Raw genomic sequence first — 61,342 nt, forward strand, 5'->3', positions numbered from 1 at the left:
GCGTGGCTTGGGCGTGCTGCAGGCCCCGTGATAAGTGCCGCCCAGCATTTTGTCACCCCCTCAGTGGTGACACCCAGGGCTGACTGCCCCCACTGCCCCCTTCCTCCGCCACTGCTCCCACCACCACCCTCACAAAAATGAATCACCTCTTGTGTTAATAGAAAATATTACAGTAGGCATGAACGTAAGAATTTCAGCATAACTTAATTATCAGGAGACTAATTAATACGACCCACATGTTAAATAAGAATCCAGTTGTGTGTTTCCACAGGGAACTAATGAGTCAGGGAATGTGGGTTAAGCACTTCTTGGAATTTTTTTAAAGTTTGAGGGGGGGGGGGATACAATTCTTTGCCTTTCATTATTTTGAAATTAGGTAGAAAATATATCTTGGGAATAATGAAAGCATTGACACTCCTGGGTAAGATGGTAAAGAAAGAAATACAGTTTTGCAGCTAATTAGTTATTAGAAGTTGTTAGAAATGTTTATCTATGGAATTAAACAGTATTACTCTACAATAGAGGGCATTTGGCATTAATAATTACACATGTAAACTTGTACTAATCAACAACATACATTTTTCTGGTTGACATTTCTGATTAGCCAAAGCAGCCATTTAGTATCTTGTTCATGTATCAATCTACATAAATCCACTTGGAAGGTACTTTGACACAATGCTTCCTGCATGAACCTATAGTGGAATGGAATAGTGGGTGGGATAATTCTAAAATAATTTCGACATAGAGAAAAGGACAGTTCTAAATATAATTTTGAACAGCTTAATCTGTTCAATGCTGATTTTATTCTATATAAAATATAGGACAGCAAAGCATTAATATTAATAATATATCTATTATTATTATTATTATTATTATTATTATTATTATTATTATTATTATTAACTCCACCCATCTGGCTGAGTTTTCCCTGCCACTCTGGTTGGCTCCTGACAGAATATCAAGCATTAAAAACATCTCTAAATAGGGTTGTCTTCAGATGTCTTCTAAAAGTCAGATAACTGTTTATTTCCTTGACATCTGATGGGAGGGCATTCCACAGGGTGGGCGCTACTATCGAGAAGGCCCTCTGTACTGAGTAGCGCAGCAATATTGGCTAAACTACTTCATTTACATATAATACACTCGGAGCATTCTGACTTAGCTCCTTCCTCTTTCTCATCAGGCAGCAAAGAGAAAGAGACAAAGGATAATAGTCCTACATTCCGGAACACAGTAATATAAACATCCTGTCTCTGTCACTTCCCACTATGTGGAATGAAAACATGCATTGTCATGTGATAAAAAACAATCCCAGGACTGCAGCACAGGGCAAGAATCCTAACAGTAACTAGGGACTACATGCAAGCAGAAACAGACTTCTGATTGTGTGTTGGGACAGGGAATTTTGCAAACAAATGGGTGTTGCATGCTAGAGCTGTGGACAAAAATTTCAATCCGCCCTGAAGCTCTTGTCTATGCCCTTCCTGCTCCAAGATTGGACTGATTTGCCTTGGTCTAGTCTGGAGTCCACCCACCTCACCCCAAATCCATCCCCAAAGCCATTTGGATTACGTTAAAGGATTGTTTTTGTTTTGTTATGTTTTGTTTTTACAACCATATAAAAAAGCCAGGAGGAAATCCACCAACACTGTGCAGGATCTGATTCTATCACTTAGCAGCTGTCCAATTCTAAATGGTGCTGCTCCTTCATGAGGAGCTTCCTTGCATGCAAAAGAATCTGCTTGCAAAGAGCTAAAACTCCTTCATGAGGTCTGTGTAACTCAGATGAAATGAGCATTCACATCTTATAATGTGGGAGCCCTTTACAGGATTGCGCGTGGTGCTACAGTTCCCAGGGAACTATCTAGTAGAGAGGGGGCTGGCCTGCCCCATAGTGTTATTCTTTGGAGGTTCATGCCCAGCCTCAGTAATCAAGTTTCTTGCTGGGAGGCGGGCCCAGTCCATTTATAATTAGGGGGTGGAGCCAACAGTATCCTGGCAGTCGGTTTAGGAGATTCACCCTCCCTACCCTCCCTTTGTTTAATGTTTTCTTGTTTGCAAGTTAACTTTTTCTTTCTGTTTAGCGGGTGTTGGTACAGTCTTTGACTGGTTGCTGTTGAAGGACCGGGAAGAAATTTTCTTGCATTGGCAGGTTTTGTCTTCACCATAGTAATTCATCACAACTTTGGCGGTTATGGCTTTGGGTGGAATTCTTTAGTCTTTTCTTCCCTATAATTGGGGGGGGGGGGTTTGAAGTGGTGATTCACCCCCCTGCAGCAGTGATTCCAGAGACCACTCTTAAAGGGGTTATATAATGGGTGTCACTGGCCATACACTGAAAGGTTGTCAGTGAACTACCCTGCGTGCGGGGATATGGGCTTGGCTGCCTGCTACACTTACATCTCACAGAGCACCCCCATATCCCATTTACCCTCATGAGCCCCAGTTCCCCCTGGCTGGGGGCTGGGAGGGATACACGCCCAAGGCCTAAGCCAAGGTCTTCCTACATTCGGAAGTTTAATAAAGCTGTGGCCTGATTTTTAATTCCATAATGTCAGAGTCTTTATTCCTTTCTTATGATTCCTGGGGGCTGGAGGCTGCAGCACCTGGTCACACAATGATACCTTCTGAATGCTGATGATGCCTTAGACTCAGGAGACCCCATTCTTACCACTAGCTCCCTATCTTGGTCACTCTTGGTCAGCATTGATGGCCTTGCTATGCTTCCCACTTCATAACTCTAGTCTAGAATATTTTTAAGTATGCATCGTACCCCCCAGCATTGCCCCAAGAGTAATATCTATACTAACTGGGCCTCCAAGGACTTTTTTTTATTAATTAGTTTGTTTATTTATTCAGGTTGTGTGGGGGTTGAATAGACATCTTTTGATGCATATAGAGAGACAGGAAGAAGGGCTGAGGTTGCCATTTTCCTTGCGATTGCAGAACTAATTTTAAAGTCAAATAGGTTAGTTTTTCAAAACACTTGGTGTTGGAACCAGTCTTTTAGCAAGGTGCTCTAGTGGTTTATGGAGGTCAGAACAGACTTTACTCTTAGCAGGATTCATTGCTAGACACATGGGGTTTTAGATTGCTAGTGGATAAAAAATACGGTATGTTAAATCTAGATGAACTTTAGTGCTCCTTTCCACACAGAACTCATGGATTTATGCCACTTAACTGTCCATGTTTTAACAAGAAATGCAGACATGCTAAATTCTAGACTTATTTTATTGTCCTTTTTATTGTGTGCTTAACTTGTTCATATACCTGTTATTACAGAACCTATAGGAAACACTTAACACATATGATTTTCCTTGCAAGAACTAGTCCATGATGGTCTGGCAGTAGCCATCATACTGCAAACAATTTTATTTTTCTTCTTTGATGGACATGTAAGCATGGATAACTCAGTCAACAAGAAAGTGAGTAATTACAAAAATCTATCATCTATCTCTATCTCTCTATCTATCTCTCTATCTGATGTTCATACCAGCATATGAGGTGATATAGCTCAATGGCAGACCACATGATTTCCATATAAATAATCTAAGATTCAATCTCTGGCAGATTGCCATCATGTAGACAAGTAGTTGGAGGTAAAGCCCATCAAAATTACTGGGCTTCCCTGTCTCCCAACTAAATAAATGTAAGAGGCACTAGCATCCTGAGGTTTGTGGTTGATGTCTTAACATAGATATCAGAAGGAAAGGTTTGGTTGACCGAAATGGTAGCTACCCATACTTCTTCATGTAACTCACATGTTACTACTGCCTGTTTATTTGAGGTTAGGGAGATATCTGGATTGGAAGAACACACTGCAAAAGTAAAGAGGTTTCCAAAGGAAGTTAATGCTTTTCTCAAATTTTGGGAACCTCTGCAGTGTGTATCCTAGTGTGTCCTGTGTCCTAGTGTGTAATTTTATACCCACTTAACAGCAAGCAAACCCTGATATTAAAAACTTATAGCACAAATATATGAAATTTGCACTCTCTAGCTTTATATGTACAAATGCTGCTAGTGCATATACACGTACATTAGGACATTATGTTACACTTTTTCATATGCAGCAGGTAAGTTAGTGTTGGAGCAACATTATAAACTGGAACTCTGTGTGCATTAAGCACTTGTTGTCCAGACACTTTCATTATCTATATCACAATAAATAGAGAAATAATAGTACACAGGTTCAAGTGCACAAACAGAGAAATTTGATGACTAGTTTACAAATTAAGCTTGATTTAATGTGCACGTGTGCATTTATACAAGTAATGTACAATTAGGGCCAGCTAGCACACATATAAACTCCTCACCCAATATTCACATCTCTAATGAGTGACTTTCATGTTTAAACATATTGCCACAGAATAAAAAAAATTGTATGCCCTAGTATCACCCCAGTGCAATGTTTTCCAAATGACATTTCCAGCTACTCATCATCAATTAAGCAGCAATTAAATGTAGATCAATGAAGCAATGTGTATGTTTGTATGAACAAGGTTTTTTGATTATTAACTGAATGTATACACTAACTATAATATCTGGAAGTTTGGCGATTAGTGTTGGACTTGGACAAGGGAGATCTGCATTTAAATTCCTGTTCAGCCACAAAGCTTATTGGGTGGCATTGAGGCAAGTAACCATTTTACAGCCTAATCTATGTCTAAAGGTAACTGTGAAGATAAAGGGGGCGGGGATGTTCATCAGCTTGAGCTCTTTGGAGAAAAGTCAAAATATACATTTAATAATAGGATCATTCTGTGACATTATGTCTCTTATGAGTGACTCAAGACATTCCTAAATGGTATAAGCAACCGAGGAATATACTTCTGGGAACCAAGCATAAGATAAGGTAGGGATGGGGAACAACTGACCCCCCCATTGTTGTTGGACTACAGTTCCCATTATCCCTGACTATTGGTTATGATGGGCATGGCTACTGGATGTTGGAGTGAAACTTCTGGAAAGCCAGAGGTTCTCCATCCTTAAGCTATTTATTTTCTCTCATACAGCAAAGCAGGAAAAAGCCAGTAAAAGTCAGGTCCAGGAAATCAGTCAGCTGGCTGTCCTGCAAAATGGTGGCAGTCTGGAGACATCTGAGATGTAGCACTGTGGTTTCGATACCATTTGTAACAAGATGCTTTCTCTTTATCTAGGTGGAGAGATAAATATGATGAAACATGGAAAGGAAGAATGCAACACATGTAACTGAGTTCATCCTAACTGGTTTTCCAAATCCTTGGGAGATAGAGATCCTCCTCTTTCTGATATTTTTCATCATTCTGATGGCAACAATGATTGGGAACACCATAATCATAACTCTTATAATAATTGATTACCGCCTACATTCCCCCATGTATTTCTTCCTCTGCAACTTGTCTGTCATTGAAATTTTTGCAACTCTGACAGTGGTGCCCAAAATGATGCAGAACTTCCTACTGGAAAAGAAATCCATCTCTTTCTATGGGTGCCTGGGTCAATCATATTTCTATTTCTTGTTTGGCACCTCTGAATATGTTCTACTGGCTATGATGTCCTATGATCGATATGCAGCTATATGCTACCCACTTCGCTACAGCACAATCATGAGTGGGAAGGTTTGTGTCAATCTTGTTGTAGGTTCCTGGATGAGTGGATTCTTCTCCATACTTGTTCCCACGGTGATGAAGTTAGACTTGCCTTACTGTGGCCCTAATGTGATCGATCACTTTTTCTGTGACAGTGCCCCTTTGCTCCACTTAGCCTGTACTGACATCAGCCTTGTGGAATTTATTGACTTCCTTGTCTCACTTCCCATTCTTCTGGGTTCTCTTTTACTGACACTCATCTCTTACTTTTATATTATAAACACCATTCTCAGGATTCCTTCTGCCACAGGAAGGCAGAAGGCATTCTCAACTTGTGCCTCCCATTTCACCGTGGTTACAATTGGCTATGGCACCTCTGTCTTCATTTATGTTAGGCCGTCCCAAGCCAATTCTATGAGCTTCAACAAAATTGCCTCTCTGGTCACAACTGCAGTGACACCCTTGCTCAACCCCATTATCTTTACATTTAGAAACCAGAAAGTCCAGGAAGTTTTTAGGGACTCAGTTAACAAGTACATAAAGAAAACAAAAGAAGGAGATTGAAAAGGGCTGTAAATTTACATTTATTCCACCCACACCCCTTAATTTTCTTCATAATTGTAGGATACAAGGTTCTCACTTTAACCCCCCCACCTTGTGGTGTAGTTTAGGTTGAGAAAAAGTAAATGGCCTGAGGCTGCCCAATGTGCTTTATGATCGATCGTGGATTTTACCCAAGTTTCTTCTTCATCACAGCATCCTAGACTTTACGACAAACAAAACATATTTAAAATTATTATTAAAAATGTTCTAAATTTGTATGTCTATATTCTCTCAGATTTGTTTTTAGATGTTCTGTAGAATCTGTAATAATGGAACCATCCAACAAAAAGATGATATGCTATTATTTGTAAAGCATCTCTTGTATTTTTGTTTAAAATAAAAAATAAGGGTAGAAATGTTGAAGACAATATATTTTAGCCACAATAAATCAATCAATAAATTCTTGGTTGGATATTATTGTGTTAGCAGTCATGGAAATATGAGAAGTACTTTAAATACAGTATATTAATTTTAAAAACTCCAAGAGAGGAAAAAGACAAGGAAAAAAATATGGTGAGATTGCAATGTTAAACCCAAGTCAAAATTAAATGAATTTTAAAGGACTAAGGTTGCTTTCAGATGACCTGTTTATTGTAGGGTTGTGCACTGGGTTCAGCCAAAGCCCAAATCCTGAACTGAAATCAGCTGATTCAGAACCAACTGATTCAGCATGTAGCCTCTGGAAAGTTGCTCAGAAGATAGTGTGGCCCTCACACTGAAAAATGTCCCCTATCCTTGCTATGCACATTCCTATGGGCTTATCTCTAGACATACATAGGACTATGCTGTTAAAATCCTATTAATTTTAATGGAACATGTTGCACATCAGATCTTAGTGTATTGCATAACATTTTATTTAGTCCCTGTGGTGATTCTGACAGTCTCATGAGAATCATTTTACGAACAAATTTTATTTAATCAGCTGGAAGGGTATAGTTGTTAAAGGATCGTTTGGTGAGCCGTAGTAGCTGAGTGAAAGCAAGAGAATATTTAGCACCATCTGAAATTACTCTTGGAAAGAATATGAAACCTTTGTAGGTCAGTTATCATATGTGCACCAGGGAGGTCATCTGAACAAGCGGTTTTCTATTGACTGAATAAGCTATTAAAACAGCTTATTCTGGAGCACCTCTGAAGTGCATGAGGTTCCAAAAAGATCAAATCCAATTCTACAACAGCAATGGCAGGAACACAAATGAATATTCCTCTGATCTCTCTGTGTCCCCAAACATCTTTAGAATGTATCGCCTGGAAATGCAGCTGATTCTTTTTGCTGAAGATTTGGTTTAATGGTAAAAGAACACCTGTGAAGCACGGAGCATGATTTATGTGAGTCACAAAATGCCTTATAAAAATTAAAATATTCTGTGATATTATGTCAGTTACAAATACATTTATTTTTAAAATATTTTTTAGCAAAGTGGGTTGGATGTTGAGTGTTCAGGTTTTTTATCTGAATAGAATTTTTTTTAATCCCCCCGCAGGAAGACCCATATGCAGCCTCCATACAGCAGGATAAAGTAACATAATGCAGGGATGAATATAAGGGCAGCATTAATAAAGGATATGGATAGTTAAGGACATCAATGAATATCTCAAAGGTCTTCTCCTCCTCCTCCTCCTCCTCCTCCTTCTTTGGCAATCACTCATAGCCAAGGAAAATTGTCTTCCATGGACACAGTCTTAACAGTGTGTCCATAAGTGACTGTGGAGGCCACACGTCCTTCTACAGTGGGGATATAGGTCTCAAAGGTAAAATAAGGCTAGCAGGAGGAGAGCCTTTGGGTGCTACTACAGGTAGCAAAATCTTATCAACTCACAGTGACTGATTCAGTAACTTGCATATTCTTACAAAAACAAAAAAACTAACCCCACTACCAACCTTTACACTGGAACATAGCGTCTCTCCAGCTTTTCAGCCAAATCCCTTTTCAAATCTATTTAAGTTTCCAGGGATTGCATCTGGGACCTAATGCATGCAAAACATTTGCTCTACCACCGAGCTGTACTTCTACCCTCGTATTCAATACAACACTTTTTTCCATGCAGGCAACTTTATGCTTCTCAGCTGTTCATCTGCCTTTCCCTTTTTCGTTATTCAGTTCACCTTCTGTTTCTCCATTTGCCTCGCTTTACTGCTCCATTTTTTTCCCTCTTGGAAGAAAAAGGAAACACACACACACATGCACATAGAAACATACATATTCATTTTGCCTTCCAGGAATATTAATTTTAAATATGATTCTTTAACAACAAACATAAACATGAACATACGATTATGTTGTGTTTCCTTGAGTGTGTCCTGTCACCAGGCTTACCTCTCTTTGTCTTTTTTTTTTATCCCTTGCTATGTTATCTATGTGCCTGAAAAAAATAAGTTGCAAGTTGTCATTTTATGTTATTATATGTTATTGTATTTCACTCCGTGGTATTTTATTTTATTTGTATTTTTGTATCGTTTTACTTTTGTGAGGTCTTATAATAAATAATTCCCCCTCCCACCCACCAGTTCTACTTCTTTCTCTCAGGAATCCTTGAAAACATGACAGAGAATCAAACTGTTATTACAGACTTCATCTTCCTTAACTTTCCAGAACTGCATCGGCTGGAACATCTCATGGGAGTCATCCTCCTTGCATGCTACCTGCTCACCGTATCTGGAAACCTCATGATCATCATGATCATCATTCATGATCATCACCTACACACACCCATGTACTTCTTCTTATGGAATCTTTCCTGCTTAGAGATTTTAATTACAACCACTGTAGTGCCAAAGGTGCTGGCTAGTCTTCTGCTAGGCTTCACAACAATTTCGTACCCAGCTTGTCTTTCTCAGTGCTATTTCTTCTTCTTCTTAGGAAGCAGTGACTTTGTCCTATTAGCAGTCATGTCATACGACCGCTATGTGGCCATTTGCAACCCATTGCGCTACACATCAATTATGAGTACTCAGCTCTGCCCATGGCTAGTCCTCGGATCTTGTACTGTTGCCTTTTTGGCTACTATCTTTCCCACCATCCTGGTTATAAATCTACCTTTCTGTAACAACAATAATATTGATCACTTTTTCTGTGACAGTGTGGCCTTGATGAAGCTGGCTTGTGCTGACACTAGTTTTGTGGAGCTACTGAGTTTCTTCTCATCCTCAGTCACCGTGGTGGGATCCTTTATTTTCACAGTGGTGTCCTACATTTACATAATAAAAACCATTCTCAAGATCCCGTCTGCCTCTGGGCGCCACAAGGCATTCTCCACCTGTTCCTCCCACTTTATTATTGTCAGTCTTGGCTATGGCAGCTGCATCTTCATGTATGTACGGCCCTCAGGCAGCAACCCATCAATTAATAAGATGGTATCTTTGATCAATACAGTGCTGACACCCCTGATGAGTCCATTCATCTTCAGTCTGAGAAATCAGCAGGTGAAAGCTGCCCTCAAGTCACTTTTTATTAAGCATGCAGTCTACTCAAAGAATAACCCAAAGTTGGGATAATGGTTTTTAAATAGAAAACATGAAGGTGAAATTAAATGAAGGGGGGAGTTTCCTTTCAATTGTCTGTTGTTATTAGATAATCCACAAGATTTCAACTTTTCAGGTATAGTTTATATTAAGAGGGTCATGTGTAACTTCTTCACATAGAGGGGGGAGAACTTCTTGCACTACATAATTTAAACTACTGGAAACTTCAGATTAGATTATAGATATTGCATGACTCTCTATTTTCTTTTAATTAAAAATGCATTTATTGTACTGTATTGTTTACCTTTCTCGTGTTGTAAATCACTTTGATATGTTTTGTGATTTAGCTGTATATAAATGCTTTTATAAATTAAATAAATATTAGAACTCTGTGATCAATAGTTACCACTATTTATTGTTTGGTATATCTGCTAGCTGCTATATACCTTTACTGTGATACATTATTCACTCAACTATCAAATATTTTGAAATGCCTATATATGAAATTCAAAAAATCTGAGGTAGACTTCATTACATAGTTATTTTGGGTAACTTAGTACTAGAACTCAGTTTATTTCAGTTTGTTCCAGCTACTTACATAGAAGAGCATCTGGAGAGAAAAGTAAGATATGAATTTTAAATCCACTGGTAGTTTTGTTTATATATGAACAAGCACAAGTTGTTTAATGACTTGATTCCAGGTTCAGGGAAACTTCTGAACTCTCCTTTTGTGGCACATTAGGCCCAGTGTATGGGAGAAATGGAGCTGATGAAGAATGAAATAGTGGGTAGCATTCTTGAGGGGTTTCTCAGACAACAGTTAGGCAGTGAACTGGGTCCCAGGAGGTAATTGTCATCTCCCCAGGAGGAAATTGCAGAAATTCCCAGCAAAAACCATGCCAACCACCACCCAGTATTGAATGCATGTCCAAAGGCATTACTCCGCGTCTATGTCCATGCACAATGAATGAAGTAGAGGACTTCATACATTTCTTTTTCTACTGCCCTATTTATGAGCTAATAAGAACTAAGCTCCTCCTCTTGATCCCATCCACCATCACATCTAAGGAAGACTGTTTGAAATCGCTTCTTGTGGACGCAAATCCCCAAGTTACACGTGGGGTGGCAATCTTTATAGTGCAGGCCTTGAAACTCAGGGCTACTTTGACGGAGTAGTGTGTCCTAGACCTGGTCCTGTCTTAATTCTTTTATTTCCTTTTAACCTAATGTCCCGAGCCTATTTTGGGGCCATTATATGCTTTTTATACATTCGCATTCTAGATTCCCGGCGCTGGCAGCTAAATCTTTACATTATTGTCTTAGGGTAATTTAAATGTCATAACCCCAGCAATATCGCTTTGAATTTTGTGTGGTTGTTTGTTTCTAGCATTTTTTGTTTTATCCTGCTATGGCTGTATGCTAATGCAATAAAGGTTTGATTGATTGATTGATTGATTGATTGATTGCATGTCCAAAGGCATGTCCAAAGTCCGCTTTGGGGCAGGCCAGTCAGTTTATTTCCAGGGGTAAAATCCTAAAAAAAGCTCAACAACTTTGGTTGGCTCCTTGGTTGGCCCTCACAACCCTTCACTTTATCAAATTTGCCACTCTTTGGGGGGGGAAGGTTGGACTTCCGCTTGGGAGCCTGGTTATAGCGGACGAGAGCTCTTTCGGCTGAAAGAGCCCCAGTGCACTGAAGGCTGGGGAGACCACAAGAGCTTCGCGGCACCCCGAAAACAACCTCAGATTGAGCATTCTGAGGACCTGGTGTTCCTGTGGGTGCCCAGAATGACTCCCCCGCTCCCCGATAGGCTCTTAAAAAGAGCTCCGAGAGCGAGCGGGGTTGGAGACGGGGGCACTTGGGAATAGACTTGCTTTCTTCACTGCATGAAGCTCTGAGTCCGGCGATCGTGAACGGCCAATTTCTCCAAAATTTATTCGGAAAATTGTGAGTAAAAAGGATAATTTAGACAATAAATTTTACAGGAAAGGGACTTAAATACGGAGGTCGATCGCTTCCCACTGAACAAGAGAGAAAACAGCTACTGCAGCCCAAAGCCACGAATTAAAATAGGACTTTTAGAAGACTTTCAAGTTAAACTTCCATAACCCCCCTTTTAGCAGGAGGAAGGGGGGAGAAAAACTTTTTATCTAAATAATCCCTGCATGAAATAGACTGGTGAAAATTGCCCTTTTCTTTTCAGAAGCGGATCACCCGGTGGGGAAGGCTAGACTCCATTGTAACATCACAAAGGAACAGGGTACTTTCAACTTTTGCTTTCCTCTTTGGGGAAAACAAAGTAACTGCAGCTGCCTGAACTGGAAAAAAATATTACTAAAAGTGTCTCTTGCCCTCCAGAAACAATTTCAAAGTGGAAAAGCACTTTTTTGAGGTCCATTTGAGGAATTAAAGGTGTAAAAGTAAAGTTAAAGAAGGGAGGCACTGCTGAATTTTTTATAGGGGCTTGTGGTGGGAACCTGCTTTCTTCTTTGCTGTCATTTAGTCCATAAATTCCCAACAGAAGATATTTATTGCCTTGTGCTGTAATTGTGTTGGAAGATTGGGAAAAGTTATGAAAGAAGGGGGTTAAGTTTACTGCATATACTGTATTAAAAGAAAACATCGTGAAAATGATGTATAGATGGTACTTAACCCCAGTAAAGTTAGCAAAGATCTACCACATGAATGATAATACATGCTGGAAATGTAGAGAAAAAGAAGGTACTTTTTTCACATGTGGTGGACGTGTCCCAAGGTGAAAGACTTCTGGGAAAAGATTTATAATGAATTGGAAAAAAATGTTGAAAAATACATTTATTAAGAAACCAGAGGCCTTTCTACTTGGAATAATAGGAATGGAATTTCCAAAAAAGATGTCAAATTATTTTTGTATGCCACCACAGTGGCAAGACTGCTGTTAGCCAAAAATTGGAAAACCCAAGAAATCCTAGTGGTGGAGAATGGCAGATGAAGATGTTGGATTTTTTTGGAGCTAGCCAACCTGACTGGAAGAATCCACGACTAGAAAGAAGAGGAATATCAAGAAGATTGGAAGAAATTTAAGGACTATTTAACTAAATATTGTAATATAAATAATTAGAAGTCAATTGAAAGTACCAAAAAGGCCTGGGATTAAAATATAATTTAATTGTAAGTAAATTGGATTTAGAATAGTAAGAAAAGAGAAGAAGATAGTTAATTGTTGGAAATATTTTAGTTGAAGAATCATATTGGAGAGCAATTATATGCAGACACAATGAAATCCAGAAGGGAGGGATTCGAGGAAGTCAATTAACAATGTAAGATAAATTGGGTTTTTCAAGTGATATGTGTTTATTTTATTTTTTTGCTTTTCTTTTTTAGTATTGTAATGTGTTTTCTTTTGTGTGTTTTCTTTTCTTTTTTCTATGTTATATTTGTTGTACCGTATTTTTCCTTCTATTACACGCAGATTTTTTCTCCTAAAAAGGAAGGGGAAATGTCTGTGCGTGTTATTGAGCGAATGTGTGGTCCCTGGAGCCAAATGGCACGAGGGGAGGCAAAAAAAATCAAATCGCGCGTCTCGGAGAAGGGAAACCTGAAAAGAGGAAGCGGCTGCTTTCCTGCATTCTGCCTCAGGGTCTTACTGCCCACCCATCTCTGTTTCCTTGCTGTGTTTGCTCAAACGGAACAAAGAGCGGGGAAAGCCCCTCCCCTCCAGGCTGTGCTCTGTGCTGCTGAAAACATGCAGGAGGGAGAGAGAGAGAGAGAGAGAGAGAGAGCGTGCGAGCTGGCTGGCTTGGGTGGGTAGGTGAGGGAAAACTTTTGCCTTCCTTTCCTCCCTCCCGTTATACCCCTCTCCTGCATTCTTAGCCAGCTGCTTCTTTGCACACCCCTCTCGTGCTCCTTGTCTGTTCTGTGTTTTTCCTTCCCTCCCCACTTAAAATGTGGTTTAAAAGCATGGATCCACATGGATCCTCAGGATCTTTGCATTGGGTCACCCCAAATTCACCATCAGATCACATAGCATGTCCATGGCTACAGCCTGCCCCCCAAAAATCACGCACCCACTGTTGCCTGGGGCTGCAATGGTGCAAAAATGTGGTTAAAAAGCATGGATGCACAGGGATTCTCAGGATTTTTGCATTGGGTCACCCCAAATTCACCATCAGATCACATGTCTGTGGCCACAGCATGAAGCACAAAAATGATACATCCACTGTTTCATTCAGAATGTTTTCCCCCTTGTTTTCCTCCTCTAAAAACGATGTGCGTGTTATGGTCAGGTGCGTGTTATAGAGCGAAAAATACGGTAATTGTGAAAAACTTAATAAACATTTTTTTGGGGGAAAGAAAGAAACAAGTTTGGACACCACTGTAAATACAGATGGAATGGAGATCGTGATTCTTGAAATGCAGCGGGGTGCCTCCAAACAAGCAAGCTACAAAAATAAATGGAAAATAAATATCTGCTCCAAAGCAGGGTGAGGTTGGGGATCCCTGTCTGTACTTCTTAATTACTCTGTATAGTACTAGAGAGTACTATATGGCATGCTATAGGTGTGTGAAACTGTGTATGTGACCCAAGAATGGAAAGGGTGCACAGCTTTGCTAGTTATATTATGGGCTGATTTAGACAACGGGTGCCCACAATGACAATGAAATCAAATATCTCTCCATTAGCATGTCCGCTTTCTTCAGTGAGTAATCTAAGTTATCATAGTGCACAATGGCAGAATATAAATACTTTAAGCAAATGAACAAATGCTTCTGAGCACTTCAGGGACATCTATGGATTGCTGCTGTGAGTCATTAACATTACCAGTAATCGGTTGTCTTCTCTCTAACTGAAGAGGAAATCACATTTAATTTTGCAAGTGCCCCCCCCCCCCGAAAGCCATTAGCACATGGTAGACTTAGATACATGTCCTAAAGCCCATTCTAATATGGTAAAGCACAAGGCAGATATTCTGATCCCAGGACATTTCTTTCTCAGCTTCCCTTCACAAGACCAATCCTATGTCTTACACTATTTTTCCCCCTTTCAAAACAAAAAAGTATAGGACAGTACAGCTGAGATTTTGCAGATATGTTTTGCAGCTACATTGCTATACCTGGAAGCACAATTGTTGAGAGAGTATTGCCACCCCTGCAATTATTGAAATAATTGCTTCTCTCCCCGCCACCTACTTTCTGAGGCCCTGTGGATACACAGATACTACTTGCAAAATATTTTGCATGTGTTTGATGCAAAACCTGCCAACTATTAACTTGTATAAAAAAGGCATTTGAAATACATTGTCAAGACTGCAGGAAAAGACAGTGTTGATACTTTCTATCTAAGATTTTTGTGGTCTAAAGAACCAGTATTGGGTGGAGATGTGTGTGTGCGTCTCAGTTTGACTATACTGTTGCAGATATTGGTAGACTATTACTTGCTTTGACTTTGGTGCTATGCTGCAGTTAAATGATCTATTAACGTCACTCCTGTAGCTAGTTCACTGAAGGAAAAATTGCTGTGCAGTCTATAGGTCATGACATTAGGCTAAATGAGGCACCAGTTTCAACAAATGAGTAAATTCAGCTTGGAAAGAGAAAAGGCTTCTCTCTGGGAGGTCTGCTGTAGCTTAGGTTGCAATTCTGTGTGCTAGAGACTTCTATCCAGTTTTGGCCATTGTTGGGTGAAGTGCTTTGCTGGTTTACAAAACAGTTATGCTACTCCTTCTATTGCTACTCCTAACTCCTCACACAGTTCAGCAAAGTATGATATGTAGCCACACTTCAGAAAGAGATCTGGTAATGTCTGAGAAATATGAGCGAGGGGGTCATACTATTGGTGGTGTTTTTTCATTCCGTTCAGCTGCATTTGAATTCAACAGCTTCCGGGAACCTGCTGCTGATGCTGGTATTTATCTGACAAGGTAAGCACTATGCATTTTTTAGAAATATAAAAAATGTCCTTGGCTACATTTGAATAAATAGAAAAAAGCCCCTCACCCCACACTTGCACATGTGTTAAAAAATTTAATTGGTATCTATTTTTTTTTATTATCTATTTAATTTTCAAAGGGCTTAATCACATGAAGATGCCCTATAATACTCTGTTTCATTTAAACAAAAATGAAATAGAAATCATTTTAATATGCTGGCTGATTCAGAGAGTATGCCAAAATCTACATGCAAATATTCTCAGAAAGAGAATGGCAGAGCCACTGACCATCCTTCAAAAAGCTAAACAACTTTGGCTGATCTCTTAATAAAAAGCTCCACCCCAGGCACCAGCAGGGGTTGCTATGCTGCTGTCTGTGCTGGATCCAAATGGAAGAAGCAATATGTTTTTGGTTGTTAATGCATTGAGCCCCTCACTCCTATGTTCATGTTGCATGTTATGTGTATATCCCAAAGACACTCTGCTGACATCCATTCCAAGGAAACTGAACCCTAGAAAAGCATTTACTTCGGAGGGGGGGTTGATGAAATTTTGAGACTTTGTGCAATGAATAAGAAAAATATAATTTTATATGGCTCATTGTTTATTGAATATTTATACTAGCAATTCAATAACTCAAAACTATACATGTATGCAAATGTCATTACACTTAGATGTTCACATTTGAATGCAATTAAGGTTGCATGGTCAATGTAATCTCATCGTTTTAGTTTTGCCTCTTTCATTGGAAACACATATTAGAAATACTGTACTGACATGTATCACGTTTTTTCTTTAAGTAGTTGCCAGCTGAAAAATTTGTAACTATCAGTCCAATCCATGTTGTAGGGTGCTACCTAAGAATATCCAACATTTCCTGGCTTTTTGGTTTGCCATTATTGAAGTCAACAAGAATCCAAAGCTTTTACCTAATATCACTCTGGGTTTCCGTCTACTTGACAACTTGTGCGATGGAAGACTCACTTATTTCACAACAATGCAGTTGCTCACATCAGGAGGTGTTAGGACCAATAATTATAACTGTGATACAAAGAACAGTGTCTTGGCCATTGTTGGGGGACTTGCATCTGAAAACTCCATTGAAATATCAAATATTGCGAGCACCTACAAAATGGCTCAGGTATGGACTTTTGGATTGGGAAGAGGGGTCATGTACTTTCAGACGACTATTCATGCATCAAAATGCTTCATTTATTAAGCATTCATCCTGATTTGCTTAGAGAAAGCACTGTAAAGGTTAGATTTGAAGTCTTAATTGAGCATTCATTCTGATTGCAAGATAATAAGCATTCGCCCTCATTTCTTTGTGAACATTTTATATGTGTTGCTGCTAATTGTATGTATACACACAAACACATGGTTTTGCTTATATTGTTTATATTAGCTGAAACAGAATTTCATGTAAGCAAACAACCTGCAAGGCTTTCAAGAACATTTGCAAAATTTTCACTATATTTTCCTCCCCCATCCTGGATGTTTCAGCTCTTTTCACTTGATTCATTGCAGCTATATATATGCTTATGCTTATAATTACCTTAGCAGAACTTCCAAAAGATAAGTGATAGAGATGGATAGAGATGGATACATGGCGATAGCTAGACAGCTAGCTAGACTTTCGTCAAAGGCAAAACATGGATCTGCACAAAATCAAAACCCTTTGAAATTAACAACATACAGTATTACATTAGAGATCAAAGGGCCAGTTTCATAATTTTTTTGTTTCCTTACCATTTTCAGTCAACAGAAGTTAACACTGGGATTCATGGTCTTATATGTTTTGCAATTTAAGCCCCTACTTGGACTCAGAGGCCTAGCTGTGGGTGAGAACTCCCCCCCCCCCGAGTATGGTTTCTTGATTTATGAGCAAAGTGTCATTCTTTTGCACATAAATGTCCATAGGGAACAATTCCTCCTCCATGGTAAAGTATTATCCTCAGATTCCCAGCTTTCCACTCATCCACACTTTGTCATGTGCCAAGAAATAATGAGTTCGAGTTTTCTGCTTGTCCCACACTTTCTAGGCGGGCGCAGGTGTGAGTGGTTTTGCTCTTGCTTTACCACTTTCAATGGGAAAACCTACTCTCTAGAGATAAATTGGAGCAAATGTTAATCCAGAGAAAACCTGTCTGACATTTGCTCCAGTTGAGTGATAAAGATCAAGTTTTCTCCGGGGGAAAGTGGTAAGGTGAGGTCAATTCTTGATGAGGCCTTTGTTGAGAGAGAGAGAGAGAGAGAGAGAGAGAGAAAGATTCTAGTATTTTTAGAACCTGAGATGTGAAACGAAATGTAGACATGATTCTCCTTTCGTGTGAGAAATTAGCTTTATCCTTTTTTCCAGCATTGCTCCCGAAATCTTGCCTCCCGCTCAAAATTCCTGTGAATGCCCATGTGTATATAATGAACCAGCTATTGATCTTTTTGTGTCTATTCTGAGTGGCAGCAGCTCAGCAAATTCTTAAAGAGGTGTTTGTCATGAGTCACTTGAAATTTAGATGCACAGGGCTGAAGATGGTACCTTTTGAACATTCAGTGACTATGTACCATCAAACACATCAAAATGGCCCTGTGGAACTCTTTTGCAACAGAGGATTGGCAGATATAATCCCAGTTTGCTTTCAGGCATCTTCTACACATGGTATGGTTCAGGAAGACCTTTGGAACCTGCAAATCTTTGCCAACCATATTTTACATTTATAAATACTTAAATACTATATATTAGATTTTGTTAAATATAGGACCAACCTAATTAACTTTAGTATTTTCCAGTTCCAGTAGCAATATGTTTACGTAGCTAACTTTCTCTGTTTGTTGTTACAGGTAAGGCTTTACGAGTGAGTGGTTGTGGACAAACCTATAGTACCTCCAAAGCTACCAATGTAGTATGCTTCATCTATGGGTATTCACTAGTAATGTCTAATACAGGGATACCAACCCATGGATGCCCTTGAGCCTCCCTCTTTCTTTCTTTCTTTCTTTCTTTCTTTCTTTCTTTTCAAACACTTTTGTTGGGTTTTAATAATGACAGGCAGATATAAAAGGAATAAGTGAAATAAAAAAAGGTTTCAAAAAGATTAGCTGACACAATTGTCGCATAATGCAGCTATGTGATCTACTGAGTCAATAACTAATCATACCGAGTGGCAAAGAATGTATGGCCCATAATTACAAAGGGTTCCATGGTCTAAGTGAAAACATTTTATTATTATTATCATTTCAAAAAAGAATGTAAAAAGTAATCTTGAACTGTAGCCAATGCTGACATTTACATAGACCTGTAGTACCCCATGCTTCTGAGCCACTGCATTTGTGTAAAAAATAAAATTAGGCCGAGTGGCAAAGAAGCGATCTCTGAGCTTCCATTTGCTGGGGGAAGTAAGTCTCTAGTCCTCCTTGAAAGCAAAATGTTCAAGTATCCCTCTAGACAATTTTTGTGAGGCAGCCAGGCTGCTCCTACCTCTTAGGGTTTTAGCCAATAATGAAGTCAGAAATGAGCTAGGCAAAATGAATCAACTGGTTCCCAAATAATTGCTGTTTCACCTTCCCAGTTACTGCACTTTTCCTGCTGCTACTTTTCTAATGCCTACCTTACTCTCAAAGCACTTCAGGGACATCTATGGATTGCTTCTGTGAGTCATTAACATTACCAATAATCAGTTGGCTTCTATCTAACTGAAGAGGAAATCACATTTAATTTTGCAAGAGCCCCCCGCCCCCAAAAGCCATGAGCACATGGTAGACTCGGATACATGTCCTAAAGCCCATTCTACCATGGTAAAGCACAAGACAAATGTTCAGATCGCAGGACATGTCTTTCTGGGCGCTTCCCAGTTACTGCACCTTTCCTGCTTCTACTTTTTTAATGCCCTCACCCGCCTTACTCTTAAAGATGCTCTTCACACACAATAGAAAAACTATATATTTTCATAAATGCTAACAGCAACTTTTAAACCCTCATTCTGCTAATACAGATCTTCAACACCTCATCCAGTTTTGCCTTACAGTTATTTGAATTGGATATACTGTTTATGGAAGGACTGCAGATAAAGAATTTTAAATCAACACCTTACATGTGGCCTGTGTTCTCCTCCAGCTCAGTTATGGTTCATTTGATTCTGTGCTAAGTGATAAAACCCGATTCCCTTTCTTCTATCGGATGGTACCAAATGAAGTCATGCAGATTAACGGGGTAATCCAGTTACTCCTGCATTTCTCATGGAAATGGGTTGGTCTCATTGCCCCAGATGATCACAGTGGAGAAACCTTTGTTCAGACTCTGAAGGGATTGCTCACTCAGCATAATCTTTGCGTGGCTTTCACTCATAGTATCTTGGCAATAACCTCTGCCAGTGACACAGATATAGAAAAGGAAGAGGCAAAAATGTATCACACATTCTCTCAAACCAAAGCCAATGTGGTTGTTGTATGTGGGGATTCCCAATCCCTAATCCTATTTACTTTCTGGATAGATGTGAATTATCAAGGTGCTCAAATGGCTCTCGTAGGGAAAGTTTGGATCATGAATGCCCAGTGGGACTTTACTGCAGTGGATTCTCAGAGTTTCTGGTCTCTAAAACATTTCTATGGTGCTCTGGCTTTCACAATTCACACAACGGTTGTGCCAGGTTTCCAAGATTTTCTTAAGGCCTTTAATCCTAAGCAATATCATCCAAAAGACGAGTTCATGAAAGAATTCTACAAGAAAGTATTTCACTGTGGAGTTATCTACTCTGATAGGACCAGTGAGATAAGATGTTCAACAGAGGAACACCTGGAGTCTCTGCCAGGAGCTGTGTTTGAAATGAGCATGTCTGGTCAGAGCTATAGTGCCTACAATGCTGTTCATGTCATAGCACATGTTTTACATGAAATGCACTTATCCACCTCCAAGCACATAAAGTTGGGGAAAAGAAGCAGATTCGGACTGAGGAATGTGCAGCAGCAGGTAACATGTTTCAATATTTATTATTCTTTTATTGATAGATGATGCTGGTCCTGATGGTGATGATGTGACCAAAGTCAATTTGCCCAACTTGATGCCCTCCCTAATTTGAACTGAAAATCCCATCATCCTTGATCATTCTCCAGTCTCTAAGATTTCTCCAACAATCCCTACCATATGATGTGATTGTTTTGTTTTGTTTTGTTTTAAAAAAGCTACACCATATGTTAAGAAACATCAGGTTTAACAATAGTGCTGGGGAAGAGATATTTTTTAATGAGCACCAGGAGTCTACAACTGGATATGATATTGTGAATTGCTATGTGTTCCCTAATGGATCCCTCATTCGAGCTAAAATTGGAATAATGGACGCCCATACATCAGTACACAAGAAGTTTATCATTAAAGATAATGCAATAACTTGGAACAGTTGGTTCAACAAGGTGGGTTATTTTAGTCATTAATATTATATGCACAAATAACAAAGTCATTGTGTCATGCTTCATAAGGCATAAGTTCTGCACCACCCACATGCAAGAGGAGACATTAGCAGTGTAAGAAGTTCCCCCAGATATCTAGAAAAATTGGGGAGCCTCTAACCCCCTGCAACTGGCACTTGGGAATCTCACTAAGCCACACTCCTATTTCCTCTGCTTTGTACCCTCCTTTAGAGTTTTTGCCTCACTAGAATGTGCCCTTGAATGCCCACCATCTATTATACAATGGTGTGAGGGAATCACATTTGAGCATATTTTCTATAGACATCAATTTCACTTGAATACGTACTTCGACATCTAGAGGGTTTATATGAATTCATACTTTTAACTTAAGATGCATGTTCTGATGGTTACTATGTCCACAAAATAACCTATAGTGTTTTGTTGTTGTTGTCTTTTTATTAGTATTTTTTAATTTTTCTTTCGTTCTTCACTTTCAGTGATTCCCCCCCTTCCTTTTCTTACTTAAGTATGAAAATAATAGAAGGAAGGAAGGATAGTATGGATAAATTTGCCCCCAACAGAATTGTGATGTGTCATTCCTTAGTCATATGCCAGTAAATAGTGTGACCTTTATTTGAGTCAGGGGTAAGAATGTAGTACAACTAGTGCAATAGTCTCTGCTGTTCCCTATGTCACTATTCACAGGATCACACCTATGTACCCCAAGTGAAGGATTAGCATCCTCCACCAGCAATACTTTAATCACCTTATTTTTCTATTTAGGCCCTGCCCCGTTCTGTGTGTTCTGAAAGCTGCCATCCTGGATACAGCCAGAGAGTTCAGGAGGGTAAACAAGTCTGCTGCTATGATTGCACTCCATGCCCAGAAGGGATGATTTCTAACCAGACAGGTAGGAAAGTCCTGGAGTCCCATAGTTCTTTCAGTACTAAGTATGGGGCTGGGTGAAATTTCTTTCTCCACTTCGCAACCCAATTTGCATGAAGCGAAGGTGTGTGGACAAGTGGGCAAGAGTTAGAGTGATGTAAAGAAAATGCCCAGGCTCTGTAACATTTGGCTGGGATGCCCCTGAGAATGAGACTGCATTATGATGTATTGCCATTCCCAGCACAGTAAATCTGACTTTAAAAAGAGAAATCTTTATACAAACTACCATAAGTTATAGCCTGAAGAAGGGAAGAGCATGAATGCCAATTAATTCCTCCGGGTAAGCAACAAAGTTAAAATTCAGCAAGCCTAGCAGCAGTGAAGCTGAAAGGCCCTCCCCACAAAAAGAAAACAACTAAATATTAAAAACAACTAAATATTAAAAACTTTGTATCAGGGCTACTTAAGGTGGTGTAGTCAAGATATACTTGAACTCCAGCTCCCATCATCCCTGACCATTGGTCATGCTGGCTGGGAATGATGGGAACTGTATTCTAACAATATCTAGAATATTGGCTACCCCTGCTCTACATACATTTATGATGGGCTTTGCCCACAAAATCCTTATTCCCTGATTCTACTTTGATTTCACCTGGTATCTTACATCACTGACAGTTTCTACTCTTTTAAAAGATGCAGATCATTGTGACAGATGTCTAAATGAGCAACGCTCCAACCAAGAACGGAATCAATGCATTCCAAAAGTAATTCACTTCCTCTCTTATGAAGAACCTTTGGGAATGGCTTCAGCTACCTGTTCCCTCATGTTGTCTTTAGTCACTGCTCTGATACTTCAAATATTCATTAAGCATCAAGACACTCCAATTGTCAAAGCCAACAACCGAGATATCACCTACATTCTGCTTGTCTCTCTTCTGTTTTGTTTCCTCTGCCCCTTGCTCTTTATTGGTAGGCCAAGGAAAGTGACCTGCCTTCTCCGACAAACAGCATTTGGGCTCATCTTCTCTGCAGCTGTTTCTTCTTTGCTGGCCAAAACCATCACTGTGGTCCTGGCTTTCAAAGCCACACAGCCAGGAAGCAATATGAGGAAATGGCTGAGGAAAAGAGTAGCCAAATCCATTGTCCTGTTCTGTTTCCTTGGCCAATTTGTAATCTGCACTGTATGGTTAGGAGCAAACCCTCCCTTCACGAGCTTAGACATGCACTCTGAAAGTGGACAAATCATAGTTCAGTGTGATGAAGGATCAGTCACTATGTTTTATTGTGTCCTCAGCTACATGGGCCTTTTAGCCATTATCAGTTTTCTGGTAGCTTTCCTTGCAAGGAACCTGCCAGATAGTTTTAATGAAGCTAAATTTATCACTTTCAGCATGTTGGTGTTTTGCAGTGTTTGGGTCTGCTTTGTTCCAACTTACCTCAGCACCAAAGGGAAATACATGGTAGCTGTGGAGATCTTCTCCATCTTAGCCTCTGCTGCAGGTTTACTTGGCTGTATCTTTTTTCCAAAATGTTATATTGTCATTTTGAAACCTAGTCTTAACACTAAAGGGCATCTCATAAGGAAATCCGACTAGTATCATCTTTGTGGCATCTTCTTCATTTTCTCATCAGAAATCAACCTCTGTTTTGACCCTAAACTCATCTTCCAGAATAAAGCATATCTGCTCATCTTCCAGAATAAAGCATAAAGCAAAAATGGGGGAGGGGTATCATGAAAAAGGCAAGTTCTAGAAATGTATTTATATGTTTTCAGATTAGGTTTGTTTTAATTTGAAAATATATTTTGAAAATAAGGAAGGAAAATACAGTGAAGTTATTCACTTTCCCCTCCCATGCATACACATCAACATGAATCAGTCAAAACTGATAAACATGGCAACTAAATTGTACATACGTCAATCTATCACCCATTTATTCTGGTCTTTACTCTGACCCCAAAAGTCATGAGGTTCATCAACATTTCTCCAGTCTACATGTTATTTCCAGATGCCTGATCATGTTTATTTATTCTATCTCACTGTCACTAAACACTGAGAATGATATACTATCATTTCTGATGTGAGGCATGTCACTTGTGAGGGGATAATTGAAATAAGTTATCTCCAATGTACCAGCACCAAGTTCTTATAACAACAATTTTAAGGAAAGGAAATCATTATGAGATTGGTATCTCATAAATTGGGTCTCATGGGCCAAAGGGGAATCTCTATGGGAAGTGAAAACATTAACCAGTCCTACTGAGAAATAACAGGCCATACATTAATAGGAAAACAACATGAATGGTGTTGTTGACCCTGTTGCATTAGAATCAGTGTATAAATAGTTACCTCACAATGTTGCTTTAGAATTCAAGAAGATCACCAAGCAATACTAATGGATGATCTAACTATAGACAACCTGGATTTCTGCCATCTTTCTTTAGATTGAGAATAGTTGTATTTTTAATGCTTCACAGTGGTACATGGTGTAATCATTTTTGGAATAAAACTTCTTACTTGTCTTCCATGCTAAGTTTTCTATTCTTGAGAGAAATTAAATGCACCTTCAGATATCTGCAGTGCTTATGAGGTGTGTGTGCATTCAGATTATCTAGGAGGCAGCTGAGGAAGGTGTATAGGTGAACCTCCCATGGTTCTTTTAGAAATTAAGGCAGGAATTTCTGGGTTCTGGGTATTTGTTTAAAAAAAAATCATATTGAGAGGGAGACAATGACTAACTTGGGCAAGAAAATCCCTTTGGCACACTGACAAAAAAGGTAAGATTTTTTTGGGGGGGAAGCATATGGGCCATCTTGCCCATTGCCCTAAGGACCCTTAATAGATTATCTCAAAACAGATGTGTGCGAAAGCTATGGAGTGTAAATGGTCCACACTGGAATAGAGTACTTGCAAATCTTTCTGCTTCAATAGAAGAATATAAAAAGGTGACATTCTCAGAGTCTTCAGCACATGGGCATTTAAACACAGCTTGTTGTTTCCAGTTGAATTCTGTTTTGAAATGGTCACTTGAAATGTCTTTTTGAAAGCCTCTTGGTGTTTTGCTCAAGTAAAAAACTGATAAGGAGAGGTCTGAATCACAACACAGTCCCAGAGCCAATGTTTTTCATGCAGAAGATGCCAGGTAAAAAGTATGATGTAGCAAGAGTTGGAATGGGGAATAAATTTGGTAGCGTGTTAATAACTTTGAGCATCATCAGAAAACAGCTCTCAGTTATTCATTTGTTTTCCTAAAAACAGGTTTCCCCACTGAGACTGCAATCCTATACACATTTAATTGGGAGGAGGCCCCAGTGAACTCAATGGGACTTATTTCTGCAAAGATGTGCATAGTATTGTGCTGTAAATCAGCAGCTTTTTCTGTATTCTATGGTGAGCTGTGGTCCTTCTGCATTTTGCTTACTATGCATGAAAGGAGCAGGAGTGCAGCCCATATCAATTAAAATCAGTACTAATGGACCTACAGTCCAATTACATATCAAGTAGTACTGACATTCACATCAAACCTAATTAGAATTAAATAAGAGGGAAGACTTGTCTGGGATCTTTATGTCTGGGGTATGAAGATTTTATTTTTCAGGATCGTTAAAACAAAAAGGGACTGCAAAGAGCTCTAACTTATCCAAACTGAGTAAATACGCAGTAAAATGGCAAATGCAATTCACCATAAAGAAGAGTAAAGTGATATGTCAGGGAAGGGAGGAATTTTAATTTCACTTATGTATTCATGGGGCCTGAAATGGCAGTGACTCACCAGGAATGAGACCTTGTAGTGAAACTGAATAACTTAATGAAGTTGACAACCCAGTGTGTGGAAGATATAAACAAGTCAAATTCCAAGCTAGGGATCATTATTTTTAAAAATGAAAATAAAACTGCTGTTCTACAAATAAATGGTTTGATTGCATTGGAACAACGTGTAAGGTTCTGGTCATCACCTCTAAATGATACAGTATAGTAGGGATAGGTTCTGGAAATGGAAACCAAATAAAATAAGGTGATGGAGTGACTAAACCACGAGAAAAGGTTACAGCATTTGGGAGTTTTTAATTTAGAGAAAAGGTAAATAAGACCCAACAACATAAAAGTTTACAAAATTATGGATGACATGGAGAAAGTGGGTAGAGACATTTTTCTCCCTCTATCATAAGGCTGCAATTTATGGAAATCCAGTGAAGATGAATGTTGGAAGATTCATGACAGATAAAAGGAAGCACTTCTTCATGCAACACATATTCAAACTATGGAACTCGTTCCCATGGGAGGCAGTGATGTCTACCAACTTGGACGGATTTAAAAGAGGATTGGACAACTTCAATGCGGATAAGGCTATCAATAGCTACTAACCGTGATGGCTATGCTCCGCCTCTACAAGTAGGAGGCAGTATGCTCCTGGATACCAGTTCCTGGCAAGCTCAGAAAGGTAGAGTGCATTTGTGCTTGAACCCTGCTTGCAGGTTTCCCACGGGTATCAGTGTGGCCACTGTGAGAATAGGAAGCTGAAGTGGTTGGACGACTGGCTTGATCCAGCAGGTTCTTCTTATGTTTTCATACTATGTTCACACTCTTTGTGTGAATGTTGCCCAAGTGGAAGTGTAGCCCTTGGCCTGAAATATATTTGCTACCCCTGCTCTAGGGTGTGACACAAGAATGGTAACCTGAATAGATGAAAAAGAACTTACTGTTACATTACAAATGTAATCCACAGCTGCCCTGTGAGTGTAAACGCCATAACATGTATTATTAATATCTGTCTGAAGCTAGGTTTTTGCTACTTGTTATTAAGAATATATTGTATTACTTTTATTTTGAAGGTTATTAACAGATACAATATGGTCTCAGAAAACCAGACTTCTGTGAATGAATTCATCCTCCTTGGTTTCTCTAATCCTCAAAGGCTTCAGACTTTTCTTCTGGCACTCTTCCTTTTGGCATACATCTTGGCCATATGTGGGAACATCACAATTATCACCATTGTTCAGTTACATCAGAAACTCCAAACTCCCATGTATTTATTCCTAAGCCATTTGTCTTTGATAGAAATTGGACACATGACAAACACTATCCCCAAAATGTTGTTCGACTTCTTAAAAGACAGGAAAGTGATCAGCCTGGTTGGTTGCTTCACACAGCTTTACTTCAACCTCTTCCTGGGCCTGACAGAGAACTTCCTGCTGGTGCTTATGGCTTATGACCGCTTCTTAGCCATCTGTAACCCTATGAACTATACCACAGTCATGAACAATAGAGTCTGTAAATCTCTGATTCTTGGGTGTTGGGTGGGAGCTTTCCTTGCTCCCTTGTCCCCAACCATTTTTCTCGCTACGCTGGATTTCTGTGGGCCCAATATAATCAACCATTTCTTCTGTGATCTCGCCCCAGTGCTGACTCTTCCGTGTAGGGGGAAATCATTCATTGAATTTTTCTTTTTCATGTCCATTTCTTCAATGGTTTTGGGTTGCTTTTGCTTGATTACGGTGTCTTATATCAACATCATTGTGACTATACTGCGGATGCCATCCAGTGGGGGGAGGCGTAAAGCCTTCTCCACTTGCACTGCCCATCTTAGTGTAGTATTAATATATTATGGCTCAGTCATCTATATGTATGTGAGGCCTTCAGCAAGGGATATCCATAATACAGACAAAGTAGTGTCTGTCTTCTATTGTGTGGTGACACCATTTCTGAACCCTTTCATCTACACCTTGAGGAATACTCAGGTCCATGAAGCATTTAAAAGCATAATAGTAAAGAAGAGAATATTCTATTAAGGTATGCTCAATTTTTAAAAACGTCTTTATTTAATGCCAGAAATACAAATTCTAATACAGATACTATGTGTTACTGAAATGCCATCATTTCTTATTGCAACAAACTAAATACTTGAATATCATATAAATATATATGATATAGATTGTTGAAAAATTATGTTGTTTTTTGAATATATTTTATTATTTTACAAGAATGAATAAAACATAACCATTATTCCATCCCGGGAATCCTTCTTTTGTTTTAACAAAGTGTGCCAATTCCACAAAAGAACATGAGACATTTCTAGATTCTAGAAATAATGAATCACAATAAAAGAATACTTCATTTATGTAAGCTAAAATAAATCAACATTATATTGATATTATAGCTACATCAACCAGGCAAAGTACACAACTTAGTGAAATCCAAAATGCAGTGGGGAAAATTGCATTCTATGTAAAAAGAGTGTTGTTTTTGTTGTTTAGTCGTTTAGTTGTATCCAACTCTTGGTGACCCCATGGACCAGAGCATGTCAGGCACTCCTGTCTTCCACTGCCTCCTGCAGTTTGTTCAAACTCATGTTCGTAGCTTTGAGAACACTCTCAAACCATCTCATCCTCTGTCATCCCCTTCTCCTTGTGCCCTCAATCTTTCCCAACAACAGGGTCTTTTCAAGGGAGTCTTCTCTTCTCATGAAGTGGCAAAAGTATTGGCGCCTCAGCTTCAGGATCTGTCCTTCCAGTGAGCACTCAGGGCTGATTTCCTTCAGAAAGAGTGTATAAGGTTCAGAAAAATGAGTACAATTTAAATACATACTTTTTTGTACATTCTTTCAAAAATACCCAAGCAAAATGGGTTGGGATAGAACTATGATTGGGCACTGAAATTGGACAGAATTAGGGTTCTCAGTATTTCCTTAATAACAAGAATAACAAGCCAAGAGAGACAAAGAAAAATCCATTATGTGAATCACAATGGGTGGATGTTTCATAAATTGGCTCCCATGAGCCAATTGTGGCTCTGCATGGAAATATAGAGGGGTTTTTTTTTAAAAAAAATACTACTGGGAGAAAGCACAACATGCATTCCAGTAGGAAAACATCATCTACAAAGTAAGGACATCATAAAACAATCACCTTATTAATTTTTTAAGAGTGCTTTAAGTAGATTGCCAAACAATGCTGATGGACTTTAGACTATTTATACTCCTTCCACCTTTCTTCAAGTGGGAAATAGTTGTTTTCATTTTATGCTTAACAATATTTAGCAATTTATTGAGTTCAGCTTCTATTTTTCTTTTTATGCAGTATTTTCTGGTCTTGAAAGGAATTAAATGCACCATCAGATATCTGCCATAGTTACAAGGTTTGTGTGTGCTCAGATCATTCATCTGGTATCTGAGAAACATGTAAAGATGATCATCCTGTAGTTTTGGTTTTAGGGGGATCCAGTAGATAGGATTTATTTCAACATCTTTTAAGTATTATTTTAGTTCAAAGTGAGAAGAAAATTAGGTAAGAGTTGAAAATATGTAGCAAGAGGCCACTTTCTATAATTTCTCATAATATCAAGGACCTTAAAAGGATATGAGCAATGATATGTATGGTCTATGAATGGTCTGGACCAGTAGAGGGTACTTGCAGATCTTTCTGTTTGAGTGGAGAACTATAGGAAAGTTACACTTTTGGGGTCATCAGCACCATGACTAAGCAATGCTTGATGTCTCTAGTTGATTGCTCCAAAATTGATTTTAAGCTTTTTGAGCTGTTTCTGCTGCTTTTTCCATTGTGTTGCCATACATTACCCCCGATGCTATTTTTACACCTGAAGACCAGGACATGTCAGGAATTTTCCTGATGTATGGCAAGCCTACATGAAAGTCTTTTGATGTTCTGCTCAAATAGGCAAAGGCAAAGATAGGCAAGGACCATTCTAGAGTGGTAGAGTATATGCTTTGGATGCAGAGATCCTTGGGTTCAATGTGGCTCGTCTAGTCTAGCATCCTGTTCTCACAGTGGAAGAAGACCTGAGCACAACAACAATCTCCCTTCCTATGGTTTTCAGCAACTGGTATTGAGAAGCATACTGCCTCTGACATAAAAGCTTCATGTTCCCAAACCCTTTATGTTGAAAATAGGTTCCAGAGTTGAATGTTGGTCATTACTCAAAGAATCTCCAAGGTTATTGCCATAATCAAAAGGCATGGAATAATGCACCATTAGTTCTTCTATGTCTCAGCAGACTGTGGCTTCTGGCTTAGGTGATAGAGAGAGGGCAATGTTAACAGACAGCAAATTGTCAGTTACTTAATTCTGTATTTCATTACCTTCCTTATTATATTATTTTCACTATTTCAGATTTCAGGCTCAGGCACCAAAATGTGCTAGTCTGGACAGTGGTGATTTCAAGGGGACTGCTTGTAGATGTGTAGATGAAGTAATCCACCCTATTGTTTGTAGGGTAGATTACTTCACAGAGGGCTAACTGAAACACAACAATCATACTACCTAGTGTTGTAATGTAAAACTTGGGTCACCCATACTTGCACCTGCCAAGGGGCTGCTTTTTGTTTATATGATTCCACAGCCCTATAAGCTCTTACAGTCACCATCATGCTGTGAGGTCACTGATTCAGCAATGTAACCCCACATAACCTGCCCTGCTCCATATATGTAGCTGCATAATCCTCAAGTAGCTTTGAACCATTTGTGATTGTACCATCCAGCTATGGGGGAACTATATGTTGAAATGCAAGTTTATAAAGTGTGGTTGTTGGATATGAACCATATTATTTTAGTGTATCTCACTTACTTGTTTTTGCAGGTTGATGTGCAGCAGTTAGCAGATCAAACTCTTTGCAGCTTGGATACAATACCCTTTAGCATCCAATAACAATCAAACTGCTGAATCAAACTGCTGTTAAAAGTTTGGGTGCTAGATTTGGGGGGGGCGGTTATCAGGAGGGTATCAATTTTAAGTGATGTTTTTCTTCCATCACAGAGTGAGACAGACCTAGCAAAAAAGGGTGGAAACCCTGGGTGAACTCTCTCAGAAGTGTTAACACTGCCAAGAGGAATAACTGTGAGTGCTTAAGTGATCAAACTTATCTCTTATACACACCTAATTTTTTCTTTCTTTTTTCTTTTTAATGTCTTAACAGATAGAGGTATGATTTTAGAAAACCAAACTTCTGTGAATGAATTCATCCTCCTTGGTTTCTCTAATCCTCAAAGGCTCCAGAAATTTCTCCTGTCACTCTTCCTTTTGGCATACGTCTTAACCATAAGTGGGAATGTCACAATTATGACCATAGTCCAGCTTCATCAGCAACTCCAAACTCCCATGTATTTATTCCTAAGCCATTTGTCTTTGATAGAAATTGGACACATGACAAACACTATCCCCAAAATGTTGTTCGACTTCTTAAAAGACAGGAAAGTGATCAGCCTGGTTGGTTGCTTCACACAGCTTTACTTCAACCTCTTCCTGGGCCTGACAGAGAACTTCCTGCTGGTGCTTATGGCTTATGACCGCTTCTTAGCCATCTGTAACCCTATGAACTATACCACAGTCATGAACAATAGAGTCTGTAAATCTCTGATTCTTGGGTGTTGGGTGGGAGCTTTCCTTGCTCCCTTGCCCCCAACCATTGTTCTTGCCAGGCTGAATTTCTGTGGGCCCAATATAATTAACCATTTCTTCTGTGATCTTGCCCCAGTGCTGATTCTTCCTTGTGGGAAAAAGTCATTCATTGAATTTTTCTTCTTTGTGTTCACTTCTTCAATGGTTTTGGGTTGCTTTTTCTTAATAATAGTATCTTATGTCAACATCATTGTGGCTATATTGAAGATGCCATCCAGTGGAGGAAGGCACAAAGCCTTCTCCACTTGCACTGCCCATCTTAGTGTAGTATTAATATATTATGGCTCAGTCATCTATATGTATGTGAGGCCTTCAGTGAAGGACATTCGTGATTCGGACAAAGTAGTGTCTGTCTTTTATTGTGTGGTGACACCATTTCTGAACCCTTTCATCTACACCCTGAGGAACACCAAGGTCCATGAAGCATTCAAAAGCTTAATAGTAAGGAGGAGAATTTGATATTAGACTCCAAACTCAAGGTACAATGGAAAAAATACAGAGTTTACTCTTTCTATGCCTATTTCCCTAAATGGTATCCTTTGTTCAGCCATAAACCCAAGAATTCAGTTTTATTTTGGGCCAAAACCCAAAGCTTGCCATCCATTCACTTTCTATATACAGTGGTACCTCGCAAAACGAAAAGAATCCGTTCCGCGATTCTCTTCGTCTAGTGGTTTTTTCATCCTGTGAAGCAAACCCATTGACAGCTTAGCGGATTAGCGCTATTAGCGGTCTAGCGGCTTTTAGCGATCAGCTGAGAGGCGGCTTATCAGCGGAACAGCTGATAAGCGGCTTAGCGGCTTAGGAAAGGGGGGGAGCAAAAAAAAACTGCGGGAAGTTGCAAGATTTTTTCGTCTTGCGAAGCAACCCCATAGAGAAATTCGTTTAGCGAAGCGCCTCCAAAACGGAAAACCCTTTCGTCTAGCAGGTTTTCCGTCTTGCAAGGTGTTCGTCTTGCGGGGCACCACTGTATCCTTTACCAAATAGTGTTACCCTACATGTTGCTTACCAATGTTCCTAACTGCAGAAAAGAAAGTAACTTGCGGAATGTTGAAAAACATGTTGCCTTCCAGATGCTGCAGGACTAGCACATCTGTCATCCTTGACCATTAGTTATGCTGGTTGGGGCTAATGGAGGCTAGTGTTCAACAATATTTGGACAACCACAGGTTCCCTGTCTCTGAACCAACCAACTCACAACTAAATGTTGTTGTTGTTGTTGTTGTTGTTGTTGTTGTTGTTGTTGTTGTATTTAAATAGATTTTAATATAGACTGCAATTCTCTACACATTTACTAGGGAGTAGGCCCCACAGAACAGCATTAAACATATTTGTAGACTGTTTGTTTTTTATTTTTTAAAAAACACCTTATTTATAGATAAGTGTTCTAAGAAAACCTGTAAATGTTTGAGTGTTGCGTCTGTATATGAGTTGAAGACTGAATAAATATTCTGTCAGTAGATTTCCTTTTGATTATTAAATTACAGTAATTAACATTGGTTATCTTACACATTATTAGAAATTTGCTCTTCATATATAGGCACATGCGCTTAATGTTAAGAGTTACTGCTAAATTTCAAGTTCCAGAAACTCAACCCACCCCACCCCTCAAAAAAAATTCAAAGCAATGTTGAGGTTTTGTCTTCAAAGCAAAACTTTCAAAAGATTTCAAGGGAACCCCAGTTTGTTAAAATTACCTATAAATTGTGTGTCATTCTACAAACCTATACATTGTGGGAAAAATTCATAAACACACACACACACACACACACAATTCAGAGCAAAGTTGGTGGTACCTTTTGCTTTGAAATATCAAACATATTTCATAGAATCATAGAGTCATAGAGCTGGAAGAGACCACAAGGGCCATTGAGTCCAACCCCAAGATTTCACAAGAAGGTATAACAGACAGAGCTATTTCTCAAGGGTGTTTAGTACACTCTTCCTTTATACGACACTATAGCAGAAAACAGCATGTTCTCTATGTGACTCACATTGCAAAATACCTAAGAAAAAATAAGGATCTCTTTAGAAACCCACTGCCCATAATGCATTTTTTATTGAACAAGGTGATGGGTTCCTCTGTTTTCATAATGGGGTTGCACCCAATTAAATTCTACTCAGAGGCATATTGAAATGAAATGTCATGTTCATTCATTTCAATGGGCCTACTCTGAATCCTTAAGCTTTAAAGTATTTACCAAAACATGGTTTTGCTGCTTGAGAGTCTTGCTGTACTGATTGATTTTATTATCTGGTGCTGTATTTGTATTCCATACAGTTTTAGATTGTAGTGTAACATTTTTATTGCAAGCATGGGTCTGTCCTGAGAGGCAATGGAGTGCACCCCCCCCCCCCAAGTTTGAAGTCAAACTGCTCTGTGTTAGCAGCAGCAAAGTGACCTCCCTGGGGCACAAGCCTGGGTAGTGTGTATGGAGGGCTGCCCAGATGACAAGACAGCCCCACCTCCACATCTCACTGATATGGTCCAAAGGAAAGCAGAGCAATATTTTTGGCACCAGTAGTTGCCAGAAAGAGCTGTACAAGGCACTATCCAGCTATCTTAGGGACTCCTTTCTGGATTTGTGTAGGGACAGTTTCAACTGCTGTTAATAAATCAATAATAAAATCAGCACCAGTATGCATTTGTAAATACCCATAAACACATGAACATGGCGTTAGAAATTTACTTTATAAGGCTATGCAATTCCTGGCTTTTCTCACAGATAACTTTGCAGAAATTCTAAATGTAAATGCAAAGTAAAATATAACAACAAAACAAGTACATGAGATCATCCTTAACAACAACTAAAGCCAATGGACTTCCTTTCTCTACTTGGCAAGCTATGTAAACATTTCCTATTGACTAGTTTCTGCAAGGCATCCTTGAAATCTTTGTTCCTCAGACTGTAGATGACAGGGTTGAGAAGTGGTGTTAGCACAGTGTAGAAGATGGAGACCACCTTATTCAGCTCTGATGAAAGACTAGCACTGGGTCGAACATACATGGAGATCATGGTGCCATAATATATCACCACCACAGCTAAGTGTGAGCCACAGGTGGAGAAAGTCTTTTTTCTTCCAGAAACAGAGGGGATTTTCAGGATAGTCTTGATGATAAATGCATAGGACACCAAGGTAAGCAAGAAACACGTGAAAAGGACCAATATAGACAGCACAAAAATGCTCATTTCGGTGGTGGAAGTGTCAGAACAGGAGAGCTTCAGCAGAGGTGGGATGTCACAGAAGAAATGATTGATTTGGTTAGATCTGCAGAAATGCAGCCTAGAGATCAGCAATGAAGGTAGCAACCCTGTGAAGAGACCAATCACCCAAGACCCAATTGCCAAGCGGCTGCAGAACTGTGTGTTCATGGCTTCTGCATAATGCAATGGGTCACAGATTGCAAGGTACCGATCATACGCCATCACAGATAATAGGAAGCACTCCGTTGCACCAAAGAAGACAAAAAAGTACAGCTGTGCCATGCATCCAATGAAGGATATGCTCTTGTTCTCCATGAGGAGGCTACTGAGCATCTTGGGCACAATGGTGGTGGTGTACCAGATCTCTAGGAAGGAGAGGTTTTGGAGGAAAGAGTACATAGGGGAATGAAGATATGACTCTAGCTTGACGACTGAAATAATAACCACGTTGCCTGTGATGGTTAGGAGGTAGATAAGTAAGAACATGGTGAAGAGTAGGGTCTGCCACCCTGGAAGACTCTGGAACCCCAGAAGCCGAAATTCAGACACAGAGCTGCCATTCTTCATTTGCTTTGCTGATCTTGAGCTCCCCTGCAGGTATGCCTCAGTCACAAAATGCCCCATGAATAAGAATTTAGGTTACTCAATCACCTTCCTAGAAAGACCACAGAATAACATGAGTGATAGCAGTAATAGCAGCAGGAGTGGTAAATAAAGATATTATGTTGCACCCTAGGTCAGTACAAGTACACTAAGTACACAGATTTGAACAAGTAGACCAGATCTCTCATCAATGATTCTGTTCCCAACAGTAGTCAATCAGATTCCTCTAAAAAGTTTGGAGACATGGTATGTCCCTAACACCTGCTGCTCAGGATGCTCCATTTAGCCAGGGGTGGGGGACTTGTGACCCTCCATATATCATTGGAATACAAGTCTCATGACCCCTGTCCATTGGCCATACTATTCATGACTGTTGAGAGTTGGAGTCTAATCCAGGTGGACAGCCTCCTTACCTCCTCATTTAGTTATCATGGATAATATCAATCTAAAAAAGTTATTTTCCATGAATTCGACTAATTCTTTTCTGAAGCTACCTAAGGTAATGGCCATTAACACAGCTTGTAGTAGTTAATATCATGTTATTTGTTTCAAGTGAAATAGTCCTTTCTTTTGTCTCCACTTAATATGAAAAAAGGAACATAACATTGCTTAATGCTATTTAAGAAAGTCTCAGGAAGGGGAGAGTTATCCCATACAAAAACAATTATTATCGTTCTCCAAAGTTATGGTTATGAAGCTAGCAAACAGTGATTGACCATAGTGATGTTAACATTCAAGGAGTGCATAATCAATCTACATGTACACAATAGTTCAGCTGTTCAAATCAACAAATGTCCGTTCATTTTACACCAAGAGATGTACATGTGTAGAGACAGTTTGCACCTTTCTTCAGTGTAATGTGTCAACAGGTGTCATATCACCTTCTTATGGGAAGTCATCTGTATAAAATCTGTGACAACTGTGTGACATGAGCAACAGGTACAATCAAAACTCATATTTTGCATGAATTTGTAAAATTACATTTCCCCTATATATTTGCTATTTTCACAGATATAACGTCTTCCTACCATAATGTCTGAATAATGATAATGATAATGAAAATATTTTATCATTGGTTTTCCCAAGGCAGTGTACCTAATGGTATCCTTTTTATGCATTGCACACTAAGCCAAAGCATGCATTAACTCACAGCAGCATGGCAGCAGCAGGACTCTTAAAGAAGCATTGAAATTGAGACCCCCCCCCCAGTAACCCATATAATTGTCCATTTGTTCTAAGAGGCAATGCAGTACATCTCATCAGTCCCACCCAACATGTCCAATGTTCAGGGATGATGGGAACTGTAGTCAGGCAATATATGGAGGGCACTATATTGACTCTCCTTGTGTTAAGCCATGGTTTGACTTAGCTTTAAGTCTGAACTGAACTATTGTGTAATTCAGGCAATCACAAGACAAAGAGTTCTTGAGCTTGAGCAAGATTACTGCTTCGAGTGCCCTCAGATAATTTCCTGTGACCCACATAAGCCCCATTACATTACATTGCTGGAGAAAAATGGTAGAAGCCTCCCTCTCTCCTCCCTCCCCAATCCAAAATAAGGTCACCTGTATGAAAAGGTGTGTGAAGAGTAAAGCTCAGGCATGTCTAAAGTTTGTCAGTAGACTTTGAGACTCTTCATCTCAAGGTTGTGGGTTCAAGCTCATTTCTGCCTTGCAGGAGGTTGGACTAGCTGACCTCTGTGGTGCCTTCCAACTCTATGATGCTATGAATCCATTATATGAATCTATGAATATTATAGGATCCTTACTGAAATAATCAGAATGACATATGTCTCACATGTCAACTCAGTAGGATAGAACACTGAATCTTTTCAGGCCTGGTTGTACAGAAGAAAGGGGGACAGGGAAAAGTTGTTTATGTACTGCTTTATCCATTGTTTATAGGCAAACATATACAATACAAATATCCAATACAAATAGTCAAGAAATTACATAAGTAACCAAATAACTATATTAATATTTCAATCCAAAACCACTAACAAAATCAGGTCCCTAATGACTAAAACATCCATTATTAAAAACAAAAATGGGTCTTCTGAAGGCAGATGCACATCTAATGAAGCATAAATTTGAATTTAAATTTAATTAGAGGCTTCAATTTGTGTTTGGAGTTCTTAGAGGGACCTTGAGTAATGCCATATCGTTGCCAAGTTGCCTTCATAACCACTATTATACTAAAAGTATACCTATCTGAAGTAGAAGCATAGGTCCAAATATTCATTGTCAAGTTCAGATAACTCACCAATTGAACTACCCCAGTTGTCTTGCAAAATAAGTAGGGGAAACAGGCTGATGATCAAAATGGTTTTTCATCTCATTTCAAAGAGTGAGCAGAATTTGCACCTCATTTGGAATTGCAGCTCTTAGTTAAGTCGCCAAAGCTACAGAGAAAAATGGTGGAGTTGTTTGGCCTTACTGCTCTCCAGCATCATGTGTTTCTGGAAACAGTGGCACAGTGACTTTAAAGCTCTGGAGAACACCTTGGGGATCTTTTCTACACAGCACCAGAAGAATTCTCCTGGTGCCCACAGTGAAAATAAGACCCCAGCTGTTGTGCATTAATGAAGAAGTCATGCCCAAAGCATCTAACAAGGGGAAAGCACAAAGCAAAATATCAACCCAATTGCTATTTCTATATTATGAACAGAGATTAGCCAAGAACAGAGATGGGAATTTCAGGCCCAAGGATCACTTGTCTAGGCCTGCCTGGTTCTCAGTATTCTGTCCAGGCTAAACTCTCTACCAAGCCACACCTCTCACCAACCTTAATTTTAATCCTTTTTAGCATTTGTATCCTGCTGGGATGTGTCCTTAAAATTATGAACAGTCGGTTTGTTTTTGTTTTACTTCAGATAATTTTAAAAAATAAATAAATAATCTATGGTAGCTATTCAGAAGCATGTTAGATGTAGAGTGATTTCTTTATTCCTGGAGTATAAGAGAAATCGGGTCCACCCTTAAAGAGGGCATGTATTGCAGTGAGACCTGGAGAACCAACACCCTGTGTTGTGGGTGGGTACGATTGGTCAGCCACAACATCCGATTGCTGGGTCCCTCAAAGCTATGTGCAATCTGGCCAATGGGACACAAAGGGACCTATTTATGCCCATGCACATGACCCAGAGTTTCCTCTTTCGGCACGTGCATTCGGAACACCTGCCCACCTCTCCCTATATTTTGGGCTTGGATGCTTGACCTTGTTATGCCCTCGTGTGTTGTCTGTCATTGGGACAGGGTCATGTCAGGAATTTTCCCCACTTGGCTGATTGGCTGTTGCCATTTGGGTTTCACCTGCCTCGTAGCAAATCGTTACAACTTGTAAGGTTGCAGATAGGCTCTGGTTCAGGTGATGGGGATGGGAGAACGCTCTCGCCATCTCTATGTGAAGGGTATTCCGTTAAAGGAATCCAGGGACTCAATAGTTTGGTCAACCCCTGAGAGGGGGTGTGCTCGTGCCTGAGTCCAGGGGGACATTTGGGTGGTGGAGTTAGCCTGTTCCTGGCTTTCTGCATATCCAGGTGTTCACCCTTGGCTGACCTATGCTGGAACTATCGGTCAGTGCTACCTGCATGGCAGGGAGCTAGTTGAACCAGAGCTTATGCAACCAGTCGCTTTCTGTAATCAATAAACTTGTGGCCAAAATTCTGCCAAAAACCAAAACCAAAATTTGAGTCAAGTGTGAATTTATTTAGGGGGGAGGGTTCTGTGTCTGAACATGAAAATAAATAATTTGTGGTAGCTGTTCAGAAACATGTTAGATGTAGAGTGATTTATTTATTCCTGGAGTATATAAGAGACATGTCATGAAATCATTCAACACACAAACACAAAGCATTATCAAGTTATAAAGAGACATGTGAAATAGCATAACCTGAATAGACAGAAGAGGGCAGCAAACAATAAATAAACAAGTTGTTTCATGTGACTCATTATATTTGGTCTGGTGGGGTTAGTTTCCTGGCTTTGTCTCTTTCATACTCTCCAATGATTTCCCCTCCAACACACACAAACGCCTCTGCAGTGGGGGGGGGGGCAGCTGACTTGCCTACAAATATATAAAAGCACCATGCAGCATTTATTTGACTGAAATTAAATCAAACGCTTCTCACTCTTGGGATTCCTGCAATGAACTGCACACAGAAAAAGTATTTGGTAAGAACTCTTTCTCTATATCCAACGCAGGCTGCCATTACTAAGACTGTGGGTCTTCTTGTGATTAATCCCTTCTTGGCCTTTCTTCCCTGGCCTGTTTTCATTTCCTGGAGGGACGTCTTACAGGCCTGAACCAATGAGGAAGGGGCTTCCAAATTAATCCTAATTTACCTTGCTATGAGTTGGGGGGAGCAAACTATAAGGAAAATGTGCTACTCAGTGGAAAATGTGCTCCACTCAGCTGGGTGATGTGAAGACCAGAACTGACAAAAGTTTTAAGTGTTATCTCTGCTGCAGGATTAAGAGTGTATTTTATTAATAAACTGATACCTCTTAAATTAACAGTGCTAACTCATTCATTGCTGTCCCTGAAAGCATTGTCCACAATCAAGGTAGCAATCTCAACTAGAGTTGGGAGATGCTCAACTCAATGGGACTTAACCTCCATATAGACATGTATAAGTTTATGGTATAAATCAACTCCTTTGCACTTCCAGACACAGCTGAGACCACCTGCCCATATAATATTGTAAAAGATATGTGTGAGGAATGAGAACACAGTTTATTACACACACCTCAAATATGAATGGTGAGACATTTTAGGGAAGAGTTCTTACAGAAGTTTGGATTTCTTTTGAATATGGTCATTGGGCATTTATTGTAATATTGCAATATTTGAGTTAAGCATAAGTAGATATAAGGCTGGACCACCCCAGCAGACAGCCAAATCCACTGCTCCCATATAAGCTCTCAAGAAAGACAGACAGTACTCTAATATGTTGTTAGCTTTTTAGACTCCACAGCTTCCAGATTCTGTCTGACACTAACTGCTATCTCCTCACTTTTTCACACAAAGATCTAGCTTGATTATATCAATTGGCAAGCAATTTAGTTCCTATGGCAACATATGATCTCTAATTAATAAAAGAGATCATTCACAGGCCAAGTCATAAGGCAACCTCTTGTCTAAAATTGGGATCAAGAGATGGAAAGGATCCTGGAGACCATCTAGTCCAATTCTGCCCCACAAACTTACATTAGCATATATGCAGATAGAGAAAAATGAAACAAAAAGTTGAAGCTATTTTGCAATGCCAAAGTATTAATGCTTTGCTAATTCAATTTCCTGTTTTATCACTAATAATGTATTTTGGTTTTTCCACTAATAATGTATCAGCAGATAAAAATCTATTTATGAAGCTCATCTAATGGGTCATGTCTGTAATGAATCTGCTCCATCTGAATTCATCTTCCTGGCATTTTCAAAGCTTAATGAATGGCGTTTTCTCTTCACTGGATTTCTGCTAATCACTTATACCTTCACACTGATGGGGAATGTTCTGATCATCATTCTTGTCTGCTTACAACCAAATCTTCAAACTCCCATGTACTTCTTTCTGAGCAATCTATCCCTCCTGGACATCTGCCAGACTACAACCACTATTCCACAGATAATAGTGCATCTGATCTCAGGGACAAATGCCATCTCACATGAACGATGCAAGATGCAGCTCTTTTTCTTCATCTTATTCATTGGTACTGAGCCACTCCTGTTGGCTGCCATGGCTTATGATCGTTACGTTGCCATCTGCAATCCTCTCCGCTATAATGTGGTCATGAATTACAAACTGTGTGCCCAACTAGTGTCAGCTTCTTGGTTCACAAGTTCACTCAATGCCACCATCCACACCCTTTTCACATTGCGCCTGCCCCTTTGTGGTATCAATAAGATCAACTACTTCTTCTGTGACATCCCTCCCCTCCTAGCTATTTCCTGTGGTGATATCTCTGGAAATATTATTGCCATGCTGGCTGCTAGCCCTATAATGGGCATCGGACCAGGCATTTGTGTCCTCCTTTCCTATATTCACATCATCTTGAGGGTTCTGAAAATGCATTCTTCCTCTGGGATGAGGAAAGCCTTTTCAACTTGTGCTTCTCATCTCACAGTTGTCCTGCTCTTTTATGGCAGCTCTATGTTTCAATATGTCAGGCCCTTCTCCAGCTACTCACTTAGCAAAGATAGCAAGATTGCCCTTTTTAACAACATACTCTCCCCTTTGTTGAACCCACTGATCTACACCCTCAGAAACAATGATGTGAAGGGGGCTCTGCAAAGGAGAATGATGAAGAAAATTATTTCCTAAAAGAGGTGAAATTCACAGATAGCATAAATCCTTAGCTTTACTTTTGAATTGTGCAGGATAGTGGAAGTTGAGGTTTGGAGCAGTGTAACTAGGGCCTAGAATGTCATTTTGTTCTCTTGGAATCAAAAGGTCTCAGGGGTGTGTTCCAAACTGCTGTAAAAATAAATAAATTTGTCATCGTTTCTGAGGGGGGTACAATCCCAAAGGTTACGTATTTCTATTTCATGTTCAATGCACTTAAGAATGTTTTTAGAATGTCAATAGGAGCAGGGTTCTGAGATTACTTCATTGTTGCTAAGATGCCCAAGGTCTTCTTTCCTGTAAATGCTTCTGCCTCATTTTTCAACCTCCCTTCCTGCCTATGATTCCTGATGAGAAAAAGACCCTTGGGAGACCTCATGATGTGTACTCTTGAGCTTGGATGGAAATGCAGGCACTCAGGAAGGATGAAGGCGAGGCTTTTTTCAGGTGGAACTCACTGGAACTCAGTTCCTGCAGCTCTCAGGTGGACCCCTTTGGCATTGTAAGAGAACAAGGGAGGTGTTCATTGTGAGCTTCTGCAACTCCCTCCCCCCCTTATAAGAATAGCACTGGATGAAGGGTTCAGACCACTGGTAAGATCTGTAGAACAAAATAAAAGGAGACTTGAAATTCACAAGCACTGTTCTGCCACTCCTTTTTGATAATTTTCAGTCACAATTTTCTCTATAATTGATGGAGGGTTTTTTAAAGGGGAAATTTATTTATTGCTTATACCACACTAATTTGTGAAGGTAACAAATTAAAATTTATGTTTTTTCAGACTTATGATGCTGTTAATATAAGCTTTATCACTGTAGTGTATTTGGACTGATATTTAGGGACTTTTATTATCAGGGACTTCACATTATTTTCTAAAAGAAAGTACTTATAAAAGTGTCTGCTTTAGACAACTGCCCTCTCTGTTGTCTTTCTCTTTCAACAAGCTGTTTAAGTTGAGATCTGTATTGCATTTTTAAAATCACTTTTTACAATTGTAACTGATAAAACCAATAAAAATATATACTGCCTCTCACCATGAAACTCACAAATCAAAGGGGTTCCCCAGTGCCTGACTCAGTGTTGTGCTGCATTTTATTTCATTCAACCTTTTCATATGCCTTGGATTTTAAAACTATGAGCTTTCCCCTGGGGAATCTCGATCTTGGCCTCCTTCTTCTCTTGTCTCCACTTCTGCCTCTGCTACAGCCTCTTCCTGTTCACTAAATCTTGCTACCTTTTCATCTTTGAATACCTCCTCTTCCCAGTCTTCTCCCTCTTCCCCCTCTGAACACACATCATTACCCCACTGCCACTCCCTAGGCTCTGAGACGTCTTTCTTTGGTGGTTCTCCAGCTGGTTCCTCCCACCATTCCTCTACGTCCAACCTGCAGTCCAGAACCTCAACAAGGTAAGTAGAGCAGTTAATGTGCATAACCACCCACCACTGTCAAACAGTCATTGTGGAGACTATGCACATAATTCTTCGTGGAAGAGGAAATTCTTCACACTCCCTAGTCAGTACACACAGTCTCCCACAGAACTTGAGAAATAGGCATACACTGACTGGAGTTTGTACATTCTCTGGCCATTGTGCACAATCCTCCAACAGATCTTACAAAACCTACTTTCCCCATAACATATAAACTCTTCAAAGTTTCTAAGTGTCCTCACAGTATTTTTTAACAACTTTGTTTTCCATGAAAAATGACCAAATAATGTGACTCATTAAATTTATACCAGTGGGACTAATTTCCAGGGGACTTTCCATACTCCCTTTGGTTCTCCACCTCCAGGCAACCACACACATGCCACCACACGGGGGAGGCCCAACTAGCATGTTCACAAATATATACAAAAGCACTACAAAGCCTTTAATACATTGAAAAAATATAGGATAATTTGCACACTTTGGCTTTCTGCAATGAACTGCAACACAGAGAAGGTATTCAGAAAGAACACCCCCTCCCCATTTGGGTGGCCAAGGTTTAATTTACGTTTAAAAGATTCTAATTGATAAGACTTGCAGGTAGCTCAGTCTTCTGTAAATTCCACTCAATGCAAATCTGATATTTAATGCTAAGCTGATACTGAATGTGTTTCAAACTGTCTTTTTTAAGGACACTTTGAATGTAAGAAGAGCCGTGTCAAATCAGACTACAGCATTATTGCAGTTCAGTATACATTTATCACAGTGACAAGCCAGATACCTAAGGGCAACCCTCAAGCAGAATATTTTAAATGTTTGATCTTTCATTGTGTTTTTGATATTTTGGTGAGACCTGCTCAGAATGGCTGGGGCAACCCAGTCAGATGGGCGGCATATTGTTGTTGTTGTTGTTGTTGATGATGATGATGATATTTAAAAGCAGGTTCTCTGTAGTCCATTTGTGAAAAGGATAAAACCTTCCCACCACTCCTATGGTCCTGATCTGGATTGGGGCCCTACAAACTGCTTTTCCTGAAAAAGAAATAAAGTACAGTAGTTGGTGTTTTGCTTCCGGAAGCAAGATTCAAGGTGTTGTGTTGCAACTTTCCTTACTACGTGTCCAGATGAAAAAGAGTGTAGTGAGGAGATAATATCTGTTCTGTTGGGTGCCACAGTGACCTGAACTGACATGTTGGCATTTGCATTTTTGTGCTGCTGTGGAACTTAGATTGTAGTTCATTAACAGCCTTAGTCATCTTCAGCTAAGAGAACTCAGCCATTCTTTAACATATTTCTCCATTGATACTGCAATTGTAAATGCACTTTGTTGTGAATTTTCACCATTGGACATAATTTAACTTATTTCCAAATAGATGTGCATAGTATACAAAAGTAAACAACTTACTATATAAAAAATTGTATTTAGTAGAGTAAGATGTGCATAACATGCATGTATTCCTGGAAATAACATTCACAAATACATTATATTAGGGGAAATGGGTTAATAAACTGTATATTATGAGAAATATGCAGTAAAATGCTGCTGAATTTTCAAAAGGGGTTTTCTTTTAATAAAATGCCAGTTAGATGTGGAAGTGTGGGGAAGTATGGTGGGAGGTTGAACTGAAATTGAAAGATTTGCCCATCCTTGGGTGAACACACAGGCTACTCATGTAGAGATTGAGATTCTGTTGGACTCAGACCACATATTTTTTCTTCTCAAAGAGATCTAGCCAGATTCTATAATATTTATCTGCAATGGTTTTAATATGCATACATCTTTTAAGAGTCTGTTCCATGCAGCAATTGACAAGTTATCTAGTTCCCATGGCAACATAACAGTTTTAATTTACTTAAAAGGAGATCTTCCTAGGCCAGTTCAGAGATGATAAAGTAAATTCTTGGATCAAAAGAAGGAACGGAATCTGTAGGCTACCCAGTAAAAAACTCCTGCCCTGTCAAAGCTTACATTAGTATATTCTGAAAAAAGTAAGAGTTAGTCAAAGCTCCTTAGTAATCCTAAGAATTTGTGATCAAATGTTGGGAAAGAAATTGTAGGAAATCAACCTAAGCTCCTCACAGATTCCAACATTAATATATAGATAGCTAAAAATGAAACAAGTTGAAGCTACATAGAAAGAGTAAAAGTCTAACACTTCTTCCATTGTTCATTAAATTTTCTGCACCACCACACCAAATAACATATTTTTGCTTCTGTCCACAGAAAAAAAATCAATCGATTAATGTAATAAAATGGATGTCAGTAATGAAACCACTCCTTTCGAATTCATCCTTCTTGCATTTTCAAACAGTAATGAATGGAATTTCCTCCTCTCTGGATTTCTGCTCATCACTTATCTCTTCACCTTAATGGGGAATATTCTCATCATCACATTTGTCTCCATAGAACCAAGCCTTCAAACTCCCATGTACTTCTTTCTGAGCAACCTATCCTTCCTAGATGTCTGCCAGACTACCACCACTATTCCACAGATAATAGTTCATCTGATCTCAGGGACAAATGCCATATTGTATGAAAGATGCATTATGCAACTATTTTTCCTTGTTTTATTCATTGGTGCTGAGGCACTCCTGTTGGCTGCCATGGCTTATGATCGTTATGTTGCCATCTGCAACCCTCTGCACTACAATGTGGTTATGAATTACAAATTTTGTGCCCAGCTGGTGTCAGCTTCTTGGCTCACCAGTTCACTCAATGCCACCATCCACACCCTTCTCACATTGCGCCTGCCCCTTTGTGGTATCAATAAGATCAACTACTTCTTCTGTGATATCTCTCCTCTCCTAGCTATTTCCTGCGGTGATATCTCTGGTAATATTATTGCCATGCTGGCTGCTAGCCCTGTAATGGGCATTGGACCAGGCATGTGTGTCCTCCTTTCCTATATTCATATCATCTTGAGGGTTCTGAAAATGCATTCTTCCTCTGGGATGAGGAAAGCCTTTTCAACTTGTGCTTCTCATCTCACAGTTGTCCTGCTTTTCTATGTCAGTTCTATTTTTCAATATATCAGGCCCTTCTCCAGCTACTCACTCAGCAAGGATAGCAAGATTGCTCTTTTTAACAACATACTCTCCCCTTTGTTGAACCCACTGATCTACACCCTCAGAAACAAAGATGTGAAGGGGGCACTGCAAAAAAGAATGATGAAAAAAATACCATGAAATTCTTAGCTTTACTTTTTAATTTTGCCAGGGAGTAGAAGTTGGGGTTTGGAGCAGTGTAACTAAGGCCCAGAATCTCATTTTATTGTGATGGTACAAAAAGGTATCAGGGTTGCATACCAAACAGTGCAGTAAAAAATAAAAATAAAATAAATAAAAATCCTGCCATCAAGTTTTTTGGCTTGACACCACCAAATGTTACATATTTCTGTTTCATATTCGGTACACTTGAAGATTTGTTTAGAACGTCAGTTGGTGCAGGTTTCTGGGGTAACTTCAATGTTGCTAAGATGCCCAATATTTTCTTTCCAGTCAGCGCTCCTTTAATATTTCGAAGCCTCCCTTTCTCCCTTTGACTCCTGATTGGAAAAAGACACTTGCGAGTTTACCTCATGATGTGTACTCCTGAGCTTGGATGGAAATGCAGGCACTTAGGAAGGATGAAGGATTGAGACTACTGCAGCTAATCGGAGTTGTCATAGAAGTGGAGCAGTTGAAACGGCACTTTGTTAAAGTTGGAAAGACCCAGGAGTTGCCTAGCATTGAATTCTGTCACGGTGCAAGCTAAGTATGCAGGGTGTAACTGGGTGACCTAGTAGAGAGATTCCAACAATGTTTAGGGTGTGTCATAGCTGTTCATTTGCACAAGCCCTATTGTATGGGTGAGAGGGTGAGGCCCTCTTTATTATGCTGACCTTTCCCAGTGCCTTTTTACTCAGGATTTCAATAAGGTTGTGCAGAACATTTAACATAAGTAAACCATATCACCAAGAGAACTGGGGCAGAGGGATGACTGGTCCTGTCATCCAGTGACCCATGTAGCTCTGTAAGAATCTTAACCTGGGAATCTCACAGGGCAAAATGGCCCCAAACTCTTCAAAGTTTCTAAGTATCCTCACAGTACCTTTATCAACTTTCTTTTCAGTGAAAAATGTCCAAATAATGTGAATCATTAAACTTATACCAGTGGGACTAGTTTCCTGTTTTGTTCTGTTTCTTCTACACTCCCTTTGGTTCTCCACCTCCAGACACTTATATACATGCCGCCACACTGGGGATGCCCAACTAGAATGCTTGTAAATATACAAAAGCACACACTGAAAGATAATAGGACAGTTTGCAATCTTTGACTTACATCCATGAACTGCAACACAGAGAAAATATTCAGTAAGAACGCCCCCTCCCCATTTGGTTATCGATGATTTAGACACAGTTTAAAGGATTATAATTGGTAAGTCTTGCAGTTCTTATGTAAATGCCTCTCAATACAAATTTGATGTTTAATGCCAAGGTGATACTAAACGTATTTCAGACTATCTTTTCTAAGGATAAATTGAGTGTAAGAAGAGCCATGTCAAATCAGAGTACAGCACCATTGTAGTCTAGTATCCAGTTCTCACAGTGACCAGCCAGATACCTAAGGGCACCCCCCAAGCAGAAGCTGAGTGCAACAGCATTCTCCCAACTTGTGATCCCCATCAACTGGCATTCAACGGCACACATTGACTCTGACAGCAGAGGAAGAAAGATAGTCATTAGATAAGACAGGGGGAGCAAAAAGCAATTTATTCATAAATACTTGTGACATAAATTTGTGACATTCTGGCACGGTTGTAAGATCAATTCAGCTACACATTTTTTTCCCCTAGACTTCATTTTGATGCATCATATTATGGAATAGAACATTGTTGGCATTCATCTGTCTTGAGAGACTATGGAGTGTTCCTTAGGGGGTGAAGTCAAACTGCTGCGTTAGTGGCACCGAAGTAACCTCCTTGGGGTGCAAGCCAGGGCAGTGTGTATGGAGGTCCTGGGCTGCCCAGAAGACATGACTCCAGGCCATCGACCTCACTGATGTGGTCCAAAGTAAAGCAGAGTGAAACATTTGGCACCAGCCTGGCTGCAGGAATTTCCAGAAAGAGGCATGCAAGGCACCATCCAATTGCCTTAGGGACTCCAGTCTGGCTTTGTATAGGGTTTACTCCTTAACCTTTTATTCTCCTGAAGAAATCCCACAATTTAGTGTCTTAAGATAAGAGTTTTCCTTCTCCTATAAGGACTACCACCCCAGGTTGATGAGCCCCATCTGCTTCATCCACAAATATGCTTTTGTTTTCCTCTGTTTAATCTGAGGTGAATACATTTGTAAGCTCTGTAAGACTCTTAACCTGAAGATGGGGAAAATGGCCCCAAACTCTTCAAAGTTTCTAAGTGTCCTCACAGTACCTTTACAGTGGTACCTTGGGTTAAGTACTTAATTCATTCCGGAGGTCCGTACTTAACCTGAAACTATTCTTAACCTGAAGCACCACTTTAGCTAATGGGGCCTCCTGCTGCTGCCTCACCACCGGAGCACAATTTCTGTTCTCATCGTGAAGCAAAGTTCTTAACCTGAAGCACTATATCTGGGTTAGTGGAGTCTGTAACCTGAAGCGTATGTAACCTGAAGCATATGTAACCCGAGGTACCACTGTATCAACTTTGTTTCCAGTGAAAAATGTCCAAATAATGTGAATCATGAAACTTATACCAGTGGGACTAGTTTCCTGTTTTGTTCTGTTTCTTCTACACTCCCTTTGGTTCTCCACCTCCAGACACTTATATACATACCACCACACTAGGGAGGCCCAACTAGCATGCTTGTGGATATATAAAAGCAAACACTGAAAGATAATAGTACAGTTTGCAATCTTTGACTTACTGCCATGAACTGCAACACAGAGAAAATATTCAGTAAGAACGCCCCCTCACCATCTGGGAATCCAAGATTTAAACACAGTTTAGAGGATTATAACTGGTAAGCCTTGCAGGTAACTTAGTCTTATGTAAATGCCTCTCAATGCAAATATGATGTTTAATGCCAAGGTGATACTAAACATATTTCAGACCGTCTTTTCTAAAGATAAATTGAACCTAAGAAGAGCCATGCCAAATCAGAGTACAGCACCATTGTAGTCTAGTATCCAGTTCTCACAGTGACCAGCCAGATACCTAAGGGCAGCCCCCAAGCAGATGCTGAGTGCAGCAGCATTCTCCCAACTTGTGATCCCCATCAACTGGCATTCAATGGCACACATTGACTCTGACAGCAGAGGAAGAAAGATAGTCATTGTGGTCATGGATAGCTTTAACCATCATGAATTGTTCAGTTGTACAGAACTGGCATGGATATATCCCCCCACTCAGATTTACTGTTCATAAAAAATGAGAGCTGGTGCATTTTGACTCTCCTGGTGGTATCTTAATCTCCTATTTGTTTACAGCAAGGCCTTTAGTTTTGGAGCAATTGCTTTGTAGGATTCCATGACAATCAGTATCAAGCAATGGTCAGAGATAGTTTAAAATATTCATGTTTGCTTCATCATTCCCTGAAGTGTGACTATCATCTATATCATCTATCTATCATCTATCATCTATCTATCTATCTATCTATCTATCTATCATCTATCTATCTATCTATCTATCTATCTATCTATCTATCTATCATCTATCTATCTATCTATCATCTATCTATCTATCTATCTATCTATCTATCTATCATCTATCTATCTATCTATCATCTATCATCATCTATCTATCTATCATCTATCTATCTATCTATCTATATCTATATCTATCTATATCTATCATCTATCTATCTATATCATCTATCTATATCATCTATCTATCATCTATCTATCATCTATCTATCTATCTATCTATCTATCTATCTATCTATCTATCATCTATCTATCATCTATCTATCTCTATCATCTATCTATCATCTATCTATCTATCTATCTATCTATCTATCTATCTTCTATCATATATCATCTATCTATCTATCTATCTATCTATCATCATCATCTATCTATCATCTATCATCTATCATCTATCTATCTATCTATCTATTTATCTATCTGACCATGGTGAATTATATAACAACCCTCCACCCTTTTACTGTGTTCTATAGTACAGTGTACACTACTATGATATTCTCTGTTAAGTGGTCTACAAATCTGATAGTATCTCCAGGTTTGATGAGCATTTAAAAAGGATAGGAAAAACAAGTCTGAGATGATCAGAACTAAGCTTGCACCATCAAACCTGTTCAGTAGTTTTGCCTGTCCTAGGGAACATCCTCCCATCATATGTCAACATAATAAGCAACTATGTGACTTTTAGAAGACACATACGGAATTTTCCAATATCTGATTTTTTATTGTGCTTTTGATATTTTGTTGTGACTGGGGAAAACCAGTCAGATGGGTGACATCATCATGATCATAATTATCTAAGAGATTGATATCTTATAGAGGATTTAATGTTGTGCCCAATTTGGAAATACTCAGAGAGGAGCCTTAAGTTATGTATGGCTGATGTAAATCCATTGGAGGAAGCATAAGTTTTAAATGTTACTTCCTTTGTTTGTTTAATTATCCCCCCCCCCCAAAAAAACCCCGCAATAAAGTATTTTTTCTCTTTCTATAGATAAAAATCATTTTACGACATTAATAAAATGGATTTCAGTAATGAAACTGCCCCATCTGAATTCATCCTTCTGACATTTTCAAACCGTTATGAATGGTGTTTCCTCCTTTCTGGATTTCTCATCATCACTTATCTCTTCACACTGATGGGGAATATTCTCATCATCACTCTTGTCTCCATAGAACCAAGCCTTCAAACCCCCATGTATTTCTTCCTCTGTAACCTTTCCCTCCTGGACATCTGCCAGACTACAACCACTATTCCACAGATAATTGTGCACCTGATTTCAGGAAGAAATGCCATCTCATATGAAAGATGCAAGGTGCAACTCTTTTTCTTCATCTTATTCATTGGTACTGAGACCCTTCTGTTGGCTGCCATGGCTTATGATCGTTACGTTGCTATCTGCAATCCTCTCCGCTATAATGTGGTCATGAATTACAAACTCTGTGCCCAACTGGTGTCAGCTTCTTGGTTCACAAGTTCACTCAACACCACCATTCACACCCTTATCACATTCCGCCTGCCCCTTTGTGGTATGAATAAGATCAACTACTTCTACTGTGACATCCCTCCTCTTGTAGCTATCTCCTGTGGGGACATCTCAAGCAGTATTATTGCCATGCTGGCTACTAGTCCCGTAATGGGCTTTGGACCAGGCATGTGTGTCCTCCTTTCCTATAGTCACATCATCTTGAGGGTTCTGAAAATGCGTTCTTCAGATGGGATGAGGAAAGCCTTTTCAACTTGTGCTTCTCATCTCACTGTTGTCTTGCTTTTTTATGGCAGCTGTCTTTTTACATATGTCAGGCCCTTCTCCAGCTACTCATTGAACAAGGATAGAATGATTGCCCTCTTTAATAACATTCTCTCCCCTTTGTTGAACCCACTGATTTACACCCTCAGGAACAAAGATGTGAAGGGGGCATTACAGAAGAGAATGATGAAGAAAATGTTGTCCTGAAATAGACTGATGTCAATAATTCCTTGGATTTATCGTGTAGTAGTGTTGGGAAATTGAATGTGGGGGCTAGGAACACTATAGCTAGGGCTTAAGATTTCAATTTTTGTTTCAAAGCCTGTGGGGTGTTCCAAATATTCAGTTTAGTAGTATGCCAAAATCTTTGCTCCAATTTATTGAACTCTCCCCCCCCCCCAGAGCACTATTTCATATCATTCCAAAATATTGTAATGGAAAATCTGATTAGTTGGAAGATGCTATGTGTATTATCCTTTTATTTTTCCTGAAAGGATTAAATCTTTGGTGAAAATACATGAAATATAAGCCATCAACAATTCTATTTCTATACCTCCAGTATGTGTCATTTTTGATGAAATACAACTGTTTCCAAATATACCACTTGAACATCAATTTAAAATTAGACAGCTGGATCCAAATTTGGTCATGCTTGGGGAAAGCCTATTGAAATCAGTTAGGGTAGTCAAGGACGAATAGAAATGTAGGCAAAGAATAAAAATTCCAGGTTTGAAAGGACTACCTCCCCAAGTTGATGAGCCCCATCTGCTACACACACACACACACACACACACACACACACACACTATGTTGGTTGCTTTTGTTTTGCTCTGCTTAATCTGTAATGTAATTATCATTGCATATTGTCTTTTTCTTTTCTCTTATCATAACCAATAAAATAATGCATTTCCATCATGACACTAGTTGGCATCTGTTTCAAGAAACAATAGAGTGTACCTCCACAGTGAAGTTGAACTGCTGCATTAGTAGCGCCAAAGTGACTATTTAGGTTGTTAATATTGTGCATATGGAAACAGGGAGCTGCCTGCACTCGGAGTTTTAATTTGTCAGATACAATCATGAGCTTACATTATTGGTATGGTATTGATATGGTCTTTAAAAAAAAGCAGTTCTTAAGTGGTTACATAAATAGGCACTGATTTCATTAAAAATATGTTCTTTTTGAGAAACCTCTGGTCTTTCAGATGTTGCTTGAGTATAGATCCCATTGTACCTAACCATTAGCCATGTTGCCTGGGGCTGGAGGTAGTTGGAGTCCACATTACATCTGAGGACCATAGTTTCCTGCCCTTGTGTTATGTTTCAACTATATAAGATGTTAACTGCAATTTTTAAATGCCATTTTTAGCATCACTTGATATCTTTCAGAAACTAGTGTTGTCTGTGGTCCACTTGTGAAAAGCACAAAGCCTGCACATCAGACCCCTAGTCTTGATCTGGATGGGGGGCCTGCACATTTCTTTAAAAAGTAAAGTAGTTGGTGTTTTGCTTCAGGAAACAAGATTCACAGCAATTTGTTACAACTTGCGTTACTACAGGCTGAGATCAACCAGAGTATGAGAAAGAGATGAAGCTGGGTAGCATGGAGACCCAAACTAACATCAAATACCTCGTATTTTCACATGAGCATTTGGTTTTTTTGTGCTACTATGGGGAAAAATGTGAGAACTGAAACACAGTTAACCTTGATAATGCATACTTCTAAAAATTTTGTAACATAGCTTCTCTGCCAAATAATGCATGCATTTACTGGGTTGTGGTGTTCGTGCCTAAAATTCATAAAAAAGTGTATATTTGGGAACATTTACAATAAAATACTGAGGAATATTCATGAGGATTAAAAGAAGAAGACTTTAATATAATGTGGAAATCTGAATAATTGAATTGAAATAGGGGGCATGGGAGAAACTGAGAGAAACCAACACTGACAGATTCACCCATCACTACTTAGAGTTTGGACAAGAAATGAACTGTTTATCTTTGAAATGGTCAGGCAAATATCACTTTTTAAAAGAAGGTGTTAACCTGCTATAGGAACTAACCCTAACCTTCATGGCACAGGACCTCCAGAGATGCATAGATATTAACCCCATGCCACTCTAAGGTTTATGAAATTAATTCAGGTGAAAAGAATGATTTGTGGGGTAACAGCAGTTTGAGTCAGAGCATCTTGGAGCTTTCGCATCTGAAGACTAACAAGATCTCAGGGTGCTTGCTGTCTCCCTGGAGATCTGATGCAGGAGCTGTGAGCTTGGCTGCCAGAATCTGTGTGCTCATGGGATCAGGTGCTGAAAAGCACCCCAGAGGCCATGCAGTCCAACTCCCCTCACCCCAGAGCTTACATCATTATATATGTACAGACAAATGAAAGAGTAAGTGGAATCTGTTTAGTAATACTAAATACTAATACTAATAATTTGTAATCAAGAATTAGGAAGGACCCTGTAGGCCATCCACCCAGATTCCTGACAGGTTGCAACATTAATATATAGTTTTTTTAAAAAAGAAGTAAGTCGAAACTACAATGCAAGAGTAAAACTAAAATACTTTTTCCTTCATGTAAGTTTCTCCAACACACAAACACCTCAACAAATATATTTTCCCTCTCTGTCCATAGATAAAAAACATTTTGTGAAGCTAATAAAATGAAAGCAGTAATGAAACTGCTCTATCCAAATTCATCCTTCTGGCACCCTATTGCAGTGACCTCTACCTGCAGGGGGAAAAAGGCCTAGTGTAAGATGGGTAAAAAAACTGCACAGGACAACATTATGGGATTTAAAAATTGGCCACAGCTTTGTTCATTCCAGATGTAGGTAGGCTTTCGCTGAAGCATTGGGCGTATATTCATTCTCAGTCCCATGTTTGGGGCAAGGGGCTGACACTTGAGCAGGGTCAAACTTGGAGTGGAAGGACCACCTCAAGGAATCCCTGCCTCCCTAGACATGAGTGTTACATTTGTGGAGCCTCCCAATCCTTTGTCAATTGCCCCAGAGTCTTGTCCTTCAAGGTATTCCCATATTTTTATTGAGGTCAGCATTGTTCTTGATTTATTAAAAGACAGCTACTCTTGCTAATACAGAGAGTTCTCTCAAGGAAGTGCCCTGCTTCTTTTCTCTTTGTAAATGTGTGTGTGTGTGTGCGTGTGTGTGTGTGTAATCTTTTAGAGGAACATACAATGAACACAAACATCAAGTATTCCTTACAAAGTAATGCAACATTAGGTACAATTGTGGCTATACAATTCAAGAATGTTTTATTTGAAATATACATGACGTTTCTGTATGATTTAGTTAAGATGCAATTGATTAGCTGATTAGTTTGAAAAACTTCTGCAAGTCTTGCCTTGGTGGAAATGCACTTGGGGTAGAACTCCCCAAAGGCATTATTGCCCATATATGAAAGGAAACTGTGAAATCCATGAGCAACCCACATGTAATGCTACCAACAGGGAGAAGGCTCATCTCACAGGTAAGGAAATGAATGTGTTATGGATGGGAGAACAAAATTTGGTGGGACACAATATTAGTTTGTATTGAAGAAATGCAATCAAAATGAATAAAGGTATGGCGCCAGTTGTGATATAGTCAAATTTAGAATGACTCTACTGAACTCTAACATACTATGAATTTTCATCTGCATGTAAGTGAATGAGAACTCATTCGGAACCAACAACAATACTAGAGAAAATGTGCATAGAAATGTGTGTATTAATGAAAATAGCTTTTGCAAACACATTGTATTAGGGAATGTTGCTTTAGAAATGCATATAGGAGAAATATGAAGGTAAACAATTCCAAATTTTCATGTGGATTTCTTTCCCCTTAATGCAAGCAGATGCAAAGTTGTGGTGAACTGAATTCAAGCCTGGAAAAAAAGAGGAAGTGAGAAAGTGGATAGGGAGAAGTTTCTCTCTCTCTGTCACCTAATAGAAGAACTGTGTGGAGACATGCGATGAAGCTGAAAGCTACAAGGTGTAGAACAGATAAATGCTAGTACTCCTTCAAAGGCAAACCACGGAATCCATTGTCACAGGAGACAGTGATTGTCAGCTACATAAATGTAGAATCTTATCATTATAGAGTGGGAAGGGACCCTTGAATGATTTTAAAAGGGTTTTAGACAAAGACTATCATTTTCTCCTAGCCTCAACAGCTATGTTCTCCTTCCACTGTTTGAAGCAGTATGCCTCCGAATGCCAGTCTCTAGGAATCAGATATGGAGGCAAAAAACCAATCAGAGCTTTCAGAATTCATCATCCTTGGCTTTAAAAATCTGCAGGAGGTACACTTCTTGCTGTTCAGTGGATTCTTGATCATTTATTTATTCACTGTGCTGTGGAATACCTTCATCATCACCATGGCCATAGTGGACCAGAGGCTCAGAACTCCCATGTATTTCTTCCTTGGAAACCTCTCCTGTCTTGACATTTGCTACATCACTACCACCATCCCCCAAATGTTGCATCTCCTTCTGACAGAAAGTAGCACCATCTCCTACACAGGCTGTGTGCTCCAGCTGTTTTTCTTCTTTTCCTTTGTCGGCATTGAATGCCTTCTTTTGGCAGTAATGGCTTTTGACCGCTATGTAGCCATCTGCAACCCACTGCGCTATTCATTGATTATCAAAAGGAATGTTTGCCTGCAGCTGGCTACTGCCTCCTGGGTGGGTGGTTTTCTCAACTCTGCCGTACACACCTATTTTGCCTTTCAGTTACCCTTCTGTGGAGACAACCGCCTAGATGCGTTCTATTGTGACATTCCACCATTGCTGAAATTGTCATGTGGGGACATTTCCCTCAACCAAAAGCTCTTGTTAACCATTGGGTTGTTCATAGCCTGGACACCAATGTTCTGTATCCTTCTCTCATATGTGTACATAATTTCAAGTGTTTTGAAAATACGATCAACAGAAGGGAGGCAAAAGGCTTTCTCGACATGCTCTTCTCATCTAACAGTGGTTCTTCTGTACTATGGTAGTGCCATCTTCACCTATTTGAGACCTGTTCCCACAGAGTCATCGGTGAATACAAAGCTGATCCCACTTATGTATAGCATATTGACTCCCTTGTTGAATCCCATTATATATACATTGCGCAACAAGGATGTGAAGAAAGCTTTGCTAAATATAATGGGGAAGATGTGAATATTCTACACAACATAGAGTTACAAGTTGTGTCTTAACAGAGTCAGAAATGAGATTAAATTCATATGATACTGATATATTCATTTGTATTATTTTACAGCTGCAAGCTTTTCAATGTACTAGACAATTTTTTATCATAGCACATTTCTTAAGACAAATATCAAATCAATAGTTGTCAAATTTAGCTGTATTCCCCTCCATTCCAATGATTTTGATGTTTCTCTGTAATGTATATGTATCTAGATTCAGATAGGTAGCCATAGCACCTTAGAGACCAAATAAGTTTATTCTTGGTATGAGCTTTTGTGTGCATGCACACTTCTTCAAATAAGCTACTGGACATTTATTATTATTATTATTATTATTATTATTATTATTATTATTATTATATATGTATATGTATATGTATATGTATATTAGACAGACACTTGTGTGGGCCCATTCTTCTGAAACAGTGTGGAATACAGTGAAATTATTGTGATGTCTTCATTATATATTTATTTATACTATGTTTACCTTTTCCCATCCTTCAGTATTAAGCATTCCTCTCAAGTGTATTGAAATAGTTTGGTTCCACTCTGAGTCAATTGCAAACCACTTCAATCTGTCCCTGACACAAAATAGGATTTGCCCCGCCTCTGCTATTTCTCCCCTGACCCTTCCAGTCAGCCCTCTTTCCTCCAAGACAAAAGTCCCTATTTTGGTGCAGAGAAAAATGCACGAGGTCTTGGAGGGCTCAGTTATTTCTCTAAATATTTAAACATTAAAGGAGAACATAAGTAGCTAGGGACAAGTAAAGGTAAAAGCTAAAGGACCCCTGACAATTGAGTCCAGTCATGGACGACTCTGCGGTTGTGGCTCTGGGGTTGCGGCGCTCGTCTCACTTTACTGGCCAAGAGAGCCGACGTTTGTCTGCAGACAGTTTTTTCGGGTCATGTGGCCAGCATGACTAAGCTGCTTCTGGCGAAACCAGAGCAATGCATGGAAATGCCGTTTACCTTCTGCTAACGCGTGCTCATATCTACGGATGTGGGTTGAAGTGTTGTATGGGCCTACACCCCAAGGAATGTCCTGATAGACCCTGGGTGCAGATTTTTGAAGGGGCATGAAGCAGTTGCCCCTTACAGGCACCTCTAGTGTGGCCTGGTCCAGCGCTCCTCTCCCAGCATCAGATGAACCAATGCTAATGGAAAGGAGCTCCAGGCAGGGCAGTCCTTCTGTCTTCCAGGAACAGGAAGGATTTGAACAGGCAAGCACAGCGACAGCTTCTATGTAGAAGAAGTCACAGGGTGCTTGCACTTGCACTGTTAGATACGTGTACTAAGGTTTGCTTTTGTGGGTGGCCACACATTGCTCCAGCAGTCCAGCTCAGAGCACAAGCCTGGGGAGGGGTGCCAGCTGCCTACCCACCAGGAATGTGTGTGTGTGTGTGTGTGTGTGTTTAGTGCACCTCAGGAGCTACTATGCTTTGTCAATAAAGAAATAAACTACCAGCTGTTTGTCATCATTAGGTTGTGTGTGCTTGAGTCACCAGATATGAAATTTCCTATCCCTGGTCTATAGTATTGCTTTAACTTGCTGCTCTTTCAAGGATCAAGTGTTTTGCATTTATTCATCATTTCAATGAACTCAAATGATAAATATACTACTACTTATAGCAATTATTTCAGATAGAACACTAAAAAAGAAGAAAAGCTTAGCCAATTCTTTTTTTTTTTTTAAGCTTAGCCAATTCTAAGCAAGTTGTACATGCCCTCTGAAGGAGCAGGTATGTAGTTTGGGGGTACTCATAAATGCTCTGCTATCACTTGAGGCTCAGGTGTCCTTGGTGGCATGGAGCATCTTCCATCAGCTTCGGGTGGTGGCCCAGCTATGTCCCTATCTGAACAGGGATAGCCTGACTTCTGTTGTCCATACTCTGGTATCCTCTAGGTTGGATTACTGCAACACATTATATGTATGGCTGTCTTTGAAGACAATTCAGAAGCTTCAGCTGGTGCAGAATTCAGAGGCCAGGTTGCTCACCAGGACAAGACAGTTGGGGCATATTACACCAATCCTGGTGTCAGGGACCGTGCTGAGGAGGGCTGCACTGAGGAAGAATGGTGGGAGACACCCCCTCTCCCTGATCCTGAATCTTTGCAGGAGCAGGTGGATAGTACAGATTTGGAACAGTGGTTTGCAGAGGGGAATAGTTCAGAAGGCAGAAGCGGGGAAATACTGGGTGGGGGACTGCCAGCAGAAGAAGCAGTGGAAGATAGATGGTTAACAGATTTAGTCTCTGGACAGCATTCAGCCCTCCCTTCCCCAAAGACACAGAGAGCCCAGAAAGTGTTAAAATAGAAAGTGCAGAGGGTACAAAATCAGATTACAAGACATAGGAGTAACGTAAATTAATAGGGATGGAGGGTGGGGGAGTGAGCCTTTATTGGGAGCACCACCATTTCTAGGGAGTTGTGTTCTTTTTCTCTCTCACTGTGATTATTAAAAAATCTAACTGGTAAGACGTTCCTTTCATTTGATCTTCTTATTTACCACCATGGGGGAGGAAGCCAATTCCCTTAAGCCTGACACCTGGCTCGACTGCAACGGCTGCCAAATAGCTTCCGGGTCCAATTTAATGTGCTGCTTTTGACTATAAAGCCTTTAACGTCTCAGGATCGCAATACGTCAAGAACCGCCTCTCCCCATATAAACCGTACTGGACTCTGCATTAATCATCTGAGGCCCTTCTTCACATGCCTCCTCCACATGAAGCCTGGAGGGCGGCAACACAAGAACAGGCCTTTTCTGTAGTGACTTCCTGTTTGTGAAATGCTCGCCACAGGAATGTTCACCTGGCACCTTCATTATACATTTTTAGATGCCAGTCAAAAATGTTCCTCTTCAACCAGGTCTTTGGCTAATAAATATTCTCCAGCCTTTTAAATATGTCTGTGGGAAGCGGGGGGATAATATAGTGGTTCGAGGACCCGACCCCCGCGAAGTGAAATGAAGACACAGGGACACGTGATATAAGGTTAATGGGCTAGAAAAGGCCACAACTTTATTGATTACAGCAATGAAAAGGTTGGATCGCGAAACAAGTGGGTTTATTCACCAGGGGTTCATCACCTGTTGATGCTAATCCAACTATAGGTTCACCCCTGATGTCACCGAGGGTCGTGCCATGGCCTCCCGCCAAGCAGGCTTCAGACGGAATACACAGGGCGACGAAGAGAAATGAGGCCAGGGAGAGAGGCTGGCGCTGCAGCATAGAGGCTGCTGGACACGCCCCCCATGGCACCTGGTTGGACGGCAATCGGGGGGCGTGAGCACCAGCCAGGTGAGCTGGAGGCAGGGGGAACGCCCCCTGCTACGAGCGATGTTCGGGCTCCCGCCCACAACCACTCCCCTCTCTTTCAGGGAGGAGAGTCTTCGATGAATAAAGGATGACTGTCACAAAACCCTGAGAGAAAGGTGAGAGGATCATAAATAGCCAGGTGTCCACCACCACGAAAGGCCTCTCTTCTCTCTGTTTTGGTCACTGTGGCAGCAGGAATATAACAAAAATGTTGTCAATTCAATAAGATTGCAAACCTAGTCCCACTTACCTGGGAATAAGCCCTATTGATTTCAACCAGACAAAATTAGGATTGTGACCTTAGCTGTTTCTGGATAATTTGATAAAAAACCCAGTTTTACTTCCAATTCCTTGATTTTATATGGTTGTTTTATTTTCCTATTTGGAGAGCCAGTGTGGTGTAGTGGTTAAGAGTGGTAGACTCGTAGTCTGGTGAACTAGGTTTGTGTCTCTGCTCCTCCACATGCAGCTGCTGGGTGGTCTTGGGCTAGTCACACTTCTTTGAAGTCTTTCAGCCCCACTCACTTCACAGTATTTGTTGTGGGGGAGGAAGGGAAAGGAGAATGTTAGCTACTTTAAGACTCCTTCAGATATAGTGATAAAGGGAGATATCAAATCCAAACTCTTCTTCATCAATCCTCAGTCACAGCCAAAGAAGGCTGAGTTCATCTTAATCATCAGGTACATTTATTAAAAGATTATTCTGTTCTATTTCAAGGCATGCCAATTAATTTTCACAATCAGTCAGAATATTTGCTGCTTTTTCTTTGGAAAACAGGGTGGATTTCTCTTGGGCAGAAAATCCTCAAAGGCCTCCTTCATATTTGTCCCTATATAAGCAACAATGCTTCACTGAAATTAATAAATCGCTCTAGGTTGAAATCCTTCTAGGTTGAAAAACCACACAGGCAACAAAAGCATACTTTTCTATACAACCTGATGAAATACTTCATTGGACCATATGTCGCTTATCCATATTTATAATATATCTGTCATTTTCTTGTTTTATAGAACATTAGAAAGAAAATGGCACCATCAAGAATGGCAGCATCTTAAACTAGGTGATATTGATAGAGAAGAGATGAATCAGCAGCCACAGTGATGTTATTATTTTCGGTTTAATCTTCAAGAAGTGACTTGGGAACTGGAAGAGAACTTCAGCTGTGGAGAGCTTCAACCACCCTCACTACTGTGATATTTGCCTTCATCAAATTCTATTTCGTTCCTTGAAATTCCTCAGATGTTTCTTCAGATTTGCCTCAAAACATTGTGTTGTATGAACTATGGTGACAACACAATTCAAGATCTTATCAAGGGTCTATCAGTGAAGGTGAAGGGTTCTTCAGCTTGACTTCTAACTGGATGCCCAAGAAAGTTGAAAGGCAGGTGACATCTGCCGCAAACCTGTACTAACAACCTCCTGTATTGTTTCTTGTGGTTCTTGCACTGAGATATGAGGAACAATCCAGACAAAGTTCTGCTATTTTGCTGGAACATAATTTGCTTCCTTTCACTGTCTCGCAGAGCAGAAACTTCACAAACCATTTCAAAAATTAGTGTCAGTGCTAGAGATTTGGAACCAGAGAGCATAGATGTACTAGCAATGGT

General features: G+C 39.7%; 9 protein-coding genes across 9 annotated transcripts; 8 read left to right on the plus strand and 1 right to left on the minus strand.

Moving 5' to 3' along the window:
- Positions 1 to 3,366: 3,366 nt before the first annotated feature.
- LOC310829622 (olfactory receptor 6M1-like) lies at positions 3,367 to 6,131 on the plus strand (the record flags this gene model as incomplete). The annotated part of the gene is made up of 2 exons (XM_083708328.1): positions 3,367 to 3,425; positions 5,157 to 6,131. Exon 2 carries the CDS (start codon positions 5,181 to 5,183, stop codon positions 6,129 to 6,131), a length of 951 nt encoding a protein of 316 aa, XP_083564454.1. The 5' UTR covers positions 3,367 to 3,425; positions 5,157 to 5,180.
- A 2,639-nt stretch (positions 6,132 to 8,770) lies between these two features.
- Positions 8,771 to 9,666, plus strand: LOC310830518 (olfactory receptor 6M1-like; the record flags this gene model as incomplete). Its single annotated transcript, XM_083710298.1, has 1 exon — positions 8,771 to 9,666. Exon 1 carries the CDS (start codon positions 8,788 to 8,790, stop codon positions 9,664 to 9,666), a length of 879 nt encoding a protein of 292 aa, XP_083566424.1. The 5' UTR covers positions 8,771 to 8,787.
- Positions 9,667 to 26,676: 17,010 nt separating this feature from the next.
- LOC310830519 (olfactory receptor 6C4-like) lies at positions 26,677 to 27,615 on the plus strand (the record flags this gene model as incomplete). The annotated part of the gene is made up of 1 exon (XM_083710299.1): positions 26,677 to 27,615. One exon carries the CDS (start codon positions 26,677 to 26,679, stop codon positions 27,613 to 27,615), a length of 939 nt encoding a protein of 312 aa, XP_083566425.1.
- Positions 27,616 to 30,763: 3,148 nt separating this feature from the next.
- LOC310830520 (olfactory receptor 6F1-like) lies at positions 30,764 to 31,696 on the plus strand (the record flags this gene model as incomplete). The annotated part of the gene is made up of 1 exon (XM_083710300.1): positions 30,764 to 31,696. The coding sequence occupies one exon, from the start codon at positions 30,764 to 30,766 to the stop codon at positions 31,694 to 31,696; it is 933 nt and encodes a 310-aa protein (XP_083566426.1).
- Positions 31,697 to 34,035: 2,339 nt separating this feature from the next.
- LOC310830522 (olfactory receptor 11L1-like) lies at positions 34,036 to 35,010 on the minus strand (the record flags this gene model as incomplete). The annotated part of the gene is made up of 1 exon (XM_083710303.1): positions 34,036 to 35,010. One exon carries the CDS (start codon positions 35,008 to 35,010, stop codon positions 34,036 to 34,038), a length of 975 nt encoding a protein of 324 aa, XP_083566429.1.
- A 5,416-nt stretch (positions 35,011 to 40,426) lies between these two features.
- Positions 40,427 to 41,365, plus strand: LOC310830523 (olfactory receptor 5V1-like; the record flags this gene model as incomplete). The annotated part of the gene is made up of 1 exon (XM_083710304.1): positions 40,427 to 41,365. The coding sequence occupies one exon, from the start codon at positions 40,427 to 40,429 to the stop codon at positions 41,363 to 41,365; it is 939 nt and encodes a 312-aa protein (XP_083566430.1).
- A 3,817-nt stretch (positions 41,366 to 45,182) lies between these two features.
- On the plus strand, positions 45,183 to 45,998 carry LOC310830524 (olfactory receptor 5V1-like; the record flags this gene model as incomplete). The annotated part of the gene is made up of 1 exon (XM_083710305.1): positions 45,183 to 45,998. One exon carries the CDS (start codon positions 45,183 to 45,185, stop codon positions 45,996 to 45,998), a length of 816 nt encoding a protein of 271 aa, XP_083566431.1.
- A 4,498-nt stretch (positions 45,999 to 50,496) lies between these two features.
- LOC310830525 (olfactory receptor 5V1-like) lies at positions 50,497 to 51,432 on the plus strand (the record flags this gene model as incomplete). The annotated part of the gene is made up of 1 exon (XM_083710306.1): positions 50,497 to 51,432. One exon carries the CDS (start codon positions 50,497 to 50,499, stop codon positions 51,430 to 51,432), a length of 936 nt encoding a protein of 311 aa, XP_083566432.1.
- Positions 51,433 to 55,464: 4,032 nt separating this feature from the next.
- Positions 55,465 to 56,391, plus strand: LOC310829665 (olfactory receptor 5V1-like; the record flags this gene model as incomplete). The annotated part of the gene is made up of 1 exon (XM_083708386.1): positions 55,465 to 56,391. The coding sequence occupies one exon, from the start codon at positions 55,465 to 55,467 to the stop codon at positions 56,389 to 56,391; it is 927 nt and encodes a 308-aa protein (XP_083564512.1).
- Positions 56,392 to 61,342: the final 4,951 nt, after the last annotated feature.

Source organism: Podarcis gaigeae (genome assembly GCF_964106915.1).
Source record: "Podarcis gaigeae genome assembly, chromosome: 13".
Taxonomy (NCBI): Eukaryota; Metazoa; Chordata; class Lepidosauria; order Squamata; family Lacertidae; genus Podarcis; species Podarcis gaigeae.